This window comes from Eumetopias jubatus, unplaced genomic scaffold (genome assembly GCF_037043125.1).
Source record: "Eumetopias jubatus isolate StellerSeaLion01/CBP00866 unplaced genomic scaffold, mEumJub1_p1.0 scaffold_12, whole genome shotgun sequence".
NCBI classification, from domain to species: domain Eukaryota; kingdom Metazoa; phylum Chordata; class Mammalia; order Carnivora; family Otariidae; genus Eumetopias; species Eumetopias jubatus.
In genome coordinates, this window is record NW_028274818.1 from 95,804,334 (window position 1) to 95,860,761 (window position 56,428).

At 41.3% G+C, this 56,428-nt stretch overlaps 1 protein-coding gene and 2 pseudogenes across 2 annotated transcripts; 2 read left to right on the forward strand and 1 right to left on the reverse strand.

Annotated features, from left to right (window-relative positions):
- The first annotated feature begins 446 nt into the window (after window positions 1-446).
- On the forward strand, window positions 447-54,701 carry CRCP (CGRP receptor component). 2 transcript variants are annotated; one of them, XM_028110305.2, is made up of 6 exons: window positions 467-555; window positions 12,378-12,414; window positions 16,686-16,784; window positions 21,220-21,314; window positions 47,391-47,448; window positions 53,044-54,701. In XM_028110305.2, the coding sequence occupies exons 1-6, from the start codon at window positions 548-550 to the stop codon at window positions 53,203-53,205; spliced, it is 459 nt and encodes a 152-aa protein (XP_027966106.1). In that variant the 5' UTR covers window positions 467-547; the 3' UTR covers window positions 53,206-54,701. The 2 variants fall into 2 exon arrangements, with proteins under 2 accessions (XP_087885259.1, XP_027966106.1); XM_088029133.1 differs by lacking the exon at window positions 12,378-12,414 and having other exon boundaries at window positions 447-555.
- Window positions 10,229-11,218, reverse strand: LOC114214560 (calponin-3 pseudogene; annotated as a pseudogene).
- LOC114214384 (DAZ-associated protein 2 pseudogene) lies at window positions 42,140-43,856 on the forward strand (annotated as a pseudogene).
- Window positions 54,702-56,428: the final 1,727 nt, after the last annotated feature.

Here is a 56,428-nt window from a genome sequence, read left to right on the forward strand (position 1 = left end):
TGGGGAGAACGGAGCCTGAGTTCTTTTTTTTTTTTTCGCTTCTTGAGACGTTTTATTAGTTATAACATACCTACAGAGAAGTGTACATACGTGTACAACTCACTGAATTTTCTGAAACAGAACACACTGCGCACCCAACATCGAAATCATGAGACAATATTTCCAGCAGCCCAGAGCCGCCTCGCCCCTCGCCATCACTCTTCTCCGACGGGTGGGATTTTAACGCCACAGAGGGCTACTAACCCGATTATCTCTCTGGAAACTTAGTTTATTAATACTCTGATATCACCCATACCAAGAAAACATGAGCTAAGTCCTGCCTGCATAAGTTTAACAGTCCAGCAGGGGGAACCGCTCGGCGCAGTTCGAAGGCGCAGAGGTACCCGCTGGGTCCGCTAGGATCCCGGCGTGCAGCGCGGCGATCCCGACGTACCCCGCGGCGCGCAGATCTGGCGACTGGGTGCGCAGCGGGGACAGCGGGAGCCGCGGCAGCGTGTCGTGAGGCTGGGTGTTTGCTGGCGGCCGGAGGCGACGAGGCGGGATCGACATGGAAGTGTAAGTCGTCAGGGGCGGGTTCCCGGCCTTGCGCAGACGCCCTCAGCTGGGGACTGCTGGGCCGAGGGGAGCCGAGGGACGTGGGCATGGGGCAGCACCTTGTACGGGCTTGGGGGAAAGCCTTGGGGCCGGACGCGGAGAGGAAAGGAACCCTCGCTCTGCCTCTCCGAACCTTCGTCCCTACTCGCACCCAGTGGCTGGGACGCGGGACCCAGTGCGACTTGACCTGGCGGCCTTTCAGTGTGCCTGCTCCCTCCCTCATTGATTTCCTAGCGTGTTTTGGGTCACCGTGGGGAGCTCGGCCCGGTGTCCCAGCGTGTAAAGCCCCGCGTCCGCCCTGGAAGTACTTGCAGAAGAGATGGGTAAATGCTGGCATAGAGCTTAGGGATAGAGCCTTGGGGAGCCCTCACTCAGAAGTTGCTATGGAAGGGTCAGGTTTTCTGGGAAGAAGGAAGAGCTTGAGCCAGGACTGAGACCACAGGAACAATATGTGTGTGTGATGTTTGCTTATTCCGAGTGCAGATGGAAGTTTTTGCAACTACTCCCCATGTGGGTTTTTTTCATTAACTTGTAGGCACAACTATATTGTGTTCTCTTTGGCGTTGGTTATTTGATACATTTTCCTTTGTGTTCTTTTACCTGTCTATACAGGGTCCTATATACTACTATTTCGCAGATTTTTATTTTTATTTATTTATTTTTTTAAAAGATTTTACTTATTTATTAGAATGAGAGAGAGAGAGCACGAGAGGGAAGAGGGTCAGAGGGAGAAGCAGACTCCCTGCGGAGCAGGGAGCCCGATGTGGGACTCGATCCCGGGACTCCAGGACCATGACCTGAGCCGAAGGCAGTCGCTTAACCAACTGAGCCACCCAGGCGCCCTCGCAGATTTTTATTTTTTTAAAAGATTTTATTGATTGAATGATTTGACAGAGACGACACAGCGAGAGAGAGAACACAAGCAGGGGGAGTGGAAGAGGGAGAAGCAGGCTTCCTGCCGCGCACGAGGCCCGATGCGGGGCTCAATCCCGGGTCAGGACCTGAGCTGAAGGCAGACGCTTAACCGACTGAGCCACCCAGGCGCGCCTATTTTGCAGATTTTTATTTATTTATTTTTTTAAAGATTTTATTTATTGACAGACACAGCGAGAGAGGGAACACAAGCAGGGGGAGTGGGAAAGGGAGAAGCAGGCTTCCCGCGGAGCGGGGAGCCCGATGCGGGGCTCGATCCCAGGACGCGGGGATCATGACCTGAGCTGAAGGCAGACGCTTAACGACTGAGCCACCCAGGCGCCCCTATTTTGCAGATTTTTAAAAAACACAATATGTATATGTAACTGAAATGAAAGCATCATGAAACAATACTTTTACTATATGCACTCTGATATTGTCTCTTTGGTTAAAAAAGAATGCTGACCCACTAAATTGATTCTGTAGTCCACTAATGGGGCTTAATCTGCATCTTGAAAAACATTCAGATGTATTACTCTAGCCCAAGCTATTATTACCAATTTTTCCCTCTTTATTAGAGCAGTTCCTGTCATTATGCAATCCGCTTTAATTTATCCATCTTAAAAAAAATCCCTTGTCCACACATTCATGTCCACTTACTGCTCCATTTTTGCTTCCCCTTACAACAAAACTGGAAGTGTTGTTTATCTCCTCATTCTCAATCATTCTGTTGGGCTTTCATCCTCACCAGTCTACAGAAATGAGTTTTGTAATGATTACCTGAGCCCTCCATCTTGTCAAATTCAAAGGTGATTTTCTGCCCTCAACCTTCTTGATCTCTTAGCAGCAGTTGATACAGAAGCTCTGGGTTTCCACTAAAACAGAACAAAACAAAACAAAAAACTCTTGAAACTCTTTTGGCTTTGTGACATGCTGTCTGCGTTTCCCCCTACATCAAGGACTACTTCTCAGTCTCCTTCCCTGGTTTGCCCTTCCTCCCTTGCTTGGCTTCTAAATGTTGAGGTGTCCTAGCGCTAAGTCCTGGGATCCTTCCTCTCCACACTCTCCCTTGGTCATTTTACTCATCTATATGCTGATAACTCCCAAAAGCATATTTCTAGCCCTTTTCTCTCATTATCCATCCAATTGTTTGGTCCAAAAATCTAGCCCTCCTTCCTCACCCCTAAATCCAGTCCATCAGCCAGTTCTGTCATCTTCACCTTCAGTATGTTTTGTGTGCAGTTACTTTTTACCATCTCCATTGCTAATTCTGTAGTCTGTCATCTCTGGTCTGGATTAAGCAGTTGCTTTTGGCTTCCACTCTTGTCCCCCTCCATTCTGTTTTCCAATCAGCAGCCAGAGTGATCTTACAATATTAATTGGTTCTGTGATGCCTGGGTGGCTCAGGTGGTTAAGCATCTGCCTTTGGCTCAGGTCATGATCCCAGGGTCCTGGTATTGAGCCCCGCATCTGGCTCCTTGCTCAGTAGGGAGCCTGCTTCTCCCTCTGCCTGCTGCTCCCCCTGCTTGTGTTCCCTCTCTCGCTGTGTCTCTCTCTGTCAAATAAATAAATCTTTAAAAAAAAAAACCCAAATCTCACTTACTCACCAACCCTCTCATGCTGCTATCCCCACGTCCCAAGCACACACATTTCCCGCTGGCGGTTGGGTAGTTTCTGTAATCTTCCAAGGCCCTGAGGACCCTCTCCCTGGTATACTTTTTTCTCAGTCCTGCTCCCTCTTTATCTTTTTTTTTTTTTTTAAAGATTTTTAAGAGAGAGAGAATGAGAGAGCACAAGAGGGAAGAGGGTCAGAGGGAGAAGCAGACTCCCCGCTGAGCAGAGAGCCCGATGTGGGACTCGATCCCGGGACTCCAGGATCATGACCTGAGCCGAAGGCAGTCGCTTAACCAACTGAGCCACCCAGGCGCCCCCCTCTTTATCTTTTTGATAGCTCAGGTTAAGTGTTGCTTTTCCTTTTCGGTCAACCCAAAATAAGTCCTTCTCTTGTCTTTTATTATAGCACCATGATTTACTTTCCCTTTGAATAATTACAGGTTACAATAATAGATGTATGTTTACCTGTTTAGTGTCTTGTCTCCCTCATGAGAAAGCCCCATGAAGGCAGGGGCTTAGCACTGCATTTGGCACACATTAGGTGTTCAGCAAATGGTTGATGAATGAAGTAATACAACAATACTTCATTCATTTAACAAATTAGTTAAAAATATAATTGGATTAGCTACTTTCCTAATTGCTGTGCATACAGATTTTCTGATTTTCCTAAGTGAAATGGTTTGAGTCAAAAGAGTTTTTTTCTCCTTTAGCAATCTGTCCATTTCTCCCAAGGAGTCAATGACTTACTGAAACCAATCAAGAATTTCTGCAGCTAGCAATTTATGGCAAAGAGGTTTCGTAGAAATGTGGTTTGAGAGTAGAAGGACCCCCTGGAATGGAAAGGTCTGGAGGCCTAACTTGTAGTTCCTTACGGGTCTCCAACATGAGGTGTGATCCCCAGCAGTGTAGTCCTTAGGATCTTCAGCAGAACCCTGTTTCTCTGAGAGGACAAACCCTTTTGTACCCTTTTCAGGCATTCCTAGGACCTGGAAGGAGGAGGCACGAAAGGAAAACTTCTCTGAGTTTTTACTACTTTTTTTCCTTCAATCACTGAGTAAATACCTATTGAGCGAATAATACATATAGACATACACTAGAAATTTTTTTAAAGGTGAGGAATATTTATGCTTTATTTGATTGAGTGATATAATTTATTTTTTTTAAAGATTTTATTTATTTATCTGACAGAGAGAGACACAGCAAGAGAGGGAACAGAAGCAGGGGGAGTGGGAGAGGGAGAAGCAGACTCCCTGCAGAGCAGGTAGCCCGATGGGGGGCTCGATCCCAGGACCCTGGGATCATGACCTGAGCCGAAGGCAGACGCTTAACGACTGAGCCACCCTGGTGCCCCTGAGTGATATAATTTAAAAAATAAGAACTTTTTGACGGTCATTTGGAAACATTTTCCTCAGGCAAAAGGATACAATATATTTGTAGGAAAATTAAGTATTTGTGTACATATAAGGTATTTGCTATTTGGCTTTGTCTAATGCCTTGGGATTATTGATATACTTGGAAAGCTTTGTATTCACTCTTTTTAAAAATTTTTTTATGTATTTTATTTTATTTTCTTAAATTTTATTTATTTATTTATTTGACAGAGAGAGAACCCAAGCAGGGGGAGTGGCAGGCAGAGGTGAGAGGGAGAAGCAGGCTTCCCACTGAGCAGGGAGCCTGATACAGGGCTCGATCCCAGGACCTTGGGATCATAACCTGAGCTGAAGGCAGATGCTTAACCGACTGAGCCACCCAGGCGCTCCTATGTATTTATTTGAGAGAGAGAGAGCATGCATGCGCACATGCTTGTGCAAGCAGTGGGGGGGGGGTGCGGTGACAGAGGGAGAAGGAGAGAATCTGCAGCAGACTTCATGCTGAGCTCAGAGGAGCCCAACATGGGGCTCGATCCCAGGACTCTGAGATCATGACCTGAGGTGAAACCACGAGTCAGACACTTAACTGACTTAGCCACCCAGGCACCTCTGTGTTCACTTTTTATTCTTGAACTTAATATACATAGTTAGGGAAAATGGATTGTCTTCTGTATCACCTTTTTTATTTTTATTTTATTTATTTATTTATATATTTTTAAGATTTATTTATTTGAGAGAGAGAATGAGAGAGAGAGAGCACATGAGAGGAGGGAGGGTCAGAGGGAGAAGCAGACTCCCTGCTGAGCAGGGAGCCCGATGTGGGACTTGATCCCGGGACTCCAGGATCATGACCTAAGCCGAAGGTAGTCGCTTAACCAACTGAGCCACCCAGGCGCTTTTTAAAAAGATTTTACTTATTTATTTGACAGAGAGAGAGACACAGTGAGAGAGGGAACACAAGCAGGGGGAGTGGGAGAGGGAGAAGCAGGCTTCCCGCCAAGCAGGGAGCCCGATGCAGGGCTCTATCCCAGGACCCTGGGATCATGACCTGAGCTGAAGGCAGATGCTTAACGACTGAGCCACCCAGGCGCCCCCTGTATCATCTTTTTAAAATCATTGTAAGAATTTCCTTCATTTTATAGCTGGAAATATTGAGATTTAGAGAAGTTAGCTAATAGGTCCTGTAACAGTTCAGTAATAGGACTGGAAAGAGGATACTTGTTTGCTAGCTCCTAGGAGAATGCTACAGATTAAGTTTGTTGACTTTGAAATCTGCCCAGTTTTCTTGTACATGAGTTTAGTTTTTCAGAACATGACTTGAATCAATAACATAGGTTGAACATAGGAGAATTTGAGCAGTTCTGTTCGTCATTGTGTGCGTAAGTTAACTGTGTGGCAATTAAAAGGTGCTGTTTGCATGTGTATGTGTGTGTCTAAAGAAAATCTGCCAATAGATCATTTTGTTCTGTTTATTCAGAATTCGGTTTTCCAGAGTAGTTGTTTACATCCATTAAATTGACTCAGCAAGTTAAGCAAAATGTACAGGTTGTATTTCAAATAGCAAGTCAACCTAAGCCAATTAATTCGTTACTTAAGGAAATTAAATGACTGCCTGCCTGTAAATAGAGATTCAAACAATCTTTAAAATTCATTTGGAATATTTGCTTTGAACACCTGTAATTAAAATCAGTACTAGTCTAAGTCCTATAGGAAAATAGGAAGTTTTGTGTAGGTGGGCAGTTTCTAGAAGTCTACTGAAATGCAAGCTATATATAGAGCGGACAATTCCTGCTCAGTAGGAACAACAGCTTGTAAATATAAAATTGACAGATTATAGTGACCCTAAAAAAACACTGGAGGAAAATGCATTTTACGTCTTCAATTATAGGTTATACTAATGTCTTTTTTTAACCTTATGGAATTCTTGTTTTACATTTCTATTGTTCTCAACTTTTTAGCTTGAAAAATTCCAAACCCATACCTTTATATCCTCTATCTAGAGTCACCATTTGTTAACATTTTGATATGTTTGCCTTATCTCTCTTACACATGTATACATTCTCTCTCTCTCTACACACTGTCTCTCCCTCTCTCTCTCTACTGTATCATTTCAGAGTTGTAGATACCATGTCATTTTACCCAGTCTTAAAAATGTATTCTACTTGACTGCAATACCATTGTCACACCCAGGGAATTTAGCATTGATGTACCAATATTATTAAAATACAGAATTTCTCCAATTGTCCAAACAGTGTCATTTTAGCAAGATTCTTTTTAAAGATTTTTATTTATTCATTGAGAGATAGAGAGCAAAAACAGGAGGAAGGGCAGAGGGAGAGGGAGAAGCAGAGTCCTCACTGAGCAGGGATCCTGACGTGGGGCTGGTTCCCAGATCATGACCTGAGCAGAAGGCAGCCGCTTAACCGACTGAGCCACCCAGGAGCCCCAGCTAGATTTTTTTTAACTACCGATTCAGGATCCAGTCAAGAATCATATTTTTAGTTGTCATACAACTTTTAGTTGTCATAGTTCTTTAATCTTCTTTACTCTAGAAACCGTTTCCTAGCCTGTTTTTGTGTTATTGACATTGTTATAAATGACATTGGTATTTGAAGAAGCTAAACCAGTTGTTTTGAAGTATGTTCCTCAACTTGGGTTTATCTGGTTATATCCTCATGGCTAGATTCATATTAGACGTTCTTTGACAGGATTGTTTTAAGGGATGTGTCTTTCTCAGTACATCACATTATCATCACTGCTGTTAAATGAGATCACTTGATTAAGTTGATGTCTGTCCAGTCTTACCAGTTCCTTTTCCAGCAACCTGCCACTTAGTAGTGGCCACTTAAGTGCCACTTAAAAACTTTCCTCAAGGGGCGCCTGGGTGGCTCGGTCGTTGGGCAACTGCCTTCGGCTCAGGTCATGATCCCAGGGTCCTGGGATTGAGCCCCGCGTCAGGTTCCCTGCTCCGTGGGAACCCTGCTTCTCCCTCTCCCACTCCCCCTGCTTATGTTTCCTCTCTCGCTGTGTCTCTCTCTGTCAAATAAATAAATAAAATCTTAAAAAAAACCCACAAACTTTCCTTGATAATGCACAGTTCATTTAGAAACTGAAATGAACATAGTTCATTTCATAAAAGGTAGATCTTATGCCTATTGACATTCTATTAAATAAAGGAAAGCCTAGCATATATTGGCATTTATTGCATTAGTATTTACTGAGTAAAAAAATTATTTATCTTCCCTAATAAAAGAATAATTGAATAAATCACCTTCTGCCAGCCGGAATCTCCAAGATGCGGTACTTGTTTAAACATCTATTGTTCTCCTGGCTCCTAAACACAGGTTCATTAAAACACATGCAAGAGAGTGTCTCTCCTTTGTATATTGGTTCTAGTAAAGACAGATGATGTTCTTCGGATTCTTGCATTGACAATATTGGCTTGGGCAGTGGGGAAATAACTTGGAATAGCCAAGGACAGATTTTCCTAAGGCATCGAATATTCTGCATGACAAAGGAGAGGCTATGATTTGGAAATGAAGTTGTAACAATGGCACCTGGGATGGATCCTGTAGCCTTGAGGAAAAATAACATTTGTATTATTTTTCCAGTCTGTTCCGGGAAGGGATCTCTTGTTACAGTGTACTTTAGGGCACACAGGGAGTTTTAACTCAATTTCAAGCAAAGATAGGAAGAAGCCTTGTGGACTGACTTCCTGATTAAGTAGGCAAAGATGACATGTGGTTTGATTTGTCCTTTTCAATTTTAAATGAACCATATCATATACACTAATTATGCATTGTCCTTCCTGTGTTAAAGTCCTTTTTAATGATACTCTTTGTGACCTGAGTGCAATTGTGGTCATTTGGGCAAAGCAACAATTTTGTGAAATCCCAGCTATTTGTTGAATGTCTAGTAGCATTTGGTAGGCTTCACATGTTGATTTGATTAGAGTGCTGACATCACTGTGCTGCTGACCAAAGGCCTAGGTCAGATCCTTGTGTTAATCACCTGCTTGTTTTGCTTTATTGATTGCTTAGAGAAATCACCCATTTATTTGGCCCATGTTTCTGAAATTTTGTGTCAGCATTTTCATCATATAGCCCTGCTCCCGGTTTAGGAACAAATAGTAGTCTTTAATATATATTATGTCAAGTCCAGAGTGCTTCCTGAATTTTTAGGATTCTGCATTACTGGTTTCCATTTGTCTAATCCACCCTCTTTTTTCACAGTTCTGTAGTTATCTTCCGCTTCAGTTAGGCTTCTTTGTGACCTTAAGCAATTTTTTAAATCTCTGAGCCTCAGTTTCATCATCTGTAAAGAAGGAATCATAATAGCTCCTACATCACAGCGTTTTTAAATGAGAATTCAGTGAGGTGATATCTTTAAAAAATAATAGCTTCCATTAAAGAAGATCTTAATAAGTACCAAGAACAATGCTACACTTCTAAAATTTGTTGTCTCATTTCATCCTCATAACAGCTTTATGATGTAGGAAGAAGTTATGGTAGTCACACAGGTAGTGATAATAGATGGCTTTTACTGAGTATGTGTTCCAGTACTTTACATCTTTCAGTTTAATCCTATAAATAATCTTACATGGTTAGTACTGCAATTGTCATTTTATGGATGAGGAAATTTAAGTACAGAGAGGTTAAGTAACTTGCCTAAATTCACAGAGCCCTAATGTTCAGTGGAGCTGGTTTAGAATCCAGGCTACACTTCTAGTACTACTTTATCCCCATTTTTTTTTAATGTTCAAAAAAATACTTATTTATAAAAAACACAGTGGGGTAAGTTTATATTGAGAAATGCAGCAATGAATACAGTTGAAGAGAACAGAGCAACTCTACATTGATACATTGGCAGGAACAGGAAGAGCAAATGCACCACCCAGACCTGAATGTCTGCAGGCCGATTTTGTACACGCTCTTTTAGAAACACCACCCTGAAAAGATCTTGTCAGTTTAGGTAAGAGAATGAGCACACATATAATCACAATGTACCTGATCGGGACTTTATTTAAAATTAACAAACAATACTGTAGAGACATTGATGTGTAATTTGTGTAATGTGTAAAAATGTATTTGTGATGTGTAAAATGTGTAAATTTCTAAAATGCTGCGTCTTAAATTTAGTTGGCGAAGACCACATTTAGCTAGATACTAAACTGTAAAAAAAAAAAGCTTCCTATTGTTTGAAAATCACAGTTTATTAAGTAGATTGTAAAAAAAAAAAAATAGGTCTTTGGTGGGGCCTGGGTGGCTCAGTCGGTTAAGCATCTGCCTTTGGCTCAGGTCATGATCCCAGGAGCCTGGGATTGAGTCCGGTGTCAGGCTCCTTGCTCAGTGAGGAGCCTGCTTCTCCCTTTGCCTGCCGCTCCCTCTGCTTGTGCTCTCTCTCTCTTTCTCAAATAAACAAAATCTTAAAAAAAAAAAAAGCATAGGTCTTTAATAAGAGAATTGGCTGTACAAGAGTACTCCCCTTTCACAAAAAAGGATTTTACTTCATATGGGAGTTACTGCTTCTGCTGTAGGATTGAACTGTTACAGCACTAAAAGGCAACCGTTTAGGGAAGAGGCAGAAAAAGGAAAAGGGAATGCATGTAAGGCAATATTTCTTTTAGGTACAATAAGCATTCTAGTGTTTTAAGAAGACAAGATAAAAATTACTCAAGGCTAGCTTGGTTCTCACTGAATAAAAACAATGGACTAAATACTGAGCTCCTCTGTGTCAATCTAATAATCAATGCCTTGGTCACCATATTGGTAATCTCTGGGGTGGTCATCTTGGTACTCTCCATGATATTCATCTGGGTATTCTGCCTGATAATCACTGTCACTAATTTCAGCCCATTTGTTCCTGTTCCTTGGCTTCCATTGTGAATGACAGGTTCTGTGGGAGCAGCACAGTATTTGGGATCATATACTTGCCGCGCAAACCCATACACATTCATTCCTTTTTGGGAAGCAACTTTGTTGGTTCCCATGTGTAGAGAAATTGTCGAGTTGTCCACTGGTTGTAATGTTAGCTTCTGATCATAGGGGTCTCTTCTGGTACCTGGTGCTAACATCCCCGCCTGGCTGGCTCCTTTGTTGGTGCCCATCTGCAGACTAATTGTGGTCTGGTCAAAACATTTGTCACTTTGCATTTTGGGATCATAAAGATGCCTCCTGGTCCCGTAGGCTGTCATACCTGCCTGGCTGGTGCATTTGTTGGTTTCCATCTGCAAACCAGTTACACTTTGGCCAACTTTTAATTTTCCTTCATCAAAACGTCTTGTTTGTTTTTCATCATACTTAACTCCAGTGTCAATGGTTGTATGGAATCCCTTTGTTTTAGCCAGACCTGCCAGAGCCACCAGCATAGTCTGAACCTGGGTCATGTTTCCATTCTCAAAAAGATCATTTGCTTCAAGTACGTCATGTGGCTTCATGCCATAAGCCTGAACAGCTTTAATAAAGTTGCCAATTTTCTCCACCTGAGGCCAGTTTAATGAGGACTCATTAACCTTCCTCACTGAGCCTGGCTGTAGCTTGTTTATGAGCTCAAAGAGGATGATGCCATCTTTTAAGCCCTACTGAAAGTTGGTGCCAATGCTCATGCCTGTCACCTCTTCTATCCAATTTTGAAGATCTTCTTCTGCCTGAAGATCATAGTTGGAAGCAATCTTGTTCTTGACCTTGACGGAGAGCCCTTTAAGAAGGGCCCTTGTTGAAGTGGGTCATGGTGGCTCAGGTGGCAGGAAGAGGCTGCCCTCGGGTCTAGGGCCTGGGGGTTTCTCGTACTCAGCTTCCCTGCTCCTGGCCCCGAGGAGCAGCTGCAGCAGGAGATGCTTGGAGCTCGCTCCCCTGGGTGGCGCAGGAGACTCCCCGATGTGGCGGCCGTGGTGGGTATGGGCGATGCTTTGGTAGCACGGTCTGACTGGGTCCCACAGAGCCTCCTGCTCCGCTCCCCATTTTTTGTTTTAAATGAGCCGCTCCCCATTTTTTGTTTTAAATGAGAAGCTTAGGGGGGTTAATAAACTCACCAGAACTCCCATACCTTGTAAGTGGCAGAGCTAGAATATGAACCTAGATTTGTCTGATTTCAAGAATGTGCTCTTAATTATCACACTATACTGCCTCTAGACTATTAAAAACATTAAGCACTTCTGATGTGGTATTGTAGAATGGCTTGATTATATTTTAATACAAGTCACGTTGCTGTGCTCACTCATACATGAAAAATGACATTGTGCCTTGATTGCAGGGGTACCACGCTTTGACCACTGCTTGACGCATGAACTTTACCTGTTGAATTGATACAGAAGATGAACACCTTTCAGGATATCTAGCAGGATTCTTGACATTGCTGGAATTCCCAGTAGTGATGTTAATGTTAATGATCCCATTTCTGGTGATTCAGCAGGGTGACTTGCCTGCCCAAAATGTCAATAACTGGTGGGAGGCAGATGGTACTGGGGAAAGGACATGGCTGTGGGATGAGACAGCACTGTTTCTCCAGTTAATTCTAGCCCCCTCTCTGTTTACTGACGCCCCTTCCTAACCCTCTGGTTTTGCCCCATGTTCTTCCTGTAAGTGACTTCTCCCAGATGACTGACTTCTCTTAACTTCTGCCTACATAGATTAAGGATAAGTATAGTATTTCAGTGACCTACTTAGTAATGGATGTGTTATATACTATGCCTGTAAAGAGGGAAGTTTACTCTGAAATTGTCCACTGCCAGCTAACCAGTAGGACTTAGGACATTTCTCAGTTTTAGGTTGTAGCCCCTAAATTCCTGAACTGAACTACTAAATCTTGATACAGGAAGTATTTTACAGATATTTAATTCCCACAAAGGAATGTGAGCCCAGACTGATGATGATTTACTTTATTTTGCAGGAAGGATGCCAATTCTGCACTGCTCAGTAACTACGAGGTAAATAGCTTTGAAGTGAACTATTGAATTTTCCTCTCTGGTAGTTTGCCCTTTGCTTCTGAAGATTATTGAATTAGTTTTAGTTAAAATGACTGAATTCATTTGGATTTTTCCACTTTATAGGACAGATGGCACCATCTGGTGGACCTTGGAATTATAAGCTTGGTAAATTATGCATAGTAATTCAGGGAAGCTGGGAAGACTTTAGTTTATAGTGGGCAACCTTCCCCAGATCCCAAATATTTTAGATCTTCATTTGATGTGCCTTCATGGGATGGAAGGATCTATTTTGGAACTGTTTCTGCCTGCAACATTTTTCATTAAAATGCTTATACCTTTTCCTAATTACTACTCTTTAACTATAAAATGCTTTTATATGTTATTATTTTGATCCTCATAATAGTCTCAAGTATTAACACTTTCATTTTGAAAGTGACAGCTTAGTTGACGCACCATTGTGAATAATTTAGTATGAACTAGCAGATTTGGAATTTGGGGGCCTGGGGGTTGGGTCGCTGGAGAAAGGGAGGAAAAAAGGAAAGAAGTTGGTGAGAGGGGAGATAATAACATTATTTTTGTCTACCTTCTAGTTTGCCTTTGTTGTTGTTTTGTTTTTTAAGACTTTTTATTGATTGATTTGACACAGAGAGACACACTGAGAGAGGGAACACAAGCAGGGAGAGAAGGAGAGGGAGAAGCAGGCTTCTCACGGAGCAGGGAGCCCGATGCGGGGCTTGATCCCAGGACGCTGGGATCATGACCTGAGCTGAAGGCAGACGCTTAATGACTGAGCCACCCAGGTGCCCCTAGTTTGCCTTTGTTTTGTTTGGTATTAGCAAAGCCATCTGATAGGTTAACTCCAGGTATATAAAGAACCATTCATACTTTCACTGTCAATTTTTCGTTTTCCAGAATCTAAATTCTTGAAGACTTTAGGAGATTTGAGTCTCCATTGTGTGTTATAGAAAATAGAAAGTAGTGGGATTAACACAGTTGGCCACACTCCTTCCTTAAATTGTTGCTACTGATAACAGGAAGGAAATGGTTGTTAGTCAAGCCATTGGCTTTTAGGAACTTCCTTGTCCAGTTTGGATTCTGCTAAATGTTTGGGTGTTTTATCCATTGGGGAAACATCACATTAATTAGGTCACATGACACTATATCTGAAAAAATAATGACAGGCAGGGGAACGATTGTATTATATCTAGTAATGGTTTATGAACCTATGCTTAACTTCCTTTAGTTCTCTAGCATAATCTCTAAAATAGGATATCCTCTGCCCACCCTCCTCAGCACTAACACATATGTTTTTCCCTTGTGGGGAAAGTTTACTTCTAAAGTTCTGTAGCATTTTTTTTTCTTTTTTTTGTAAAATTTATCACTTGCCTCGTAATTTTTCTTTCTCAGAAATAAATTTATTAGATTTCATATTAGTGAAGCAGGATCCTGTTTTAGAAAAAACTTATTTTTAGGTAAAACAACTTTTAACTGAGGCTCAGTTGACAGATAACATTAGTTTCAGGTATACACTGTAATGAATCAGTATTTGTACATTGTGAAATTACCACAATGAGTCTAGTTAACATCCATTACCATATATAAAGATTTTTTTCTTGTGATGAGAACTTTCTAAGATTTAATCTCTTATCAACTTTCAAATATTCACTACAGTTTTACTTTAGTCACCATGCTGTGCATCTTATTTTATTTATTTTGTAACTGAAAATTTGTATCTTTTGACTCCCTTACTGATTTTGCCCACCATCTACCTCCTGCCTCTGGCAGCCATGAGTCTGTTCTCTATGTCTGTGAGCTTGTTTTTTTTTTTCTTAAGATTTTATGTATGTATTTATTTGTTTGTTTATCTATTTGAGAGAGAATGTATGCGCATGCTAGCTGATGGAGGAGCAGAGGGAGAGGGACAAGCGGACTCTGCTGAGTGTGGCGCCCAGGGCGGGGCTTGATCCCACAACCCTGAGATCATGACCTGAGCTGAAATCAGGAGTCGCACGCTTAACCGACTGAGCCACCCAGCACTCCCTAGTTTTTATTTTGTTTTTTTAAGATTCCACATATAAGTGAGATCCTACAGTATTTGTCTTTCTCTATCTGACTTATTTTACTTAGCGTAATACCCGAAGGTCCATCCGTGTTGCAAATGGCAAGATTTCATTCTTTTTTATGGCCAAATAATATTCCACTGTATATATAAAAACCATATTTTTTTATTCATCTGTTAATGGACACCCAGGTTGTTTCCATATCTTGGCTATTGTAAATAATGCTGCTTTGAACATGGTGGTGCATATGTCTTTTGAGTTAGTTTTTTTATTTTATTTTGATAAAATACCCAGAAGTGGGATTGCTGAATCATATAGTGGTTTTATTTTTAACTTTTTGAGGAACCTCCATACTGTTTTCTATAGTGGTTGCATAAATTTACATTCCCACCAACAGCGCATAAGGGATTCCTTTTCTTCTCATCCTTGCCAACACTTACTATTTCTTGCCTTTTAGATGTTAGCTATTTTAACAAGTGTGAAGCGATATCTCATTGTGGTTTTGATTTGCACTTCCCTGATGATTAGTGATGTTGAGCATCTTTTTATGTGTTTGTTGGCCATGTGTATGTCTTCTTTTGAAAAATGTCTGTTTAGGTCCTCTGCCCACTTTTTAATGAGATTGGTTTTTTGGTATTTAGTTCTGTAAGTTCTTTATATATTTTGAATATTAACTCCTTATCAGATACATGATTTGCAAATCTTTTCTCTCATCTAGTAAGTTGTCTTCATTTTGCTGATGGTTTCCCTTGCTGTGCCTTTTAGTGTGATGTAGCCCTACTTTTTAATTTTTGCTTTTGTTGCCTTTACTTTTGGTGTTAAATAAAAAAAAAAATCATCACCAAAACTGATGTCAAGGAGCTTACCTCCTGTGTTTTCTTCTTTATGGTTTCACAACTTGCATTCAGTTCTTTAATTCATTTGAGTTCATTTTTGTGTGTGGTGTAAGATAGTGGTCCAGTTTTCCCAGCACCATTTATTGAAGAGACTCTCTTTTCCCCATTGTATATTGTTGGCTCCTTTGTCAAAAATTAACCACATACGTGTGGGTTTATTTCTGGACTATCTATTCTGTTCCATTGATTTATGTGTCTGTTTTTATGCTGATACAATACCATTTTGATTTCTTGGTTTTGTAATATAGTTTGAAATCAGGAAGCATGATGCCTCCAGCTTTGCTCTTCTTTCTCAAGATTGCTTTGACTATTCAGGGTCTTTTGTGGTTCCATAAAATTTTAGGATTGTTTGTTCTATTTCTGTGAAGAATGCCATTGGAATTTTGATAGAGATTACACTGAATCTGTAGATTGTTTGGGTAATATGGACATCATTAATTCTTCTAATCCATGAGCATGGAATATCATTCCATTTATTTGTGTTTTCTGCAGTTTCTTTCATCAGCGTCTTATCCTGTCAGTATATAGATCTTTCATTCCTAGGTTAAATTTATTCCTAGGTAATTTATTCTTTTTGATGCAGTTGTAAATGGGATTGTTTACTTAATTTCTCTGTAATTTTACTGAATTCACTTATTAGTTCAGTTTTTTGGTAGAGTCTTTAGGGTTTTTTATATGTAGTATCATGTCATCTGCAAATAGTGACAGCATTACCACTTTCTTTCCAATTTGGCTGCCTTGTATTTTCTTGCCTAATTGCTCTGGCAAGGACTTCCAATACTGTGTTGAATAAAAGGGGCAAGAGTTGCATCTTTATCTTGGCCTGATCTAATAGGAAAAGCTTTCAGCTTTTCACTGTTCAGTATGATGTTAGCTGAGGGCTTGTCATACATGGCCTTTACACATTAATGTATGTTCCCTCTAAATCCAGTTTGTTGAGCGTTCCTATCATAAATTGGTGTTGAATTTTAGAAAATTCTTTGCATCTATTGAGATGATCATATTTTAGGAAAATTTACTTTCAGATATACTCCATATATTTGTGAGGTCAGAGGAGATCAGTGATATGGTATATGTTGATAAGGAAACATTTGAAATATTTTCAGTACACTAATGAATTTGGATTATTTGATTTAGATAAAAGCATTTTAAAAATGGCAGCTGCTTCTCAAACTCATGTTCGCTGTAATGCAAGAGGTAGGGTGAGGGTTTGTGAAAGAAAAGAGGTACTGTCCTACTTCTTCTTCAAAATCATTGACCTTGAAATAGATACATTTCTCACATTCGTTCATAAAAGTATTTTATCACTTCCTAGGTGTTCCAGTTACTGACTGATCTGAAAGAGCAACGGAAAGAAAGTGGAAAGAACAAACACAGTTCTGGGCAACAGAACTTGAATACTATCACATATGAAGTAAGCCTTTGTTTCTGGAGGAGCTACCCAAACTGCTATTGAGGGGGGTTGGTTTATTCTGCAGATGACTAGCCACCAAATCATGACTACCTCTTACTTGATTTGAGTAGTTTTACTGTAACCCAGTTTTTATTCTGTTTATACAAGTGGAAGGAGTTTGGCCAGTGGTGAGGGTTAGCCATTGATAAAGTTGGAGGGAATAGTCAAAAGACTGCCCTCAATTCTAACACCCATTTGCAAGTCAAGGGTCCCTAAGACCACCCTTGGGTTCAGTAATTCACTGGAAATATTCAGAACTCACTGAAGGCTATTGTATTCATAGTTACAGTTTATTACACGAAAAAGATACAGATTAAAATTGGCCAAGGGAAAAAGCACATGGGTCAGATTTTAGGAGAAATTCCAACTCAGAGCTTCTGTTGTCCTCTAATATGGAGTCAGAACATGTTTCTCTCTTGAAATCGGTGTGATAATACATACAGAATATTTTCAACTAGGGGAGCTCAGCTGAACTTCAGTCCCGAATTTTTATTTGGGCTCTATCATATAGGTGTGATTGAATGATTGATTTTCTATGTAGTTCATCTCAGCCTCCAGGTACATTGATCCAGAGTCCCTACCCTAAGTCACATTTTTAAGACTATTCAGTATGACCAAGGCCTCCAGACAAAGATACTCCTATTGAGTATAACCTTCCAAGGGTCTAGAGATTGCCTCCCAGAAGCTGAGGGCAAAGACCAAACCGTATCTTTGGGCAAAGCCAAATTCTTTATTACACAAAAGGTAATGTTTTTTATTGTAAAAAACTTAGAAAGCACCAAAAAATATAAAGAAGAAAGCAAAAGTAATTTACAATTTTAACATCTAGTTGACATTTTGCTATGTTTTCTCCCAACCTTAGGCTTTCTTTATCCTTAAAAAAGTTTAAGCCATCATATTTGTTCTATGTGATGTTTGATTTTGTATCTGATATTTTAATTTTTCTATTATTTTCTTTCAAATCTGATTTGTCTCTACAGAGGATCTAGTTTTAATTATCTTTATCTTTCCAAAGACACAATTAAACCTGAATTAAGTTACTATAATCCCTTTTAAGGAAATTAAGGGGTGTTTAGCACTTTTTGTCACCATTCCTCCCCATCCAGTTTTGTTCATCTAATCGTGTGTTTAAAGTCCTGTCATGGGGCGCCTGGGTGGCTCAGTCGTTAACCGTCTGCCTTCGGCTCAGGTCATGGTCCTGGGGTCCTGGGATCGAGCCCCGCATCGGGCTCCCTGCTCCGCGGGAAGCCTGCTTCCCCCTCTCCCACTCCCCCTGCTTGTGTTCCCTTTCTGGCTGTCTCTCTCTGTCAAATAAATAAATAAAATCTTAAAAAAAAAAATAAAAATAAAGTCCTGTCATTCAGGGGCACCTGGGTAGATCAGTCATTAAGCACCCCATTCTTGATTTCGCTCAGGGTCCTGAGTTCGAGCCCTGCATCGGGCCTGCTTAAGATTCTTTCTCCCTTGGGGCACCTGGGTGGCTCAGTCGTTAAGCGTCTGTCTTCAGCTCCGGTCATCTCAGGGTCCTGGGATCGAGCCCCACATCAGGCTCCCTGCTCAGCAGGAAGCCTGCTTCTCCCTCTCCCACTCGCCCTGCTTGTGTTCTCTCTGTCAAATAAATAAATAAAATCTTAAAAACAAAATGAAACAAAAAAACTTTCTCCCTCTCCCTCCCCCCAGCTTGTTGCATGCACGCTCTCTCTCTCTCTCTCTCAAATCAATCCATAAATAAAATCCATTCATTTATTCACTTATGTTCTTTTATGTTATACCATTCATCTCTTTAAAAAAAGATAATGTTGGTAATGAGTTTTGTAGCCAGATTTCAAGCTGTCACGTACTCTTACTACACACTTGAATCAGTTTAAACTCACTCCCACTCTGTTACATATTTGTTAAGTTCTTGCTTTTAATTCACAGTGCCTTAAGGAAACTTATTGTGGTGTTAAATGTTTTGAGACTTTTTATGCCTGAGAATGTATTTCTAGTGTTCTTAATGTGAATGACACCTCATCTGAACACGGAGTTCTTGGGTTCAGCTTTCATTCTGCAAGGCTCTATAGGTATTACTTAGTCTGTTAGTGTTTGTTGTTATGGAGGAGTCTGAGACCAACCTGATTTTTGCACCTGGGAGAGACGCTTAACTTAGATGCTTGAGGTTACTGTTTACTTTCCAGGTTTGAAGTTCCTTTCAAGTTATGTCTAGGTGGGGTTGCCTCTTTAAAAAAAAGTAAAAGCCTTTCATTTTGAGATAATTACAGTCTTGCAGAAGAGTTTTGCAGAAAGAAGATGGTGCTGAGAGTTCCCATATGCCCTTCTTTAGTTGTCCCTGATGTTAACATCTTATATAACCATGGCATAATTATCAAAACTAACAAAATTACACAAAGATCAAATTTTCTCAGTTTTTCCATTAATGCTCTTTTTCTGTTCAAGGATGCTGTTTTGTATTTAGTTACCATGTCTCCTTAATATCCCCCAATCTGTAATGGGTCCTTAGTCTTTCTTCATCTTCCATGCATGACCTTGACACTTCTGAAGAGTAATGGTCAAGTATTTTGTAGAATGTCCCTCAATTTTGGTTTGTTTGATGTTTTCTTCTGACCAGACTGAAGTTATGGCTTTTGGGGAAGAATGCCACAGAAGAGATGTGCCCTTCTCATTGCATGGTACAGGGTACATGATATCAGTGTCTTCTTACTGAAGTTGTGAACTTTGATTACTTGGTTAAGATGGTGTATGCCTGGTTTCTCTACTGTAAAGTTACTGGTTTTCCATTTCCATTTTGTATCAGTTAGAAAGGAGTTGCCACATTCAGCCCATTCAAGGGGGAGGGGATTAGGCTTCACCTCTTGAAGGGAAGGAGATCAAAGAATTTGAGGACATGTAACCATCACAGTAGGGCGCCTGGGTGGCTCAGTTGGTTAAGCGACTGCCTTCGGCTCAGGTCATGATCCTGGAGTCCCAGGATCGAGTCCCGCATCAGGCTCCCTGCTCAGCAGGGAGTCTGCTTCTCCCTCTGACCCTCTTCTCTCTCGTGCTCTCTATCTCTCATTCTCTCTCTCTCAAATAAATAAATAAAATCTTTAAAAAAATAAAATAAAAAATAAAACCATCACAGTAATTAATAAATATTTTGAGAAGGATGCTTTGAGGCTATGCAAATATCCCACTTAAAGCTTTTAGTATTAATTTTAGTATTCATTGGTATATCTTTCCTGCAGTAATTATTACTATGGTTCAATTCCCTAATGGTGATTTATTTCCCTCATTCCTTGCACATTTAACACAGAATTCTTCTGTAAGAAAGACTTGTTCCTTCTCATCCTTTTATTTACTTATACCCATATGGACTGGTGACTATTTTATTCTTTGGGTTCCCTGTTTTTATTTTCTATTTTATTTTTTTGAGTTTTCAAACTTTTTTTAATCCATGTTTATTTCCTTTTTTATTTAAATTCAGATGATTAACATATAATGTAATATTGGTTTCAGAGGTACAGGTCTGTGATTCATCAGTCTTATATAATACCCAGTGCTTATTACATCTCATGCCCTTAATGTCCATCACCCAGTTAGCCCATCCCTCCACCCCCCTCTTCCCCAGCAACCCTCAGTTTGTTTCCTATGATTAGGAGTCTCTTGTGGTTTGTCTCCCTCTCTGGTTTCGTCTTGTTTTATTTTTTCCTCTCTTCCCCTATGATCCTCTGTTTTGTTTCTTAAATTCCACATATCAGTAAGATCATATGATAATTATCTTTCTCTGATTGATTTATTTCGCTTAGCATAATACCCCTCTAGTTCCATCCATGTCATTGCAAATGGCAAGATTTCATCTTTTTGATGGCTGAGTCCATTATATATACGTATATATATATACATATATATGTATCACTAAAAAAATTTCCTGAAATAAAACACAATTGTCAGATTGAGTTTTTTCTTTTTTAAAATCAGAAAAGCTTTCTTCTAGAAAGTCATTCATTATTCTTCCTATTCTAGCCACTGGTTTTCTTTTTGAGGAATTCCCATTATATGAAGATTGACTCTCCTGAAGGCATTTGTTTTATAGAAGATTTTTTTTTTTAAGATTTATTTATTTGAGAGAGAGAGCAGGCAGGTATATGGGGGGGTGAAACAGGGGAGGGAGAGGGACAAGCAGATTTCATGCTGAGCGTGGAGCCCTATGCAGGGCTTGATCCCATGACCTTGAGATCATGACCTGAGCCAAAATCAAGAGTCAGATGCTCAACTGACTGAGCCACACAGGTGCCCTTTTATAGAAGATTTTTGAAATAAAATTTTAGAATACTAAATTATAGCCATTGTCTTCCCTTTTTCTCATTCAGGTTTTTTTTTGCCTTATGCTTACTTTTTCTTTCTTTTTTTTGGGTAGACATTAAAATATATATCAAAAACACCATGCAGGCACCAGAGTCCTGAGATTGTTAGAGAATTTCTCACAGCAATGAAAAGCCACAAGTTGACCAAGTAAGTAAAAAATTTTTTTTTAATTTTTTATTTAAATTCAATTTAGTTAGCATATGGTATATTATTAGTTTCAGGGGTAGAATTTAGTGATTCATCAGTTGCATATAACACCCAGTGCTCATTACATCAAGTGCCCTCCTTAATGCCCATCATCCAGTTACCGCATCTACCCACCCACCTCCCCTCTAGCAACCCTCAGTTTGTTTCCTACAGTTAAGAGTCCCTTATGGTTTGCCTCCCTCTCTGTTTTTATCTTATTTTATTTTTCCTTCCCTTCCCCTATGTTCCTCTGTTTTGTTTCTTAAATTCCACGTAGGAATGAAATCATATGGCTTTGTCTTTCTCTGACTTACGTCACTTAGCATAATACCCTCTAATTCCATCCATGTTGTTGCATATGGCAAGATTTCATTCTTTTTGATGGCTGAGTAATATTCCTGTGTGTGTGTGTGTGTGTGTGTGTGTGTGTGTGTGTGTGTGTGTGTGTGTGTACCTGTACCACACCTTTATCCATTCATCTGTCAATGGACATCTAGGCTCTTTCCAGATTTTGGGTATTGTGGACATTGCTGCTATAAACGTTGGGGTGCATGTGCCCTTTCAAATCACTGTAGTAGAAATTATTTTAAGTAGGAAAAGTGTGTGGCACATAATGAAAATGATAAACCATCCTCAGCAATGGTATATTTCTATTTCATTGGATTTTGAATTATAATTAACATATAGTGCCTTTTAAAGTAGGATTATGGTATTGTGGATAAGACAACTGAGACTTAGACACAAGGATCCTTCTAGAGCCAGAAACAATTTATTGGGATTTTTTTAAATCTTAAAATCTTTTTTGATTTTTTTTTTTTGAGTCCCAGTTCTATGACCTGCCGCATAACCTCTTTACAGCACTCAGACCAAATTTGTTGAAAATGGGCATCACAAATTAAAGTGATCTTTATAAAGTTGACCAATTAAGTCATTTGAACTTTGTGTTTACTTGGGACAAAAATGGCTTGATAATGTTCTGTCTTCTCTTTTAGAGCTTGATTACTTTTCCTGGTGACTTTCTTGAATAAGTTAAGCTTATAGGAATTAAAAACATAATTGAGAATTAGATTAAGAGTGGTGCCTGGGTTGCTCAGTTGGTTAAGCGTCTGCCTTCAGCTCAGGTCATGATTCCAAGGTCCTGGGATCGAGCCCCACATTGGGCTCCCTGCTCAGTGGGGAGCCTGCTTCTCCCTCTCCCTCTGTCGCTCCCCTACTTGTGCTCTCTCTCTCTCAAATAAATATTTTTTTTTAAAGAATTAGGTTAAGAGTTTACATGAGAAGAACACTAGCTCTTGTCTTTTAGAGTTAATACAGAGCTGATAAATCCCAAAAGCTTCTCTCATTCATTCAGGATAATTAATAATTTTCTTCTGAAGGAAACATTGGTATTATTTCAGACACACAGCTGATACACTATCCATAAACTAAGTGTACTTCTCTTGCCTCTTATCCAAATGAACTCTGAAAGCAAACATCTTTTAAGTGTGTGTGTGTTTTACTTTTGGTAAAATTTATCATCTTAACCACTTTTAAGTGCACAGTTCATTAGTGTTAAATATATTCACATGTTGTGCAACTAATATCCAGAAGTTTTTAATCTTCCAAAACTGAAACTCCTCTATACCAATTAAACAACTTCCATTTCCCTCTCACCCCAACCCCGACAGCGACCATTCTATTTTCTGTTTGTTTGAATTTGACTACTCTAGATACTAAGTGGAATCATATAGTATGTCTCTTTTTAGAAAGTGAATATTGGGGCGCCTGGGTGGCTCAGATGGTTAAGCATCTGCCTTCGGCTCAGGTCATGATCCCAGGGTCCTGGGATCAAGCCCACATCGGGCTTCCTGCTCAGCGGAGAGCCTGCTTCTCCCCCTCCTTCTGCTTCTCCCCCTGCTCATACTCTCTCTCTTTCTCTCTATCTCTGTGTCTCGAATGAATAAATAAAAAAAATTAAAAAAAAAAAAAGTGAATATTGTTTAACATCATTATTTTTTGTTTTACTATTTAAATCATTTTTAAATTTTTTTAAAAAGATTTTATTTATTTGACAGAGAAAGACACAGCGAGAGAGGGAACACAAGCAGGGGGAGTGGGAGAGGGAGAAGCAGGCTTCCCCTGGAGCAGGGAGCCCGATGCAGGGCTCGATTCCAGGACCCTGGGATCATGACCCGAGCTGAAGGCAGACGCTTAACAACTGAGCCACCCAGGCGCCCCCCATTTAAATGATTTTTAAGTGTGTAGTTCATGAAGTACATTTACATTGTTGTGCAACCATCACTGCCATCTACCCACAGAACATTTTCATCTTGCAATATTGAAACTTTGCACTTATTAAATAATGACTCTCCACATTCCCTACCTTCTGGCCCCTGGTAACCACCAATCTGCTTTTTCTTGTGAAATCTGAGTACCTCTTTTGAGGGGATCATATAGTATTTGTCCTTTTATGACTGGCTACTTTCTTTTTTTTTTTTTTAAAGATTTTATTTATTTATTTGAGAGAGAGAATGAGATAGAGAGAACATGAGAGGGAAGAGGGTCAGAGGGAGAAGCAGACTCCCTGCTGAGCAGAGAGCCCGATGTGGGACTCGATCCCGGGACTCCAGGATCATGACCTGAGCCGAAGGCGGTCACTTAACCAACTGAGCCACCCAGGCTCCCTATGACTGGCTACTTTCATTTACCATAATCTCTGCAGAGTTCATCCCTAATGTAGCATGTGTCAAATTTTCTCCTTTTGAACACTGCATGGTATTTTATATATCCATTTATCTATTGATATATAGCTGAGTTGTTTTCACCTTTTAGCTATTGTGCATAATGATGTTGCTGTGAACATGAGTGGACGAATACCTCTTTGAGACTCAGTGTTCAGTTCTTTTGAGTATGTACCCAGAAGGCAAATTGCTATTTTTAACTTTTTGTGGAACTGCCATACTGTTTTCCACAGTGACTACACCATTACTTATCCACAAGCAGTGCGTGAGGGTTCCAGTGTCTCCACATCCTTGTCAACACTTGTTTTTTGTTTTTTTTGGTAATAGCCATCTTAATGGGTGTGAAGCAGTATCATTGTGGTTTTGTTTTGCATTTGTTTGGTGATGTCAATCATCTTTGCAAAAGTTTGTCTGAAATTTTGAAGTCCAACTGTGTATTTCTCTTTTGTTATCTGTGCATTTGTGTCTATCTAAGAAATTATTGTCAAATCCAATGTCATAAAGCTTTTCTACTATGTTTTTTTTCGAGAGTTTTATACTTTTATGTTTTATGTTTAGATGTTAGATCCATTTTGAATTAATTTTTGTGTGTGGTGTAAAATAAGGATTCACCTTCATTCTTTTATTTTTTTAAAGATTTTATTTGTTTATTTGAGAGAGAGAGAATGAGAGATAGAGAGCATGAGAGGGAAGAGGTTCAGAAGGAGAAGCAGACTCCCTGCTCAGCAGGGAGCCCGATGTGGGACTCGATCCCGGGACTCCAGGATCATGACCTAAGCCAAAGGCAGTCGCTTAACCAACTGAGCCACCCAGGCGCCCTCACCTTCATTCTTTTACATGTAGATGCCCAGTTTTCCCACCACAATTTGTTGAAAAGATTGTCCTTACCCATTGAATAATGTTGACACCCTTGTCAAAAATCATTTGACCATATATGCGAGAGTTTATTTCTGTTCCATTGGGCTGCATGTCTTTCTTTATGTTAATACTACACTGTTTTGATTGCTGTAGTTTTGTAGTAAGTTTTGAAATCAAGAAATGTGACACCTCCAACTGGATTCCTTTTTTAGATTGTTTGGGTTATTTAAGGTCCCTTGGTATTTCTGTATGATTTTATATTTCTGCAAAAAATGCTATTGGGATTTTTATAGGGATTATGTTCAATCTCTAGTTTGCTGTGGGTAAGTATGGACATCTTAACAATGTTAAGTTTTGCAGTCCCCAAACATGGGATGTCTTTCCATTTGTGCCTTCTTTAATTTCTTTCAGCAGTATTTTATAGTCTTTGGTGTACCTCCTTGGTTAAGTTTATTCCTAAGTATTTAATTTTTTTCAGTGCTATTGTAAATGGAATTGTTTTCTTAATTTCTTTTCCAGATTGTTCATTGTTAGTGTATAGAAACAACTGATTTTCGTGTATTGATTTTATATCCTATAACCTGGCTAAAATTGTGTATCAGTTCTAACAGTTTTTTGTGGAATCTTTAGGTTTTTCTACCTGTAACATAATGTCTGTGAACAGAGATAATTTTACTTCTTCTTTTCCAATATGCATGCTTTTATTTCTTTTTCTTTTTTCTTTTTTTTTTTAAGATTTTATTTATTTATTGACAGAGAGAGCGAGAGAGGGAAAAACAGAGTACAAGCAGGGGGAGCTGCAGGCAGAGGGAGAGGGAGAAAGCAGGCTTCCCGATGAGCAGGGAGCCCAATGCGGGGCTCGATCCCAGGACCCTGGGATCATGACCTGAGCCGAAGGCAGACGCTTAACAACTGAGCCACCCACGCCCCCTTATTTCTTTTTCTTATTTAATTCCTCTGACTAGGACTTCTGGTACTGTGTTGAATAGAAGTGGTGAAGGAAGGCATCCTTGTCATGTTTTAGTCTTTCACCACTGCGTAGGTGTTGGCTGTGGGTTTTTCATATATGGCCTTTGTTATGTTGAGATAGGTTCCTTATATTCCAAGTGTTTTGAATATTTTTATCATGAAAGGGTATGAATTTTATCACATGCTTTTTCTGCAACAACTGAGATGATTAGGTGGGGCTTTTTCCTTTATTTGTTAATGTGTTATATTACATTGATTTTCACGTGTTGAACAGTTCTTGCATTCCTTGAATTAGTTCGACTTGGTCATTGTGTGTAATCCCTTAATAGGCTGGTTAGGTTAATATTTTGTTGTAGATTTTGCAGCAACATAAGAGCTAGTGGTCTGTAGTTTTCTTGTAGTATCTTTGTTGGGCTTTGGTATCAGGGCAGTCTTGGCCTCATAAAATGAGTTAGAAAGTGTTCCCTCTGCTTTAATATTTTGGAAGAGTTTGAGAAAATTTGGTGTTAATTCTTGGTTGAATGTTTGCTAGAATTCGCCTATGAAACATCTGGTCCTGGACTTTTCTTTTTTTTTTTTCAGATTTTAGATTACTGACTAAATCTCCTTGTTACTTATAGGTCTATTCAGATTTTCTATTTCCTCCTCATCCAGTCTTGGTAAGTTGTGTGTATCTAGGACTGTACGTATGTATTTTTGAAGGAAGATTATTTATGTGTTACCCAAAGTCATTCTTGTTCTTTGGTATATTAGAAGCTTTAAGGAGGATTCACTTGTAATGTTAGGGTGGATCATAGAAGATCTTCCTTATCGGAAACCAGTATAAATTATATCAGATTGAACTGGGAAAGTTTCATACCTCCACCTTGCAATGATAGTAACTTCCATTTATTGAGTCCATTTAGTGTTCTGTGCATTTAACATTCTCATTTAATTTTATTTCTCACGGCAGCCTAATGTACAGTCTACTGCAAATGGGGATATTTGAGTTCATTACTTCAGGTTTCTAGTTTAACTTTTTCCCTTTTGGCTGTCTTTGCTTTTGATTCCTGAATGATAAAGCGCTATTATTCTACCTGTTATGATGACATCATTTCATTCTGACTGACCCAAGTAAATCAGTCTGTTACCTCTTTGGTTCTCATTTTTTCTCCAAACACTTTTAGTGGGGTAGGGGTGTAGTCAGTTGAAATCGTTAGTTTAGTCTAAATGCTTTTTGACCATTAAACTTTTAATATTGATAAAAGAGACTTGAAGCACGTTGTGTTTACAATGAAAAGAGCAGTAGCTGAATCCTCACTAGTGTAGCTTTGTTGCCTGCCTTTGTTACAACCTTTATGGTTAATATTGGTGGTGTTTGAAGTAGTGAGGGATGGCTGGTCTTCTTTAATAGCTGAAAATAATTTTAAGAAATGCACATAATCAAATGCTTCAGAAATTGGAAGATAGCTCTGAGAATAGGCTAACTTCCAATGGAAATGTTTTTATAGAAAATGAGGGAAATGGAAGGTGAGAAGAGCATTTAAGTGTAGGAGAAGTGAGGTTTTGGCTGTTTTATACACACTGACTCACTTAATCCCGATAGCCAACGCAGTGTTGTACGGATGAGTGAACCGAGGCTCAGAGAAGTTACATACCTGCCCCAAATCAAGCACAGAGTAAGGGGTAATCCAGTAGTGAATTCTTCCAGCTTACCCAAAGTTTCATGTTGTTTTTCTGAGAAAGTTGGTTAGTGTGTGTATCAAGATAGTGGACCCAGTGGGCCCTTTGGTTGTCCTTACTTGGGCATTGACAAGGAACTTTTTCTTCTGGGGAAAAGAACAGAGTTATTCTCTTCCAATATCCAGGCAAGAGAGTTTTTCACTCCTAGAAGTCTTAGAGTCAACGTTGGACTCATATAAATATTTCTTTTAAAACGATTTATCATGGGGGCACCTGGGTGGCTCTGTCGTTGAGTGTCTGCCTTCGGCTCAGGTCATGATCCCGGGGTCCTGGGATCGAGCCCCACATCGGGCTCTCTGCTCAGCAGGGAGCCTGCTTCTCCCTCTCCCACTCCCCCTGCTTGTGTTCCCTTTCTCACTGTCTCTCTCTCTCTCTCTGTCAAATAAATAAATAAAAATCTTTAAAAAAAAAAAGATTTCTCATGTCATTAATATACAAGCAGTTCATGTGTATTGCAGAACAGTTCCATCACCCCCAGAAATAACCTCATTCTGTCTTTTGTAATTAATCCCTTCCCCTGTGTCCAGTGTCTGGCAACTGATCTGTTTTGTCTTCCTATAGTTTTGCCCTTTCCAGAAAATCATATAAATGGAATCATACAGTATATAGCCTTTTGAGTATGTCTTCTTTCCATTTACATACTGCATTTGTGATTTATCCACATTGTTGTGTATTATTCCTTTTTATTACTGAGTAGTGTTCCATTATATGGATGTACCACAGTTTGTTTATTCACTCATCAGTTGAAAGACATTGAGATGTTTCCAGCTTTTGGCAGTTATGCATAAAGCTACTGTAAGCACCTCATAAAGTTCTGTGTGAGAATAAGTTTAACTCTGTAAGAAATTGCTGAACTCTTTTTCTAAAGTGACTGCCACATTTTGCATTCTCTCTGGCAATGTAAGAGAGTTCCACTTAACTCCATATCCTCACTGGTACTTGGTATTTTTAGTGATTTTTATTTTGATGTTATATGGGTTTGAAGGGGTATCTCATTGTGGGTTTTTTTTTTTAAGATTTATTTATTCAAGAGAGAGAGGGAGAGAGCGAGCATGCATGCAGGGAGAGGGTCAGAGGGAGAGAATTCCCACACAGACTCCCTACTGAGTGCAGAGCCCAACACACAGTTCAGTTTTCCCACCAATGAGATCACAACCCAAGCCAAAATCAAAAAGTCAGACACTTAACTGACTGAGCCACCCAGGCAGTGGTTTTTAATTACATTTCCTTAATAATGAATAATGTGGAGCATTTTCTTGTTCTTATTTCATTTATCTTCTTGGATGAAGTATCTGTTTAAATATTTTGCCCACTATTTTATTGTTTTTTTAATTGCATTGTTTTAAGAATTCTTTGTATATTCTGAATATAAGTCCTTTGTTCAGCATGTAATTTGCAGATATTTTCTCCACTTTGTGGTTTGTCTTTTTGTTCTCTCTTTTTTAAAGATTTTATTTATTTGAGAGAGAGGAATCACAAGCAGGGGGAGAGGAGCAGAGGGAGAGGGAGAAGTAGCCTCCCTGCTGACCAGGGAGCCCAATGTAGGGCTCCTTCCCAGGACCCTGAGATCATAACCTGAGCCAAACGCAGATGCCCAGCTGACTGAGCCACCCAGGTGCCCCTGTCTTTTCATTCTCTTAACACTTTCTCAGAGCAGAAGGTTTTAATGGAGTCAGATTTATCTTTTCTTTTTTATCTTATGCATCCTGCCTTTAACATTTTATGCAAAAATTCTGCCATATCCAAGGTTAACAAAGATTTTTCTCATATATTTTCTTCTAGAAATAATCCATTTTGAGTTGATATTGAGGGTATGTTGTGAGATAAGGGTTGAGATTCTTTGTGTGTGTGTGTGTGTGTAGATTCAGTGTTCCAGTACCATTTGTTGAAAGACCATCCTTTCTTTGTTGAATTGCCTTTGCTGTTTATTATAAGAAATCTGTTGATTCTGTTACTTCATTCTATATTGTTCCTATGATCTGTGTGTCTATTTTTCTGCCAGTACCACACTGTCTTGATCACTGCAGCTTCGTAGTAAGTGTGAAATCAAATAGTAAAAGTTCTTCAGCTTTGTTCTTTTTCAAAATTGTTTGGCTTTTCTGGTCCTTTGCCTTTTTATATAAAAATTTTTAAAGATTTCTTTATTTTAGAGAGAGCAAGAGTCAGCGGGGGCAGGGGCAGGGCCGAGGGAGAGAACCTCTAGCAGACTCCCTGCTCAGCGGGGAGGCTGTTGTGGGGCTCAGTCCCACAACCCTGAGATCATGACCTGAGCCAAATCTGAGTCGGACGCTTAACCGACTGAGCCACCCAGGTGCCCTTTATTGGTAAATTTTTTAATCAGCATCTAGAACAGATCCTGCTGTTTGGGATTTCATTACATCTATAGATCAGTTTTTGGGGGAGAAATGATATCTTATCAATATCGAGTCTTCTAATCCATGAAAACAGTGTATCTCTCCACTTATTTAGGACTTTAATTTCTTTCATCACTGTTTTTGTAGTTCAGCATACAGGTTATGCACAATTTATTGGATTTATACCCGTGAATTTAACAATTTTTGGTACTATTGTAAATAGCACTGATTTCCAGATGTTTGTTGCTAATGTAGAGAAATACAGCTGATTTGTTTATATTGATCCTACGCTGTACAGCCTTTCTAATCCCACTTACTAATACTAGGAGATTTTCTTAGTATGTTCCTTGTGATTTTTCTATGTAGACAGTCATAGTATTTGTGAATACAGAATGTTAAATTTTTTTCAAATCTTTTTGCCTTCATTTCTTTTTCCTTTCTCATGTTCTGGCTAGGACTATGATGTTGATGTATGATGTTCAATAGGAGTGGTAAGAGCAGACATTTTTACCTTGTTCCTGATGTTAGGGGAAAAAGGCTTTCAGTTAATTTACCGGTAAGTATGTTAGCTTAGGTTTTTCATTAATGCCCTTTACCAGGTTTAGGAAGTTCAGTTTGCTGAGATTCTTATCATGACTGGATGTTGATTATGTCATTTGCTTTTTCTGTCTCTTGAGGTGTTCATATGGCTCTTGTTCCTTTAGTCTTTTTGAGGCACCTGGCTAGCTTAGTCCAGTGGATCATGCAACTCTTGATCTTGGGGTTGAGAGTTCAAGCCTCATGTTGGGTGTAGAGATTACTTACAAAAATGTAATAAAAAAAATGTGTCTTTTTGCCTGTATCTTTTTATGTATTTTGCTTAGTGATAACAATCTGCATACATATAATCATTTACAGTCCAGATAGAGTTAACATTTTACCCCTAAGTAAAATACATGTAAGTCCCTTAACTTCTCTCTTTTATAATTGTCATATTTATTACATCTGTATCCTTGAAAAAGTGTTTAGCAGTGTTTTAACTTTTACTTTATATACTTTTACATATTTTAAAGAATTTAGGATAAAAATAGTTTTTTATGTTTACCCAGATTTTTGCTCTTTTTTTTAAAGATTTTATTTATTTATTTATTTATTTATTTGACAGAGAGAGAGAGAGAGTGAGGCAGGCAAAGGGAGAGGGAGAAGCAGGTTCCCTGTTGAGCAAAGAGTCCAATGCAGGACTCAGTCCCAGGACCCTGGGATCATGACCCGAGCCGAAGGCAGAGGCTTAACTGACTGAGCCACCCAGGTACCCCTTGCTCTTCTTTCTGAAGTTCCATGTTTACTTCTTATCATTTACTTAAGCCTGAAAAACTTTCATTAGCATTTCTTTTAGAACAGGTCTGCTGGCTATAAGTTTCCTTAGTTTTCTTTGAACTGAGATTGTTATTTTCTTTCATTCCTGAAGGATAGTGTCAGAGGTTGATTGGTCTTTTCTTTCAGCACTTTAAAGATGTTACTTCAGTGTCTTCTAACTGCCATGGTTTCTGATGAGTAATCTGGTCATGCAGTGTGTTATGTGTTATTTTCTTCTCGCTGCTTTCAGTATTTTTTCTTCTCTGGTCTTCAAAAGTCTGATTATAATTTTTTTTTTCAGTTTACCTTTGCTGAGCTTCTTGATTATGTAAATTTTTGTTTCTTACTAAATTTGTGAAGCTTTGGACCATTATTTTGAAATAATTTTTTCTGCCCCAGTCTCTTTCTCTTTTCTTTCTGGAACTCCAAAGACAACTGTTAGAACTTTAATAGTTCTATCGGTCCCCAAGGCTCTGTTCTCTCTTTATTTTTTTTAGACAAACTTTTTTTTTTTTAAAGATTTTATTTATTTATTTGACAGAGAGAGACACAGTGAGAGAGGGAACACAAGCAATGGGGGTGGGAGAGGGAGAAGCGAAGCAGGCAGGGAGCCCGATGCGGGGCTTGATCCCAGGACCCTGGGATCATGACCTGAGCCGAAGGCGGACGCTTAACAACTGAGCCACCCAGGCGCCCCTAGACAAACTTTTTTATTAACATTTCCCAAACAATCTATATGGTTGTCACTCTTAGTTCCTTAATTGGAACATGTTGGACCCAGTTGACACAAAAAGCTTTGGATAATGAGACACAAGTAGGGGATCAGGCACCTGGGGAAAGGAATGGAAAGAAAGAAAATGATGCATCACTTTTCCTCTAGATTTGCCTTTTTTTTTTTTTTAAGATTTATTTATTTATTTGAGAGAGCAGGGAGGGGCAGAGGGAGAGAATCTTTCAAGCACACTCTCTGCTGAGCGTGGAGCCTGACGTGGGTCTCAGTCTCACAGTCCATGAGACCGTGATCCCAGCTGAAACCAAGAGTTGGACACTGAACTGACTGAACCACCTAGGCACACCTTCTCTAGATCTACTCTGATTGTCACATGCAGTTTCATCTAGATGGCACCTTGTCACATGACTGTATTTCTTCCAATCCATGGCTCCTCTGTAGGCTGTTTATCAATAAACACCACAGAGCAGTCCTGTTCAGTGGAACCTTCTGCAGTGATAGAAATATTCCTCTGGTCTGTCCTATACAGTAGCTTCTAGCCACATGCAGCTGTTGATCATTTGAAATGTGACTCGTGCAAAGGAGGAACTGCATTTTTAGTTTAATTTTATTATTGTTTAAAGATTTTATTAATTTATTAGAGAGAGAGAGAGAGAGCACAAGCAGGGAGAGCAAGGGAGGGAGAAGCCGGCTCCCCGCGGAGCAAGGATCCCAATGTGGGGCTCGATCCCATGACCCTGGGATCATAACCTGAGTCGAAGGCAGATGCTTAACAACTGAGCCATCCAGGTGCCCCAGTTTTAGCTAAGTTTAATTAAATTTAAGTATTAGTAGCCATATCTAGTCAGTGGCTGGCATTTGGGCAGTGCCATTTTATAATACTTCCTTTTAATTGTCTTCATCTCAGAAGCCATAGGCAAAATTCAGTGGCCTTTACAAGTCCTTTTCTGAGTGATTCTGAAGCTTGATACACTGAATTTATCCTGGGGGAAAGGTGGAAAGGCCATCCTCCGATTTGGCAGCTCCTCTTCTGCCACCTATATTCTCCCCACCATCCTGTGGTGGCTGAGGGTGCTTCTAGCAGCATTGCAACTCTTGAGTCATCGGGCCTTGTCTTTGAAACCTCAGAACTGAGTGTCTCATTAGCTGGATTCCCAGAAATGTCTGTCACATCAGAGCAGCTCTTCTACCTGAATGAGCCTGTTGGCTGGTTTCTTACTGAGAGGTGAAAGTCTGAGAACTTGGTGCCAAAGGCCTTTAGAATCATAAAACCGTGTCTCCCAGATGTGATACAGGTAATGCCATGGTGTGTGAGATGATTTTAGGTGATACAATAATATATCTTGATGTGCTATTTTAATTTCATTAGTTAAATTTACTTTAATGTGTACTCTTGAGTTAATATTTGCATGGTATATCATTCTCTGTTTCCTTTGTCTTTTATGATGCTACCTATACCCATTCAGTGATACAGTCTGGGAAATGGCATGGGGAAAGTAGATCAGTTTTTTACCCCCAATTTTTTTTTTTTAAGATTTTATTTATTTACTTGAGAGAGAGAGAGAATGAGAGATACAGAGCATGAGAAGGAAGAGGGTCAGAGGGAGAAGCAGACTCCCCGCTGAGCGGGGAGCCCGATGCGGGACTCAATCCCGGGACTCCAGGATCATGACCTGAGCCGAAGGCAGTCGCTTAACCAACTGAGCCACCCAGGCGCCCTACCCCCAATTTTTTATTGTGGTAAAATGAATGTAACAAAATTTATCATTTGAACTATTTTTTTAAAAAGATTTATTTATTTATTTTAGAGGTGGGGGAGGTGCAGAGGGAGAGAGAGAATTCCAAGCAGATTCCCTGTTGGGTGCAGAACCTGACATGGGACTCAGTCTCAGGACCCCGAGGTCATGACCTGAGCTGAAATCAGAGTCAGACGTTTAATGACTGAGCCCACCAGCTGCCCCTTAACCATCTTTAAATGAATGTTTGGTGTATTAAATACATTCATAATAACTCTTTCATCTTGTAAAACTGAAATGCTGTACCTATTAAACAGTAATTCCACATTTCCCCCAACCCCCTGCCTCAGCCTCTGGTTTAACATCCTAAAGTTGTAACACTCTAATTTGAATTTATACTAGTTTAGCTTCAATAACAAATACAAAAACTCTGTTACAACTTCATCCCCCTCCTTTCAGTTGCTGATATAACAGAATTACATCTTTGTACATTGTGTGCCCCAAAACATAAACTTGTAAGTATTTTAAATTAAATTATGTAGAAAGCAAAAAGAAGAGTTACAAGCTGCTTTTATAATTGCCCACGTGTGGGGCGCCTGGGTGGCCCAGATGGTTAAGCATCTGCCTTCGGCTCAGGTCATGATCTCAGGGTCCTGGGATCAAGTTCCGCGTCGGGCTCCCTGCTTGGCGGGAGGCCTGCTTCTCCCTCTCCCTCTACTGCTCCCCCTGCTTGTGCTCTCTTGCTCCCTCTGTTGAATAATTAATAAAATCTTAAAAAAAACATACAGCTTCAATTTACTGTCTAGGATCCTTTCATTTCATACTGCACAACACTGTTGAGTGTTGCTTCCAGGGTAGGTCTAGTGGTAACAAACTCCCTCAGCTTTTGTTTACCTGAAAAAGTCTTAATTTTTTCTTCAGTTTTGAACAATAGTTTTTTCTGGAAGTAGGATTCTTGCTTGAGTGTTCTCTTTCTTTTAGCACTTTGAATATTTTGGCCCACTGCCTTCTGGCTTTCAAAGTTCTGATTAGAAATCTGCTGGTAATCTTAATGAGGATCCCTTGATATGACAGTTTACTTCCCACTTGCTTCTTTCAAGATTCCGTCACTGTTTTCTAAAAGTTTGATTATAATGTGTCTGTGTGGGTCTCTTTGAGTTCATCTTGGAGTTCATTGAGCTTCTTGGATGTTTGTTTTCAAGTCTTCCATCAAATTTGGGACGTTTTTAGCCATTTTTTTCTTCAGTTATTTTCTCTCCTCTGCCCCCCTTTCCTCTTTTTCCTTCTGGGGCTCCCAAAATGCCTATGTTGGTCCACTTCATAGTGTTGCACAGATCCCTTTGGTTCGGTTTACTTCTCTTCAATCTTTTTTGTTTCTGTTCCTCAGATTCAATAATTTCCATTGTCCTGTCTTGAACTTTGCTGATTCTTTCTTTTGCCTTGAATGGGCCATATTTTTTCTGTTTCTTTGTATACCTTGTAATTTTTCATTGAAAACTGGACATTCTTTGGGTCATTACAGAAATCAAATTCTCTTCCTTCCCCAGAATTTGCTGTTTTTTGGTGTCGTTTTGTTTGTTTATTTGTTTGCTTATTCATTTTTGTATTGTTGTAGGCTGTCCCTGTGCCAAGGATCAGTGTGAGGTATAAACACAAGGCCTTTCAGATCTGTTCTGAGCCTGCCCTTTCCCTAGGCATGCACAGTTAATTTCTGACTTTACCTGTATATGAAGTTGTTTTAGAATGTTCTAGCCCTTAATACCTGAGCTTTAGGAAAGAAGGGGAAAATGAAGAGTGGCAAAAAAAGGACCCTGGCCTTTTAAATCTTCCCACAGTCACTTCAGCTGTAGTGAAGGGGCTTGTGGCACGGGGGAAAGTGCAGCAGTGGCCACTGCCCTTTATCTGCACCTCTGATCAGAAGCAGCAACAGTGATTAGAGCACAGGCCTTTGGGAGGACAGGTTCTTTTTTTGCCCTCTCTGGCTTCAGGAAGCTGTATGCAAGCTGCTTTGGGAACATGTGCACAGCTGCCTACAAATGGAACTGGAGGATGGTATACTGTGCTAAGGTCTAAAATTGACCAAAATTAACTTTAGTGTACCTTCTAAGCCTTACCCTGAAAGTTGCAGGCCTTTAAGAGGCTCTAGAATTCCAAAGTAGTTACATCAGACAGACTCTATCAGTGCAGTTATTATCTAGATGGAGAGACTGATTCCTGGTGCCTTCTACTTTGCCACTTTTCCAGAATCTGCTCTGTTCTTTTTCCTTTTTTTTTTTTTTTAATTAAGACTTTATATTTTTAGATCACTTTTACGTTAACAGCAAAATTAAGGGGAAGATAGAGATTTCCCGTATACCCCCTCCCCATCAGATGCACAGCCTCCCCCTTTATCAACATCCCCCATCAGATTGGTAAATATGTTACAATCAATGAACCTCCATTGACATATCATTATTACCCAAAGTCCATGGTTTACATTGTGGTTCATTCTTAGAATTGCACATTCTGTGGATTTGGACGAATGTATAATGACATGTATGTACTGTTGTAGTATCATATGGAGTGTTTGGAAATCCTCTGTGTTCCACCTGTTAATCCCTCCCTCCCACACACAACCCCTGGTAACCACTGATCTTTTTATTGTCTCCATAGTTCGCCTTCTTCAGAATATCATGTAGTTGGAATCATACAGTATGTAGTCTTTTTCAGATTGTCTTCTTTCACTTAGTAATATGCATTTTAATGCATATTATGCATTAAATGGTCTTTATGGCTTCATAGCTCATTTCTTTTTGGCACTAAATAATATTCCGTTGTCTGAAGGTACTGTAGTTTGTGTGTCCATTTATCCACTAAAGGACATCTTGGTTGCTTCCAAGTTTGGGCAGTTATCAAAAAAAACCTAGTTTAAACATTTGTGTGCAGGGTTTTTTTGTCAGTGTAAGTTTTCAGCTCCTTTGGGTAAATACCAAGGAGTGCAGTTGCTGGATCACATGGTAAGAGTATGTCTAGTTTTGTAAGAGACCACCAGATGGCTATATCATTTTGCATCCCCCCATCAATGAATTAGAGTTTCTGTTGGCTTCAGTCCTCACCAGCATTTGGTGATGTTAGTGTTCTGGATTTTGGCCATTCTTATGGGTGTTTAATGGTATCTCGTTCTGTTGTTGTTGTTGTTTCTGAGATTTATTTATTTATTTGCCAGAGAGAGAGAGAGCTCGCCTGTGCGTGCAAGCAGGGGGAGGGGCGGGCAGAGGGAGAAGCAGGCTCCCCGCTGAGCGAGGAGCCTGACATGGGGCTCTATCCCAGGAGCCTGGGATCATGACCTGAGCTGAAGGCAGAGGCTTAACCAACTGAGCCACCCAGGCATCCCAGTGGTATCTTGTTTTAATTTGCATTTTCCTAATAACATAAAATGCCAAGCATCTTTTCACATGCTTCTTTGCCACCTCTATATCTTTTTTTTTTTTAAGATTTTATTTATTTGAGAGAGAGAGCACGAGCGTGTGGGGAGGGGCAGAGGGACAGGCAGACTCCCCACTGAGTGGGAAGCCCCATGCGGGGCTGGATCCCAGGACCCTGAGATCATGACCTGAGCTGAAGTCAGATGTTTAACCAGCTGAGCCCCCCAGGTGCCCCTGTATATCTTCTTTGATGAGGTGTTCATTTAGGTCTTTGGTCATTTTTTAATTGAGTTGTTTGTTTTCCTATTGTTTCAAGAATTTGTTGTATATTTTGAATAACAGTCCTTTATCCTGTGTCTTTCATAAATATTTTCGCCTAGCCTGTGGTTTGTTTTCTCATTTTCTTGATGTCGTGTTTCACAGAGCAGATGTTTTTAATTTTAATGAAGTCCACTTTATCAGTTATTTCTTTCATGGATTGTGCCTTTGGTGTTGTAGCTGAAAAGTCATCATCAAACTTAAGATCATCTAGGTGTTCTCTTGAATTATCTTCTAGGAGTTTTTATAGTTTTGCATTTTACATTTAGGTCTAGTTGTCTAGACAGTTTTTTCTAGGTTGTAGAGAGGCAGATTCCTGGTTCTTCCCACCCTGCCATTTTCCCTGATTCCTCTCTGTTCATTTTTTTCCTTTCCCTCCCCACCCCCCCTTTTTTTTAAAGATTTTATTTATTTATTTGACAGAGAGAGTGAGAGCAGGAACACAAGCAGGGGGAGTGGGAGAGGGAGAAGCAGGCTTCCCACTGATCAGGGAGCCTGATGTGGGGCTCGATCCCAGAACCCTGGGATCATGACCTGACCCGAAGGCAGACGCTTAACCGACTGAGCCATCTAGGCTCCCCTCCCTTGTTGTTCAAACAATTTCCGTTGATCTGTCTGTAAATTCACAGACTCTTTTGTCTGTCATCTCCATTTTGTTAATAAGCCCAGCCAGTGAATTTTTTTTATTTCATATGTTTTTTCTAAAATTTTCATTTTTTTTAAAGATTTCTTTATTTATTTGACAGAGAGAGACACACAGCGAAAGAGGGAACACAGCAGTGGGGAGTGGGAGAGGGAGAAGCAGGCCTCCCGTGGAGCAGGGAGCCCGATGCGGGGCTCGATCCCGGAACTCCGGGATCACGACCTGAGCCGAAGGCAGATGCTTAACGACTGAGCCACCCAGGCGCCCCTTGTTATAGTAGCTACTTTAATGTCTTTGATAATTCCAACATATGGGTTATTGTAGGTTTGGTATCTGTTGATTATCTTTTCCCTTGAGATGAGTTGTATTTTCTTTCTTTCCATTGAGGTAATTTTAAATTATATCTTGGACCCTTTGAATATTGTATTGTTTAGACTCTGGATCCTGTTAAAAGCCTCTGGTTAATGTTGCTTTTTGTTTGTTTCTTTTAGCAGTCCGTCAACCCAGTTAGGTTCACACCTCAAGTCTCTTGCCTTCCATGGGCAAGATTTCAATGTCAGTTTAGTTTTTAAAAACTTTGATCTGCATCTTTGGATCTTTTTTGCAAATGAGACTGGAGTGGTGGTCTAACATGTTCACTTCTTAGTGTGTTTGCTGAGTCTGTTTGGTGTTTGTTGTTTGGGGGCTGTTCTGCACATGAATAGCTCAAGCTGAACCTAGGGTTTGTGCTGATTGATGCTCAAATTTAGGGGAATCTCCTCCTCTAGCCCATCTCTCTGGGGTTGCCCCTATACTCTTTGACCCACTTGAGCCCCGCCTTTTGGTTCTCTGGCCACAGGTACTGGATTTCTTTCAAAGATTTAGCTGCCCACATGTACGGTTGTTACTGGTGCCCCTTGGGGCAAAGCAAGGAGGGAAAAGGGGGAAAAAGATACTACTTGGCACTCTGGACCACCAAGACTCTATGGCTTCATTCATTGCCAGGGCTCCCTGGGGAGCTGCCCTTGAGCTGTGAGTTTCATCCAGATTTCCAGGTCTCAGGGGCCCCTTTCCCCAGTCTTCTGGCTGGAAAGATGAAATTTCTGTTGGAGTTTTAGCTGCGTGTTGGAACTCCTGCCATAGCTTTGCTGTGGCCTGAGGATCACAGCTGTGCGAGAAAAGAGAAAACAAAGCAAAAGAAACTCACATCCATCCCTCACACTAACTAGTTCTTCAGGTTTATTTCCCTCCCCAGTGCACCTACATTTATATACTTCTCAGTCCTTTTATATTCAGAGTCCTCAGGTTATTCCTTTTGTATTTAGTCCTGGGGGTTTTTTGTTACAGTCAGCAGAAAGATTGGCTTTAGTGGTCTCACTCTTATCTTATGTACAACACAAGTCCTAATAGTTGGTTTTTGAGAGCTCTTCTCAGTATTTGTCTGGTCTGGTGTATTGCTTCCCAATCCCTACATATTTTCTGCTACAGAGATGTACCTGGCTGCCATTCGAGAAACACACAAATGGGGTGTCTGGTTCAGTCAGCAGAGCATGAGACTCTTGACCTTGGGGTTATGGGTGCAAGCCCCACGTTGGGCATAGAGTTTAATTAAAAAAAGAGAGAGAGAGAGAGAAAGAAAGTGAGAAAGAAAAAAAGGGAGGGAGGGATGGAGGGAGGGAGGAAGGAAGGAAGGAAGGAGGGAGGGAGGAAGAAACCCACAAATAAGAATGGTTTTACAAGCTGATTCATGATTAGCCATAATCTATGTAAATTTAAGCAGATTGTAATATTCAGAGAAGTTCCTTTTTTCCATTTGTGATCCTAAATTTGAGGATTTGTAAATTTCTTTGTGACTTTTTGGGGCCTATTTTTCATTAAATGGTTGATTTCTGGGACAGATCATGTGCCAGGGTTTTTACATAGGTTGTCCAGGACTGCCAGAAGCAAAAGCTGCAGGCAGTGTTGTTCTACAAACAACCAGTAGAGGGGTCTGGCAGGCTTCTTTCTCTGTAGAGGCCTGGCTTCTCCATTGCAGCCCGTTGGCTTTCCTTGGCCCCGGTACCTATGACACAGGGGCTGCTTGCAATATGCCATCAAGACCTGGACCATCTTGTACTAGCCAGTGCGATATAAGACAAGAAGCACATTTGTAACAGAAACTGCTGAAGTGCTCTTTAATCCTTATATCTGCATACCACCTAAGAAAGTTTTTCTCTAGCATCCTCTCAGGGAGAGGAGATTCAAGATAATAGCCCTTAAATGGTCCAGTTCTCATGGTACAAACTGGAACTTTATTAATTTGCTTAAATTAGGTCCTTGAGGTATAGTAGGAACTTCATAGCTTTATTCAGCAAAATGGTAGCATTGAGACTAGCCTCGAAGGCACTTGAACCCTTAAGTCCTGTTATTTTTCTATAGTATGTTTATTCCGCAAAGCATTTGGTTCTTTAATCATTTAATTTTTGCTTGAGGCATTTAGTTCTTAAGAACTGCAGCCTGGCTTACAGCCCCAGCTCTCATCCTAAGACTGCCTCCCTAAGATGTACAGCTATGTTTGCCAGGAATAGAGGACTTGCCTTTGAGACCCAGCTTAGATAGGTTTGTAAATAACTTGGAGTCCCTAAAAGGGACTCTTCGGTACACAGATTACTCTTGGGGTTTCGCACCATATTTGGGACATGTACTTAACTTCTAGAGCCAACAAAACTCAGAGGAGATGGGTGGGTTGTCAGGTTTCCCTACTGTCTGGCGTGTGGTTATCCTGTCTGCTTTCAGAGCATGGAATCCTGCCCCCGGTCTCCCCAGTGCTCAACAGGTGTCTCTTTGTACTTTTCCTGAAAGTCAGTCCTGCCTAACTCTGTCTTTAATCTATCCTCCAGCTTTGTCTCTACTTGGGGGATACAAAGATGAATACAACGTAAGTGCTATGGTAGGAGGGTCATAGTAGAGAGACACTGAAGTGTCAGAATTTGAGTATATCATTTTGTCTCTGGGAGGGGACACTGGGTTTTAATGTGAAGGAAGAGTCAGCCAGGTGCAGGTGAGTTTGTTCTCTCTGAGCAGAGGGGACATGATGTGCTAAGGCACAGAAGCAAGAAGTAGCCTGATGCTTCTCTGTGCAGTGTTTAGTGTCGTTTGATTGGGAGATAAGTGCATAGGGAAAGCGAAGGCATACGAACCTAGAGAGATTGACAAATACCAGATTTCAGGGTGTTCTGGAGACTGAACTAAGGAAATTCAAATTCATATCAAAACCTGTGGGGACAGCGGAGGATTACAAGCAGGACAATGAGGTGGCCGGATTTTCATCTTTTAAAAGATACTTTATTTGTGAGTGAAGATAAGTTTAAAAAGTGGCAGACCCCTGGGGATAGAGGCCATTGTCCTCTAACCAAGAAGAATTATGGCTTATAGAAATGGTGAGGAGGGGATGGATACCTTGAAAGAAACAATCTTTAAAAAAAGAAACAGTTATTAATTCTCAGTGACTTGATACTGGCAGTGGGTAAGAGGGAGGAGTCAGGGATGACCCTCGGGTTTCTGGCCTGGGTGTTTGCCTCTTTACCAAGGTGAGAAGTTGAGAGAATGGAGCTGGTGTATAGGAAAGGAGAGTCAGATCACTTTGGGATGTGTTGAACTTAAAGTGTGTCTGAGGTGTTTAGGAGGAGGTATCTAGGCGGCAGTTGGTTACAGAGATCTGGAGCTTAGGTCACATAGCATGAAAACATGGACTCCTTGCCTGAAACCTATAGTAGCGGATGAGATTGTGAGGTTTGGATGAGGAACTCAGTAAGGGGGTCAGAAGGTGAAAGATGGCACCATGGGAATGCTACAGAAGCAGGCAGCAGAAGAATAAGCCTGGAAAGAGATGAAGGACTAGTCGGGTAAGAGAATCAGGAAAGAATGGTGTTGTGGAAGCCGCAGGGGTAGATAGTTTTAAGGAGGAGTGATCAACAGTGTCAGCTATCACAGAGACAGGGTCGAACAGGACAGAGAAACATCCACTGGAGTTGTCCATATGGAGGTCACCGGGCCCTATGCCACGAAGAGTTTTGGTGATCGGTTGGGGCAGGAGCTAAAGTGCACTGAGTTGAAAAGTAAAGGGGAGGTAGTAGAGACAATAAAAATAGGCTTGATTATGAAGTGAGGGGAATGTCTAACCCCTGCCCCCTCAAACCGGAGCCTGCAGTGAGTGTGGCTCTGCGATTTTGCTCCTATAGTGCTCAGCTCCTTGAATGTGGGAGCAGAGAACTTGGTTGGTTTGACTCCAAGTGGGCTTTTTGAGGGAGCAGCTGTGAGTGTTTTTGTTGCTAGAAGACTTGCAAGATCCTTTTGTGTAACTGTAGGAACATTTCCAGCAGTTCAGAGCCTAGCAGGATAATGACCGGTCAATGAACTGAGTTCCATTGTTTGTTTGGTTTATTCAGCTGTATTTTTTCTCTATTCCTGCTCTTTCTCTATTCTGTATTCATACTGTTGGGTAATGACGGTTAAAATAAGTAATTTTATTTAGAATGAGGGTTCATATTTTCCAGCTCAGTTGGATCTTTAAAACTGCTTTGGGGGCGCCTGGCTGGCTCAGTTGGTTAAGCATCTGATTTTGGTTCAGATCAAGATCTCAGGGTCCTGGGGTCGAGTCCCGCGTCGGGCTCCGTGCTCAGCGGGGTGTCTCTCCCTCTGCCTGCAGCTCCCCCTGCTTGTGCGCGCTCTCTCTCTCTCTCTCTCTCTCTCTCTCTGACAAATAAATAAAAATCTTAAAAAAAAAAAAAAAGGCTCTCAGGATCCTGGGATTGAGCCCAGCAATGGGCTCCTCCCTCTCCTTTTCTCTCTTCACAAACAAACAAACAAACAAACCTGCTTGCTGGTCTTATTCCTGGTCCCATCCTAACCTCCCAGATGGTAACTTCACTTCTGCTTCACTGAGAAAATTATCCAAAATGAACTCCTTTCCCTTCAGATCCCCTCAGATTTGCTCCACCCCACCCCTCGCCACATTGCTGTGGTCTCAGTGGAACATGATGAGCCTCTTCGCTGAAACTTTGGACTTTTGTTTTTCCGAGGGTCTTTTTCCCTTTCTCCCCTATAATTTCAGTCTTTCCTCAGCTTATCTCCTTAGCTGGCAAACGTGCTCCAGTGTCCCTCCAGAACCTACCCTCCTCAGGCTGTAATTGCTCTTTTACTTCTACCTGTCAAGAGGTTATTTTGGTCTCTGATGCTGAGCAGAACCAGACCCATAACCACTGTGAGCAGGCAAGGTCAGTATCTAACGCGGCCAGTCTCCCGTGTGCAGCCTTGCGGGCATCCAGTGTACCCTCAGACCTCGTGTCTCCCTCAGGCTCCGCCTGGACTGACGCTCCGCCTGTACTCAGAGCTCTGTTGTTTGAACGTGGTGCATCCACGGGCTGCCACAGTTTCTGCCACATCAGCTGCTTTCCCTCTCACCTCACTGTATCTTCCCAGGGCCTAGACTATGGCTTATGGCCCTTTAGGTTCCACAGTCCCTGTGGCTTCTTACCCACTTGGTCCCATCTGTCCCCCTGGTTCAACAGTGCTGGTGGAAGGAGGGTATTTTGCAGGTACCAGATTCAGAGCTGGGGCTACTGGCAGCACTCCTCCTCCACCCCCAGGATGCCTTCCCAGTGCTGCTCAGCCTACAGCGAGCCAGTGTCCTTGGAACCCAGTGGAAGGGGAACCTCTTCATGGGTGGCTTAGATGGTAGCACCAGGATCTGGTGAGGAACCAGACCACCAGTGCTGGGAAAGACATCACGTACCTTCGGCACTATCACAGTTCAGCTGCTTTCATCCTGTCAGCCTCACGTTTCACTTCAGACACCTCTTGTGGGGTCTTTCTGGTGCCCAAACTTTTGGACACTTTTCACACTTAGTGAGACACCATGTTCTGGTAAGCAGTATCTCCCTGAAGCATTTTGATGTAGGGGAGGTAGCCATTCATAAACTAATGTAGGCGAAACAGCCCTAAGGATCTTCCTTGAACTCCTCCGGAATTATACTGTACCATACTGGTCTTTGCTTTTAGTAATGAAGTATCAAATCAGGCTTGGAGGGAACTTTCATCTTCTAAGAATTAAAGTTGCCAAATTACTCTGATTGGTCTTTAGTCTCCCTTAAGTCTTTGACTTGTAGTACATGTCATAAATAAAACGCTTTAGTTGTCTGACTGCCTCTCCATCCTTTGCCCCATGTCCCACCCTCAAAACCTTGTCTTCTGTTCCCTCCTGACAGTCTCCATTGAATCAGAGTTGCAGGACAGGCCGATCAGACTAACTTCCTTCTCTCCTTGCACATCTCCCCACGTGCTGTCTTTTAACTAGTCTTTCACAAGGATCCTCTGAAACCCCTTCGGTACCCTAAGCACAGACCCCATTGCTTCTGCTTTTGCATCTGCCTCTTAGACCCTCCTCATAGGTTGTTTCATCAGACATGAGCCAAACCTAAATTTGCTTTGGTGCCGGAAAAACTGAGGTTCAGTTGAACAAAGAACATCAGTACAAACTGTACTGAAAACAAGTTTGTTTAAAATCTGAGGGGCAGTGAGGAGGATGCCTTTCAAAAGCCTTTCAAAAGGATGCCTTTCAAAAGTCAAAAAACTTTAGAGTCAAATAAAGGGGAATTTTCACATCAAAATTTGGTTGCCATGTGTTGTCAGCCTGCCTGATGCAGCCACTCATGGTCCCAAGAATTCCTAAGCTGGGTTAATGGGGTCATATTGTGAATGCCTCACCTCCAAGTGATTTGAGTCCAGTGAAATCTCATTAGGGTTAAGAATGTTCGGGATCCTTAGTACTTTGATTTTTGTTTTCAGAAATTGGGCTTTATTTTATCTTAAAATTTCAGTTCATCTAAATGTGTTCTGTACGTGTGGTGTTTGGCTATGCCATTGATTATTATGGAAATTCTCTACTGTATGTTTCTCTTTGCACTGTGGCGCACTTGTGGATTTTTTATACTCAAAATGTAGAATAAAGACTGTTTTGAAGATTTCAATAAGGTGGTGACACTACATTACAGAAAAAATAAAGGTTATTTTCTCCACAGTCAATCCCCAGTCCCCACAGTCCAGTTGTCACCATCGCTGTCATCCCACCAAACTCCTTGCGCAGGCCACTGGTGCCCTCTTTCTTGGCAAATCCAGTGACTTCTATACTGTCAACCTTCTTTCCCGCCCTTCAGCATGACATTGTTGCTAATACCCTCTTCCCAGAGCTTTTCCTCTCTTAATTTCCCTGCCACCACTCTCCTAGGTCTTCTTTGCCTCTTTCTGCCCCTCCTCACCACCTTCTCTCCCAGCCCCTGACCGGAGGTGCTTTGCGGTGCCCCATCCTGGGTCATCACTTACTCGGTAGTTGGTCTGTGGACTGTGATATCTGTCCACTCCCATGGCTTTGTGAAACTCCTTGCTAATACATCCAGCTCTGGTCTTTCTCTTTAGTTCTAGGTCACACTAGAACTAAAACTACACAAATGGCCGGACAGAGATCTCTTCGCTGTTCCAGAAGCACCACAAACTCGAATTCAGATTTCAAGTAATATATTTTTCCCAAACAGGCTGAAAACCTGACACTGAGCCCTGACTCTTCTCTTCCTTCGCCCTGTCCCCACCCAACTGAGGCAGTTGTCACGTCCTGTTGACTATACCTGAGGGTGACCAGGAGCATTTCACATGTCCAGCCTCACATTGCCAGCCCGCCTCGTTTGTTCTTACCTGAGAGCGTATCACTCCTTTCCTTGGTTGCTTTTAGGTGTCCGCAGAGTCACGTGCAGCCTTGTAGTTGGAGCCCGTGAGGTCTTGTCCTGATGACTCAGCCTCATGTCCCACAGCCTCTCATGCAGCCATTTCCTAAAACTCCGTAATTTTTGTTCTTCTGATCTTTTACTTAGGCTGTTCCTGCCCTGACTGCCCATTCCTCCATCATTTTGCCTAGAAAACCCATCAGGGCCCATTGCAAGGGTTTCCTCCTCTGTGAAGTCATCTTTGAGTCTAGAGGCAATGTTTGGGGGATTATGAGGAGTACAACTTAATTACAAGTGCCTTCCTGATGACTGCCATTTGTGGAGAAATAGCTTTGTGACATGACAGTCATCATTTTGAGTACTGAATACTAGGAGCAGATGGTTAAGAACATGAGCTTTGAAGCTCTGATGGCCGAGTCCCAGCTCTGCCATTTTCTAGCTGTGTAACCTTGGGCAAGTTATTCACCATCTCAGCGTCGATTAAGTCTGAGGGTTCAATGTGCCTGCCATGTGGGAAGTGAGCAATAAATGATAGCTGCTGGCACTATAAATGGAAAGATGTTCATCCCTCCTAACCCCCTGGTGAGATATTAAGTTCTGTTATCATTCCTGTTTTACAGATGGTGAGACCGAGGCATAGGGAGGCTGGCTCATGTGCTGCTTCCCCAAATGCGGCTGTGGGCCTGTGGCTCATTCATCTGTTTCAGAATGTCTTTAAGCTCCGTAGATATTTACTGAGTTGAACTGAAAGATGAATCTGGAGCTCCCAGGTCAGACTGAGAGGGGAAACTTAGAAATTGTCACCTGCACAGGGGTGGTAACTGAAGCTGTTCTTTTTTTCTTTTAAGTCCTATATCACCTTGGAGAGGCCACACATTTCAGCCACCCCTTTAGCAATGAGCTAGATAGTGCCTTGTGACAGGTGATAATTATTGCCTTCAACTGTTACTTACATGTTTGTTAAAATTTGCTTGTATTTGTCTTCTTTCCCCAACTGGATTGTAAACTCTGTGGGCAGAGGACTGTGTCTTATACCTCTATACATTAGCCCGCTGCCCCCTTCTAGTCCTGGTTTTTGTTTCGAAGATAAGTCAAAATCTGACATTTAATATCAATCTCAAAAAGGAATTCTCAGCCATTTCTAAGTGATACCAACCAACCAAGATTATTTTATTAATCTTTACTGTCTATAATCTGGATTAAGAAAAATGTTATTTTCTTCATATTTTTCAGATAAAATTTATTAAAACTGCACCTCTACTATTTGTTATATTTCTTTCAATCCATACCTCTGTTGTTTTTAGGATTCTAATGCACATTTGAACCCTCTAAGAGTCTCTGACTTAGGCTCTCCTATTCCCATCCTCTCATTTTACAGTTGAAGAAACTGAAGGCCATGTTCCAACTGGTTCTCCCATTTGTTATCTGACACAGTGTTCTCTAAACAGCTTGGTCAAGACTCAAGATTCTGAAGGGAATAAGAGTTTTAAATGCTTTGTACTTTTCTTTTGACAGAGCCGAAAAGCTTCAGCTGCTGAATCACAGGCCTATGACTGCTGTTGAGATCCAGCTGGTGAGTGAAGGAGGCTTGAACGTGAGGGGCTTGGTTTCTGGGTCTGAGAGGGAGGAAGGGTAATAAAGGCTGAGAACAGACAAGGCTGGAACTGCCGTTTCTTGAAAAGACTGTCCGACTACCCCCATTTCTTCAGTGAAAGGGGACCTCACCAGTTTGATCCTAGTTAGTACGGACTTATAGAAAGTAGAATAGAGGAAATTTAGTTCCTTCCTTAGGGTTTGGGCCTGCGTCTCAGCAGCTCTTTGTCTCCCTTGATGTCCTGCCCCATTCTGGCCATTGCTTTCCTGCAGGGGTTATTGCCAACCAGATGTTGCATGAAAACAATAGACTCACCATGACTCTGGCAGAATTTCTCCTCCCCGACTCCCACCCTTCGACCCTGCTCTTCTCTTTCTGTTCTTGGCTCACAGAGGACAAGTGCACTTCCCCCCATGCTCTCTTTCTCACTCGCCTCCTGGCCCAGTCTCCCAAGCCAGACACCTGGAAGTCATTCTCCGCCTTTGATCTCAGATGCGTTAGTCCCCAGGTTCTGTTGCTTCTGTCTTCCCTTGTTCTCTCTACTCTCCCTGCTGCACTGTGTTCATTTCTGTCATTTCTCAGTGTGGCTCTCACGGTTGTCCTCTGTCGTCATCCCTGCCTCAGTCTGGCTCCTCCAGTCCACCTTCTCCACCGCGGTCAGAGTTCACATTCTAAAACCACAGACTCGATCACCTTGTTTCCGTGCATACCACCATTCAGTGGATTCTCCTCATTGCACAGTCTACACAGCAATCGCAGCATAAAGCTTTAGAATTGTGCAAGAGTAGAAGCCACACGTGGTCTAAGGAGAATATGAAATTGAGGCCCAGTGAGACAACCTGAGCAGTTGCTGTGTTGGTGTCCTGGGGCAGTTTCCCTCTGCTGTAGAGGGCAGAGAACACCGTTAAGCTCCAAATATTAGGCAGGCCATTTAACTGACAGTAAGAAAAACTGATTGGAGAATTAACAAAATGAGAATTAAGGAGTTTGCAAAGTCAGTTTTAGAAATACTTATACTTTGTCAAAGTTCCTTCAGAAATTTGTGGAAGAAAGTAGCCAAAGATGCCTATGATGTTTATAGTTGCTTTAAAAAGAACCCTTTTTTAAAGGTTCACGGGGCACTTAATTTTTGACTAAAACTTTTATTGTCTTCCCAGTGTCGTTTCTGTCCTTCAAAATGCACCCAAAATTAAATTAGAAAAATTACTCCCATAAAGGGTGACTTTCTGGGGGAACTGGGCTTCAGGCTAAATAGAGATCCTTTTTTTTTTTTTTATACCCTTATTCTGATGCTCTCAACTGTGTTGGAGATTCAGCTTAGAAAAGAAAAAACAAACAAATCAGTGAGAAACTAATCCATGTCCCTCTGGGTTAAAGATCACATGTGCTGTCTCCTCCAACTTTAATCAGCAACATATGTTATTCATGGCTTAATGACAGATGGAGAGAGGAGATGAGGATTAGCGTGACCTCATCCCAGAGCTCGTAGAAAGCTCTATCATTACGGTACGATTAGCTGCTATTAAGAGTGCCTACTATATGCGGTGGGCTTTGTATGTCACCTTCAATGCCTTCACCATAGTCTTTGCTAGTGAGTGGCTAATTGGGTCTGTCTGACGCAAAGCCTTACTTTCCTCCAAGCCATGCGCTTTGCATAGAGAGAAGAAAGATGTGTGTGGCGTCCCCTGAGACTGCCTGTTCTTTTCTCCTTTTCACAGGTAAGTAGTAGGTCTTGGTAAATACTGTGTATGTTGTTTCCCAGCAGTTGGACCATTTTATAGTCAGATTTTCCCCAGCCTGGGATTTGGCTACAAAGGGTAGCAAAACATTTACCAAGGCTTGTGGCAGTATCTCTTCTCCCAAGAGAGGGATAAGAAATGAGGTTTTCACACAGGGTTTGAAGTACAGAGGACTTGAGAATTTCCCTGCATTAACCTTACAGCCATTTATTCTCCCCGTGTCCCAGAAGTATTTTCAGCATCCAGCATTTATTAGTGTTCAGTTTTGGAGGCTGTGGCTTCTTTTAGTTATACCTCAGGCATGATTTGTTGTGAACCTCAGTCTGAGGAAATGAGGAGGTCACCAGCTTCTGTGATTTCTGCGACTCCCTGTTGTGTATTCATTTGGGACAGTTTGTGAGCTTTCTGGCCTGAAGACAGGACAGTGAACCTCATGACCTCGCAAGTCACTCTCCTGAACAGCACTACCATATATGCCTGTTATAAGTTAGTGATGATAAAATGTCTTGGATTAGATAGAGTCTTATGGCTTACAAAACACTATAATATATGTTCTCATTTGGTCCTTACTGTAGGCATTACTTTCATTTTACATTAGAGAAAATTGAAATTTACAGAGATTAAGTGAACCGTTCTGGGTCAGATAGCTAGAAGTGTCCATAGTTAATAGGTTTGAGTTGTTTTGTTGTTTTGGATAAAGTAGGAAGTTAGCCTTGATGGCTTAGAATGAGAAAAAAACATTTTTGGAGTCTAGCAGCCCAGTTTGACAGCCCCTAGGAATTGATATGGTCTGTGTATGTGATAAAAATTTATTGTTGACACATCTGCAAATACTTGGGATTTTTACATTTCATTCGCCCTTATATACCGAACAACTTGAAACATTGGGTGTTTGAGAACATTGAGCCAGTGCTTTATGTTTATTTGGGCTCAGTTTCTTCTGTGTTGGGAAGAAAAGGTGAAGAGTAATACAGTTAGTATCATTTTGCCTTGATCCAAGAGGGGTTAGTAAGTTTTTGGTTTCTGAAAAGTTTCTTCTTTGTGTATATGTGTTTGATTTTGCTTAATGAAGTTTTCTTGCTGTGACTGGGAATGTTAGTTTGAAAAGGAAAGTTTCTGACCCTGAGGGTTGTGTGCTGATGGAAGCTTCTGTTCTTCGGCCCTCTTGCCATGAACACATTTAGCTGAGCCTGATCATTGTTGCATCTGCCAGACCCAGAGATCAGGATGCAAGAAGGGGGCCTGTTCAAGTCTTCTCTATTTGGTTTTCTAAAAATGAAGGCCTCTCGGGGCACCTGGGTGGCTCAGTCGTTAAGCATCTGCCTTCGGCTCAGGTCGTGATCCCAGGGTCCTGGGATCGAGCCCCGCATCCGGCTCCCTGCTCCGCGGGAAGCCTGCTTCTCCCTCTCCCACTCCCCCTGCTTGTGTTCCCTCTCTCACTGTGTCTCTCTCCGTCAAAGAAATAAATAAAATCTTTAAAAAATAAAAAATAAAAGTAAATAAAAATGAAGGCCTCTCAGAAGTCATATAACTAAATTCTTTCAAACCAGTGGACTCTAGTCTGCATCTCTGCGAGAGGAAAGAATAGAGGTATGGTGTTCTAGAAAGAGCTGGAATCCAAAGTCAAAAGACCTTACGCTACTTGCTGTGAGACCCACATCAGGTTTTCTTTATAATGCTGAGCCTGCACTTACTCATCTGTAAATTGGCCTGACTTTAGGGACCGCATGCTTGAGAAGCTCTGGTGGCAGTGATTCTGGGAAAGCCCCTGTGCAAATACTGGTGGGAGGTTGTAATTGTCCTGAGACTAGTCTGAATCTCCTTTCCCGCTCCCCCTGAGTCAGGAAACAGTTCATAATCAACTGCACGTGCCAGTTTATAAATTTGGAGACATTCCTCTCTCAAATGGAGATCATCTTTTCTTAGGATTAAATAATCAAATTGGATATACCCCTTTCCAACTCCTTCATATTTTGGAGGCAGTCTATGTTAGATTACTTCCTTTTACACACCCTAATTTTGTATGTCTGGTTTAAAAAACGGGTTTTTGAGGATTATTTCTTGTTCAGTAGAGGTTACATTTTACGGAGCCTTTGAGTGTTTGGGAAATGGTCATTTTATTTCACAGCGTGATGGGAAGTAGCCCTGTTGGTTCACTCAGGATCTTCTCCACCCTAGAACACTCAGGATTATTCTCTGGTTGTAGAAACATTTTTGGACCTAGGTGAATGAAGAGACGGATGGTTTGCCAGGAGTTTGTGATGTGAACTTGGACACATCACCTGACTTAATTAGCTTCTCTACTATTGTCTATAAAGTGAGGCAGTCAGACTGAAATCCTCTTCAGGGTTGTAAGCCTAGTCTGTCATTTTGTTTTACTTAAATCTGCTAGGATTTCTTTGTGGAATTCCTCTTGGTCTTAGTTGCCAGATTTCAGAGATTGCTGTGGGAAATGCCACAGAACAGAACCCTGGACACCTTTAGCTGTTTGTGATAGGTGGCTGGTGTCACTAAGTGAACATGAGTAAGTAATTCGCCTGCTTGTATGTTACCCTTAAAAACATTGTTGACGGGGCGCCCGGGTGGCTCAGATGGTTAAGCGTCTACCTTCGGCTCGGGTCATGATCCCAGAGTCCTGGGACTGAGCCCCGCGTCGGGCTCCCTCCTCAGCGGGGAGACTGCTTCTCCCTCTCCCTCTGCCATTCCCCCTGCTTGTGCTCTCTGGCTCTATCTCTCTGTCAAATAAATAAAATCTTAAAAAAAAAAAAAACACAACATTGTTGACTATGTATTCATTCATGTATCGAGAACTAGAGGTGAGGCTAAGAAAACTGGCTCATAATTGTGGATCATCCATGTGTAGATTTCCAGGACTTGTTAGACTGGGCTTTAAGTGGACCTAATTTAGTGAGGCAGCGGGGGATCATTTCCCAGCCATCACTCATCAGACTCTTGCCTCACATTCCCAGGAGATGACCAGGACCACCACATGATGTGTGTTAGATTGATTGTTGGTGTTAGTGTTGGGCAGGCCTGGCTTGGATTCTCATTCTGTCCTTTGCCAGGATTGTTGTGAGGGTTAAAAGAAATAACAGATATGAAGTGCTGTGTGCAGTCAGGCATATGAGCTCCCTAAAGAGCTGTTAGTGGGGGGCAGGGGTGGGGATGAGGAAAAAATAGATAAACCACCTGGCACGCAGTGAGCAATAGTCAGATGAGTTGTTGATATAATTCGTGAGTTACAGCTGTGCTTGTGAAATACAAAGGTATGTAAAGTGCTATTTCACTCCCCAGAGGTGAGTTTTCTTTGCACATACAGCATATTCATGTGTGCATGTAGATGGGTATAGAACTGGTAGGGTTTTCTTTTTTTTTTTTTTTTTAAGATTTTTATTTATTTTTTGACAGAGAGAGAGACAGCGAGAGAGGGAACACAAGCCGGGGGAGTGGGAGAGGGAGAAGCAGGCTTCCCGCGGAGCAGGGATCCCGATGCGGGGCTCGATCCCAAGACCCGGGGATCATGACCTGAGCCGACGATTAACGACTGAGCCACCCAGGTGCCCCTGGGTTTTCTATTTCTTTGAAGAAAAATGCTAACCTGCAACTTGCTTTGTGCCCCGACCCATTTTGAGCAGTCGCATAGGAATTGGAGCTGGCTTCTCCCTCCCTTGGAGCCAGGATGGAGAGGACCCAGAGACCCGAGGGGGCTCTGGAACCAGGCCCCCCGAGCTCGGCATGCCAGAGGCCAGCGGACTGGGAACAACATGGGTGGGGAGGGTGAGGTGGACTCCGCCTGTGCGGCTCATCTGTAACTCTTAGAGGTTTTCTTTTGCAGATGGTAGAAGAGAGTGAAGAACGGCTCACAGAGGAGCAGATCGAAGCCCTCCTTCACACCGTCACAAGCATTCTGCCTGCAGGGCCAGAGGCTGAGCAGAAGAAAAACACGGATGACGTGACGATGGATGAAGAGGACCCAGCCGGCCTAGCCGCCTCATGAAGCTGAAAAGCCCAGCAGCCATTTCCCAGCCGTCCAGAGGATTGTTCATTTGGTCTTACCCTCTACCCCAACAGGCCTGATTTCATAAGCTAAAAAGAAGTGCTTGTGCCTCTGGGAGATGAAACATGGTGAAGACAGACTGAGGCTGTCAGGGCTGAGAGCTAGACAGAGGAAGACAGAGTCAAAGAGGACAGTGACTGTGCAGCCCTCTGGTAAAAATATTTCTTCTGTGGCCTTTGCCTCAGTGGCGGGCAGGGCCCCGTACACAGCTGGTGGAACACTTGTGTTGCCTTTGATGGGCTATGTCCTAATGAGTTTCATCTGCTTCCCTAGGAGCTTCCCAGACAGGGGTGCCAAGCGCTGTTGGGGCGAGAGCTGAATGAGGAGAATCCGGTGAGGTGGCTAGAAACTCCCAGAGCGGCACATAGTTGCTCTAGGTCAGAAGGAGCCGCTGAACTTGGCTCACCTTAGAGGAAGCTTTTCCTAGAGAACATCGAAGATGAGAGAAGAGCCGCCTGGCCAACCCTTCTGCAGGCTCCTTCCCTCTGCTGGCAGGGCTCTTGTTTACCAGCTCACTGTTCAGTCTGAGATGTTAGGGCGCCAGCCCCTTCCAGTTGAAAAGCAGCCCAGCAGACTGCGGACGGGGGCGACGGAAGTCCTGCCTCGGCTGCCTTTCCAATCACCTGCCGTCTCCTGCCCTGAGATAGGAGCCCTGGGCGCGCTCTGCCTCTTGAGCCTAGGTGAGCTTCACTTGCACAAGGGGCAGCTTGTTTGCATCTTTGGAAAGGGCACAAATAGGGATGGGATATGAAGAACCAGAGATTGATTAGTAGGAATTTGAATTTGTTGGCTATGGCAAGGCTGCATCCGTTTTTCAGTTTCAAATATTAGGACAATGACCATGTGAAGAGCTTGTTGATACTGAGGCTTTGGAGGGTTCAGTAGCTCCAGACGTGTGGTTGCCTTAGGTCCTAGGAATATTGCTAAAAATTAATTTCCCACATTCGCTCTGCTCCCCCTTTGGGGAAAAAAATGCCCACAGACATTAACTTTCCAAATCAGCACTCATTTTGTTGTGAGATTACATATTTTCGGTGTTGCTGTTAATTGGATTACTTCCACACCCTTGCAATTCCCAGGTTATTTCAACCTCCCCACCACCCCTGCCAGTTACAGTGATGTCATTCTTAACCTTATTATCTGAGGATCAGCTGAGACCTCGTTACAGGCAAAACTGGAATTGGCAGGGCATTTGTTTTTATATCTCTCTTCGGTATTGGGAGTTTTACCAAGAACCGTTGATTTATTTGTCAAGGCATCATACCTGTGTCACTGTTTCATTTTAACCTTGAGTGTATTCAGTGCATTTTCTTAATGGATTAATCTAATTAATGATTGTTTCCAAGTGACTGCCAACTTTTGGTATTTGTATAAATCTTTGAAGAGTTTGTTTTGCCATGGACAGAAAGAAATAAAATCTGGCTTAAAAGGTAAAATGTGTGAATTTTTTGTTAAAAGAAGAAGTTGAACCTATTTAGGTCCAAAATCTATTTCAGATTGCAAGAAAATTTTAAGTTTCTGTATTTGGGACCTGAATTTAACCTCAGTTTCTGACAAAGGCAGGCAGGCTCTGGAAGACTTAAGCTTTATAGATAAGGAACATATTCTGTATAATATTCCTGTCACATTAGTAACATTTCAGAAATAAGATGATTTGCACAAGAAACTTAATCAGTATCACATCTGGGAAGGAGAGCAGGGGAGCCTGGGAATCTTACTTTTCATTTTATATCCTTCTATGTGGTTTTAGTTTTGGACCGTATGACTGTTGTATTCTTTTAAAAAGAAAAAAAGTACATCCATGTGCTTGTTGTCCTTGGCCTCTGTGAATGTTACTGAATGTGTACTTGACAGTTGAATTATGTCCCATATAGAGGCTGACACCCAGTGTCTGGTCACCCTAGGAGAGGCTGCTCTGAGGGGAACTGGGGCAGACAGGTGAGGGAGGCAGAGTTTTGAGAACTAATGCCGGTGTCTTGCTCAGTTACTGTAGCTAGATATATTTTTAGGTTGGCCAGTGTCTGTTTGTTATTCCAGACTTTCCTAGAATCTCAGTTCACTTTTTTTTTTTTTAGGGGAAAGCCCTAGTTTTTGACACAGGAAGATTTTTTAGTTATCTATCAAGAAGATACCCCTGAGCTCTTAAAAAATTGACTCCCAGTTAGAGGTTTACCCAAATATTTCCCTTGCCCCCTTTTGCTTAAAAATTACAGTATGAGGTCGCCTGGGTGGTTCAGTTGGTTAAGCGTCAGACTCTTGATTTTGACTCAGATCATGATCTCAGGGTCGTGAGATCGAGCCCCATGTTGGGCTCCGTGCTCAATAAGGAGTCTGCTTGAGATTCTCCCTCTCCCTCCCTCTCTGTCCCTCCCTCTCCGCCTCCCATGCACGCTTTCTCTAAACAAATAAAATCTTTTTTAAAAAAGTTACAGTATGACCTACTGCCACCTCAGAGGACTTCCCATTTATTCAGGGTTTGTTCATAAAATAATGGGTACCGTTTCCCTAATTAATAATTGTATACCAGCTCTCAAAAACTTAACACCCTAGTGAGAAGTAAGTTAATGCTCCAGAATAGTCTTTGCTAAATCATTTTCTGCCCTAAAACTAATTTAACACCCACTTGTGCACATGAATCATTTCTCAGTAAACTATAAAACAGATCACATACTCTGAACAGAATCATCAACTTTAATTACACAATGAACAAATGGGATAAGAAGTAAAACTGCTTAGAGATCCTTTTATATATTTTTTAAATTAAGATATAATTTACATGCCATAAAATTTACCTTCTACTACTTCTACTACTACATAAAATCTACTTTCTACTTTATGTATTTGCCTGTCCGGGTCATCTCTTATAAATCGAATCTTGCAGAATGTGACATTTTGTATCTGACTTCTTTCGTTTAGCATATTTTCAGGGTTCAGATATGTTGTACTGTTGCTTTTTATGGCTGAACCAAATAGTTCATTGAATGGATATACCACTTTTGTTTATTCATTCCTCAGTTAGTGGACATTTGGGTTTTTTCTACTCTGGCTGTTATGAATATGCTGTTGTGAACATTCATGTACAAAATGTGACTTATGTTCTCCTTTCTCTTGCATATACTTAAAAGTGGAATTGTTGGGTCATGTGATAACTCTGTTTATTTGA

Excerpts from the sequence above, each read along its gene's own strand:
- CRCP (XM_028110305.2), top strand. Across the intron at positions 12,415-16,685 it reads CACTGCTCAGTAACTACGAG|GTGTTCCAGTTACTGACTGA; the intron begins GTAAATAGCTTT and ends ATCACTTCCTAG. Across the intron at positions 16,785-21,219 it reads TGAATACTATCACATATGAA|ACATTAAAATATATATCAAA; the intron begins GTAAGCCTTTGT and ends TTTTTTGGGTAG.